This window comes from Dipodomys merriami, unplaced genomic scaffold, assembly GCF_024711535.1.
Source record: "Dipodomys merriami isolate MVZ:Mamm:240054 unplaced genomic scaffold, mDipMer1.0.p SCAF_8, whole genome shotgun sequence".
Lineage (NCBI taxonomy): Eukaryota > Metazoa > Chordata > Mammalia > Rodentia > Heteromyidae > Dipodomys > Dipodomys merriami.
In genome coordinates, this window is record NW_027206401.1 from 56,060,241 (window position 1) to 56,132,329 (window position 72,089).

The 72,089-nt window shown below is 41.9% G+C and overlaps 1 pseudogene; it reads right to left on the reverse strand.

Moving 5' to 3' along the window:
- Nucleotides 1-70,235: 70,235 nt before the first annotated feature.
- LOC138819008 (melanocortin-2 receptor accessory protein 2-like) overlaps nt 70,236-72,089 on the reverse strand; it is a 9,265-nt pseudogene continuing 7,411 nt past the window's right edge.

Sequence of the window (72,089 nt, forward strand, 5' to 3'; positions counted from 1 at the left end):
GCAAGTCTATGGTAAGAACGATACTATACCACCCAACTTCAGAAGTCTTAATCATGTAACCACTGATTGTGGGGTCCAGCTATGTGGCCATACCTGAGTGAAGGTCCCACTTCCACAATCGGGATGCTTAATTAGCATCTCACGGGCTCTCTTCCCTCTGCATTACCTGTTTTCATTATTGAGAATCACTGAAATACTGTTACACAGGGATTCAATGGAAGATACAGAGAAACCAGATTTTGAGAGGCCAAATCAGCCTTCAATGCATTTAATACTGTTCGGAAATTGTCACGAAGAGTAGGAGAGTAAAGAAAGAGCAGAAAACCAGTTCAACAGATCAGATCAACTCTAGTGGAGAGCTGAGGAGGGATGCCATGGTGACTGAGGAGAGTCAGCCGACACGACACATGGCACAATGGAGACAGGAGCAATGGGACCTCAATAGGGTCATGGCCAGGGGGAGGGGTCACAGGGAGCTAGAGAGTTCAGAAAGTCTCACAAGTTCATGGTGCATGTCTGGCAGGCCCAGCAAGCTGTTGTCCAATGCCCACCCTGCCTCTAGGACTTCAGGAACCAGTCACCTGAGGATGGGGGTAGGGTTTCACCTCTAAAATTTCTGGGACATCTCTCATCCACCAGGACGCCAATGGTGGTGAGAACAAGATGGCGTTGCTCAGATCCAGTATCCACATTTCAGTCCTTCTTTGAGTTCAATGGTGCTAGATTCAAATTCTGAATTCAAAGTCTAGTTTGTCCTTAATCTTCTCTGTGTGGTCTTGGCAAAGTTATTTAACTAAAGTACTCTCATTTATTTGATGCAGTTAAATGAAACAAGGTGAGGAAAGTAAAATAAATAGGTAATCTAGAAGTCCTAATCTCTCTTTCCACACAAAACCATGCTCACGCTTCGTTACTGTGATGTAAAAAACTTTCCAATAGCCCTGGCTTCTTCCCCAGTGAGGTCCCTCAGTGTTGGATGTTGATTTCATCACTGGCTTGCCTGACTTCTGCATCTTTCCCAGGAGTCTCCCTGCCCATGTTTTAACTTTTTCCAAACCATACACCTACAGGATTTCCAGAATTACATCCCAGAATTTCTAGAGCAATGTCACTAAGGAAAATGAACTCCCGATTTTACTTACTGTCAACTAAGTGTTCAGTTTCCTAGGCCAATGCTCAGGTATATGATATTTAGGCTCTCAGTGGCTCCGGCTATGGCTCTGCTCACAGCATCAGAAAGGTATGTCCTCATTCCATTCGCCACACTTCACAACCCTGCCACCTTCACAGGTGTTCACATCTGCTTTCCCCTGGTCTAGAAGATCAGAAAAGTAACAAACACCCATTCAGACAGATTTAAGACATCACTTTCCATGGCTAGGTGAAGCAGCAGGCTTGTCTACATATGAGCTCTTAAAAGATTACTTGTTCACCTTAAGATATGTATTCAAATGTATTTTTTCCTTTCATGCTATTGTTTCTAACACATTTATAAGATTGTTTCTTTGTTGCTTTTTATGTCCCTCCCCCATGGTATAACCCCTACTTTCACTGTATTTGATGTCGGTATAATTTGTGGAGGGGAAGGGGAAAAACAAATCGTTTAAATAGGGATACAGGTGGATCCATTGCAACAATGAGATGTACAAGTCGCTATGTAGAAAACGATGTACAAGTCATTATGTCGAAAAAAACTTTACAACTTTGGTGCGCCTGGGGGGGGGGGAGGGAGGATTAAGTGGGAGGGGCGGAGAGGGCATGGGAAGGGATGGGAAAGGGAAACAAAGGAGGAGGCTACAATGCTTGATAAGAAATGTACTCATCATCTTGCCCATGTAATTGTAACCCCTCTGTACAGTATTTTCACAATAAAAAAGAAAAGAAAAGAAATTAGTTTCATCCTTAAAAAAAAAAAAGATTACTTGTTCAATTATCAGGGAGAAAACAAGCTTAAATAAGAATTCTACTTCCAAGTGATTTCGCCCTGTTGTCCAGTGTTTACTCTGAATACCAAATGCTTTCCACAAGATCAGAGTTAGAGTTTCCCGAGTCTAGTCCTTCAACACCCAGTAGCAGTAGGGCACACCAGAGGGAAATTTGGAAGACTTTAAGCAGATTTTCCGATCATCACCTTCTTATATGTTTATAACTTTAAAAATCAGACATCTTTTTTAAAACAGAGTCACAAATTTTAAGAATAAGTATTTAAGATGTCATGAAAAATTACAATCAGTATGCAGTAAAAATAAGAAGCATCAGCTGATGCCTCAAATTTCCTGAATGATCTAATGCTATCTTGAATGATCCATTTCATAGAAAAGGTGTGTCTAGGGGTTGGGACCATTAAGCCAATGAACAGAAGTGTCAAGTACCAAGTTGGATTCCAGATCAGGCACAAAAACAAAAGAAAAAAAGAGCGGTGGCTGTTTCATGAGCAGTTGGTAATAAATATATTCAAGGCACCAAAGAACCAGCATCAGCTACTCACTCTTTCCCATCCCCAAGCAATCCCCTCAGTGTCCGGGGCAGGTCTGATGGTCCCTCATCTGTATCTGTGTGTACCTTGTGAGTCACAGATTTCAGGATTGGGAGTGCCCTTACCCTCATTGCTAGAGACCCCTGGGAATTCCTAGATGTTCCCCATGGGAGTGGAGTTTTGCATGAGTTTCTAGAGCACTAGCCTTGAGCAAAAGTGCTCAGGAACAATACCCAGGCCCTGAGTTCAAGCCTGACAACCTACAACAACAACAACAACAACAACAATTATACTAATAAAAATATAGAAATGTGAAAGTTCATCTTGCTGCAATTTAAATTCATTTTGTTCCATTGGTATGCTGCTTGTTGCTATTTGCTGCATGTTTAGTGTGTGTGTGTGTGTGTGTGTGTGTGTGTGTGTGGTTAGTTTTGCAGCACTAAGGCTCAAACCCATTGCTTCATACACTCAAGGGGGGCACTCTGCTACTCAGCAAGCCCTAGCCCTTGCTTTTTCGTTTGGTTGTTTTCCTTTTTAATGCCCTAGTGATATGTTTTCTGGCTTGCTACCTCTGGTTCTGTTGGCCTCTCTAGCTTCATAGCAGCATAACTTGGTGGAGACATTTGGGAACTTGATTGTGCACTGGAATCACCTGCAAAGCTTCTGACACCTCCCAGAGGGGGCATTCACGGACCTGGAACACAGCCCCCGGAGCGCCGCCAGTCAGGCTCCTAACACACAGGTTCAAATGCAGGGGGGCCACTGCTTGGAAATTAGGTATGGGGAAGAGAGACGCAGGCTGCCCAAAATCACACCATGGTTCCATTCCTATAGAGCTCATTATACAAGAATCTTGCTTGTTTGAGCTTTTGTTTCCATATTGTTTATCAATCCTACTCTTAAGATAAAATTAACCATTTCTGAAGATTGTTGGGAGTTCCCTATGTGACATGCATATAAATGAAATTGGTTTGTAGCATTTTTATTGAGCTGTTTAATTGTTATTTAAAATAGCACTGAGACTGATCACATTTTATTTATTTTATTTTTATTTTATTTATTTATTAATTTATTATTTATTTTTATTTATTTATTTATTTTTATTTATTTTATTTTTATTTTCATTGTCATGTATTTCTGGGTGGGCTTTTGTCAGATTTTTAAAGGTCTTGTTATATAGCCAAGGCTGGACTTGAGATCCATACCCCTTGTCTTTAACTTTTTTGCTGGGATTACAGGCTTGTGCTACTACACCAACTTCACTTGTTTCTGAATGACCCCTAGACATGGCAGACACAGATATTTCATCCAGAAGCCGTATAATATACATTCTTCTCAGACACCTTTGAAACTTTCTCCAAGACAGATCGTATTTTAGAAGGAAAGCAATCTTAACAAATAAAAAAAAATTTGCAATGGTCTGCTATATTCTCTAATACTAAAATGAAAAAAGTACAAGGCAACAGCAAAAACATAAAAATCACAGGGATAATGAACAATGCACGGCCAAATGACCAGTGGACCATGAAAGAAATAAGAGAGCAAATAAAAAAGTTCTAAGATTCTAATGAAATTAAAACACAACCAGAACATTTGAGATATATCAACAGCAGTAGTAAGGAGATAGTTTATAGCTATGTGTTAAAATTATAACAGAAAGATAGGAAGGAAATAACCTAGTGATGCATGTGAAGCTCCAAGATAGAATAAGGAACAAGTTAATTACAAGACAAGTAGTTGGGGACAAAATTATGAAAAATTAGGGCAGGAATTAATTAAATGGAGATTAAAATACAAAGAATTAATACAATTAGAAATTAGTTTTTTTGAAAAGAGAAATTACTATTGATAAGCCCTTCATCAAATAAATCCAAATAAGGAAAAGACTAAAATCAACAGAATTTGAGACAGAAAGGAGAATATGATCGCAAATTCTAATGAAATCCTGATGATTATAAAAGAATACTTAAAAAAATATGTCCCAATAAATTAGAACAAGTGAAAGAAATGAAAAAAGCTTGAGAATCACATAATCTGACTTAACTGGCCCAAGAAAGTATCAACCACTTAAACATATCTTGAATGAGCAGTGATACAGAGTGCCCAACACATAAGAAACCACAACCAGATGGATTCTCTGCTGAATTCTTCTAGAACATTAAAGAATGACTAGCATCAACGCACTTCTAATTACTCCATGAAATAAAATGAAAGGAACATTAAAAATTCATTTCATGAAGCCAGTGTTACCCTGCTACCAACATACAAGTGAAGTTACAACAAAGGAAATTGCATGCCAAGTTCTTTGATACAAAAATTCTCAATAAGGTACTTACAATCCAAATTTAACAAAACTTGAAAATATTACATTCCATGATCAAGTTGATTTTACTCCTAGGATGCAAAGATGTGCCAAATTACACAAATCAATGAATGTAATGCAGCACATAAACAAATTGGGGACCAATAGTACAGAATCACATCTATAGATGCAGAAAAAGCCTTTGGCACAATTCAACATCCTTCAATAAGGGCCATGAAGAAACCAGGAAAGCAGGAACATACCTCCAGATAACAAAGGTTGATATAGTGTAACTGTAACCCCTCTGTATATAAATAAATAAAAATATATATTAAAAAATAAAACCTTTAGGGAAATAAAAGGTTAAATGTGACAGACTCATAGTCAGAATTGTATGAAATGGGATAAAACTGAAGCCATGTCTTACAAAAGATGTGACTGAGTAACAGTATCCTCACTCTTCGCTCTTATTAAATATAGTTCTAGAATTCCTAGCCAGTGCAATAGGACAAGAAGAAAAACTGGATAGAAATAAGAAAGGAAGAAGTCAAACTATCTCTATTTGTAGATACTATGCTCCTTTATATAAAATACCCTAAAGTCTCCACCCAAACACTAGATCTATGTGATCAACACTTTGCCAAAAGAACAGGGTATGAAGTCAACACACACACACACACACACACACACACACACACACACACACACATCAGTATATGCATTTTACATATACCAGTACATAGCTTTTCTATATACAATGAATAGGAAGAGAAAGAAAGAAAACAATCCATTCAAACTGGCTTCGAAAATGTAACAAGGAATAAAAGTAAGTAATGAGGTGTCTTGGAGTGTAAAGCACAGTTAGGAAGCCCACAGCACTGATGATAGCATAACCCTTCCTAGAAATAAATACCTGCTGCATTGACTGTCTGACTGCCAGTGCTGTATTTAATCACAGATGCTAAATATAATCTGTCTCCTCCAAAATCATTTTTTTTAATTCAAGGGTGTCTATCACTGTGTGGGGTGGGATTTAGGTTCCAAAATAGCATAGATTTGAGGAGTGGAAATTGTGGAATCATTTTTATTATTTCTTTCTCCCCAAAGCCTTCAGTGGATGGATGCAATTAATTAGTCCTCACCTGCTCTCTGCAGAGGTCTGCTGGATAGCTTTCTTACTCTGCCCAAATTGCAATAGATGCAGACTCCTAGGTGTTTGCAATGGACTAGTGTTGATTCCATCCAGTGTTTCCTGCTAAGGAATACTACCTTGTTAAACTGGTAAAGAGGCAGACACACTGTGTAATGGTTTGGCTAAAACCATACCCTTTGAATATCTGTGTGTCTTAGTAGGATGTGTTCTACTGCAAGTCAATATACACACATTTGAATCTTCTTTGTATCTGAATCCCACTTTAACTATTGAACATTGGTAGTGTTCAATCTTCCTTCTTTCCTTGATAATAGTTTTACTTTTTAAAAAAGAGAGCCTCTGCTCTGTATTTGTTGCCTGTAGATGCTGTAATATGTAATATCTTGAAGAGAAATGTTTCCTCTCCCTTTTCAGAAAGCCAGAGGTCTGAATTTTGTACCTTGTCTATATATCTTTTAAGTAGGCCACACTCTCTCTCACAGCTCTGTGGGGAAACTCGTTCTTTGTTATTCCTTCATGTGATTCATCCTCCACCCTCTGCCTCTGTCTTTCCATTATCTCCCCGGAGTGAGTCCCAGTCTCTCCTTCTTATAAAAACACCCATCCAATCCAGCAGGCCTTCCTGATGCCAGAGTCCTTAATCCTCACAAAGCCCCTATTGTAAATAAAGTGTCACTTAGGATTCTCAGGATTACAATGTTGGAATATCACGGTGGCTTTATTTTCCCACATGTGTCAGTACATGAAAACCAGAAAAGCCACCAAAATCAAGTTACAATGCAGACATAATACAGACATTGCACAAAAGAAATGCACAAGTGTGAGGTGACTCATCCCTGCAATCCCTGAGCCTGGGGAGGAGGGGGAGGGGGGATTGCCATCCCAGGCAGCTCAGGTAAGGTGTCCATGGGATCCCATATCAAGACACACCTTGGGCATGGTGGTTCATGGCGGTCATACCAAGTGGTTGGCACTAGCAGAAGGATGAAGGTCCAATACCTGCACCAGGCAACACTTTCAGACCCTGCCTGAAGTATAACTAAATCTGAAAAGGCTTGGGGATGTCATTCCATGGTAGGACACCTGCCTAGCAAGTGCAGGGCCATAAGTTCAACTCCCAGTACCTCCAAAAACAGCAGCATTAGGTTATTCTTACATCAACAAGTACACAGACAGGTCTGGGAAGGTGGCTTAGTGATAGAGCACTTGCCTTGCATGCATGAGGCCCTGGGTTCAATTCCTCAGCATCACATAAGCAAAAAGAAAAATGCCAGAAGTGGCACTGTGGCTCAAGTGGTAGAGAGCTAGCCTTGAGCTGAAGAGCTAAGGGACAACACCCAGGCCCAGAGTTCAGGCCCCACGACAGGACCTCAAAAAAAAAAAAAAAGAAGTACAAGGACAAAATTATATTATTAATATCTATATTCAAGAATTTGGACACAAAAGTAAAAATAAAACTACAACCAAATAGCTAAACAGAAATTTTCCTGAAATGTGCTGCCATGAACCTGGTTTTTGTTTAGGTAACAGCTTGGTTTGATTTACTTTCCAAAGGAAATTGCATTTCGTGTTTTCAAATGCGATATCATACACACACACACACACACACACACACACACACACACACACACGCACACGCACACTCACAAACACACACATCTTTCTCACAATCTAGTGACAATAAGCTTACTAGATTTATATGTGTGGAAATTTACACCCATTTGTTCTAAAATACATGGGGAAATAATGCCTGATTTCTGAGCAAGTTATTCCTCACACAAAGTAACCCAATAAACAGCAGGGGAGCAGGGGAGACGGCGTGGGGTTTGGAGGAGGGTTTGGATGGGACAGCCCCTTGCACACTTCTGGAGACACACAAAGGTGTCAGTGATTTCTCTAAAGCCACATGGACAACTTAGTAGCTCAGAGTTGGGCCTGCAATCAAAACCACATTAGCTGGCTGGGAAGGTGGCTCAGTGGTAGAATGCTTGCCTTGCATGCATGAGGCCCTGGGATTGATTCCTCAGCACCACATAAGCAGAAAAAGCCAGAAGTGGCACTGTGGCTCAAGTGGTAGGGCGCTAGCCTTGAGCTGAAGAGCTGAGGGACAGCACCCAGGCCCAGAGTTCAGGCACCACGACTGACATTAAAAAAAAAAAAATTAGCTTTTCTCTACATTGCCTTAAATGAGTTGATAAGCAGTCTGAAGATTAAAAAAATATATATATAGTGCCTCCTATCTGAAAGATTACAAGCCAGGATATAGTAAAGACACTTGAACCCTCATAATCATTGCATATATGTATGTATGTATGTATGTATGTATATATGTATGTATGTATATATACATATATATATATATATTAACTCATCCATCAGGCAGAATGATATTACATCATTTGCACTGAAACAGATGGGTTGAGAAAAAATTATATCAAGTGAAGTCAGTCAGGCCCAGAGAGAAAAGGGTGCCTGTTTTCTCTCCTATATAGATGTTAGAGCTAATTTATAAATATAAATCATATTATAAATACAAATGTATTTGTGTGTGCATATGCATATGCATACATACACAAAGTGCTAACTAAAGTACAGTGTATGCAAAGGAGAAATCCAATGGTGAAACTCCTTCTTGGAACATCTAAGTCACAGTCTAACAAAATGCATTCCAGGAAACTGGAACTTCGTGTGTCAGGGTGGGTGAAGTAGATAAACAGAGAGAGGAAGGGAGAATGCAGGACACTCAACGCACAGGTGTGAACATAGAAGCAGGTCACTGGAGAGATGGGGGGGATGAAGGGGTGACATTGTACTCACACTCTGACATGTTGCACTGAAACCCCTTTGCACAACTTCTTAAAGATCATGTTTAAAAAATGGGTTGCTATACTAAATGGACGAGTTCTGCACAGAAGAGCAGATGGCATTGTCAGTCATCTGTGAGTACAGCAGACATCAACGCAAACAAAAGGATTCTTCTAAGAAAATTCCTCTACTGGTCTTCGTTGGCTCCCAGACAAAGCCAATTCACCCATGTGGCTTCAGCAAAAGTGCATTTCACGTGCATTACAAGTCGGGCTCTTCTCTTGGTGGAAGTAGATGGGGAGAATTCCATCCAGCCTGACTCAGAGAGAGAGTGCAGATGGGAAGAGCTATAGACAACCAACGGTGGCACCGCACGGCAGGGCTTGGTGACTGCCAGCCTCACCAGACTGCAGAATCCAAAGCGACCTGACATCACGCCGCTCAAGGTCTTGGACGCCTTCAGCCCCCCACTCTCACAAAGCCCCCCTGAATCTAGTCCCAGCACTCTGCCTGCCCCCCCCAACTCCCTGCAGGGACCCCCAGGGAAGCCTGCCACCAGTGCCTTGCACAGTGCACACAACCACGTGGCTCACCGTGCTGCTGGTGCGGTTAACACAGAGACAAATGGGTGTCTGTGGGACCCCAATAGATTTTACTTCCGGCTGCCTTGCTCTCTGTAGCACTCATACAAAAGTGAAAGCCTACGCCTGGCCCACAGGCTCACGCCTGTAATCCTAGCCACTCCAGAGGCTGAGGTCTAACAATAAAAGTTCAAAGCCAACCCTGACAGGAAAGACTGTGAGACTCATCTCCAATTAACTGGCACAAAACCAGAGGTGAAGGTGTGGCTCAAGTGGTAAAGAACCAGTCTTGAGTGAAAAATCTTGTTATGCAAGGGCCTGAGTTCAAGTCCAACAACCAGCACAAAAATAAATATCTTTATGAAACTATATATACATATATGTCACTATGAAACTAGTGACATGCAACACAGTCTGACATGGTTCATGCTGAGGACAAAAATCTGGAACAAAGGAATGAAAGGGATTCAAAGATTATGATTATAGAAGATAGAAAGAGGAAAACCTCCATCTTAAGACAATAGGGTGAGTGACTAAGAAATGAAGGAAAATGAACAACTCTCCCGTCTCAATTCAGCCAAAGAATTAGTTATTTGCTTCCCCGAATGGTTAAATCCACTGGTTGGAGATGATAGATGGGAAATGTATAACTCAGCCTCTGTGAGGACCTCTGACAGGTAACTGCTGCGTGTTCATGTGTGTGTGTGCATGCATGTGTACGTGTGTGTGTGCACTCATCACTTACTACACTCTTCCTTGTATAAAAACCATGTGATTTTTTTAAAATCAAATGCTCCATTTCCTATGTATGTGAGATTCTTGGCCCGAAGACAAATCTCTTTTTTTTTGCTTTATTTTTGCTGCAAAACATTTTTCCTATTCCAAATTTGCCTCGTGTTAAAAGCTACCTTCGATGATGTTTGTATTGAGACTACACAGATGAATTAAGCTCATATAAATTATAGATTTTAGAGCCGGTAAATGCCATTGTGGCCTTGGGCTTGTGTCTCAGCAGGCATCTGCTTTGCTATTTGTATCAGGTATGGCAAACTGTTTCAGTCATCTCTATCTGTCAGTGATTTTTTTTTTCTCTGCAGGAGATAATGTGGCTCTAGCTTCCACACAGAGTATTTTCTGTATCATTTCCTGGAAAATTTCCAGCATGTTTAGTGTCATTGTTTTACTTACAACTACAGCAATGAAGTTCCTCTATGGTAAGTTTCCTTATTGCAAGCTTTTGGGGTCTTGTTGTTGTTGTTGTTGTTTGCAGTAACTGGGGTTCGAACCTAAGGTCTTGAACTTGTTCAGATGGCACTCTACCACTTGAGACGCACCTCCACCCTGGATTCTTGCAAGTTATTTTGGAGATAAAGCCTCATGGAATTCTCTGCCCAAGCTGCTTTTGAACAGTGATCATTCCCTCTCAGCCTCCTGAGTAGCTAGAAACACAAGCATGAGCCACTGGCACACAGCCCCAAACAAAGCATTTTTGTTGTGATTGTAACCACTGATTCAAGTCAATTCATTTTAAAGTTTAAATTGGAAATTCTCTCCTGGAAACATTAGTAAGAAATGGATTCAAATCACAAAGGACTGCCAGGATCACAGAGACTGGCCAATTTCTTTAGTAGTAGCAGTAGTAGTACTAGTACTAGTACTAGTAGTGGTAGTAGTTGAATTTCTAAACTTTTCTTATCTGAGTTGTGTCCAAAATGAAAGCTTGCCTCAGGTATCAATTTAACATTACTTTTTATCTTTTTCCACAGGGAATTTTAAAGATAAGGAAGCAATGTTTGGCAAAGGTGCATAAAGATGAAGAAATGGTATACATAAAACTTCAGAAATTGTAAAGAAAATGTTCATCTCCAGATGGAGAAATAGATGTTCTTTATAAAGAATAACAACACAAACAAAAACAAGTTGAAGGACATTTAGGTGGTGTACAGTGGGTAAAGAAACATGAAACCAAATACATTTTGACCTGACACATTACTCCCTGAAACACATGCCAATCTTTTTTACTCTTAATAAATGAGAATATTCACAACTTTGGCTAAGAGAGTACCTCTGAAATTTAATTCTTTTGCATCTGTGAGTCAGATTTTTTGAAGAAACTCTAGGATTGTCGCCGACTTCACAAAACAATAGAATGAAATACAAATGTTTTAACATTTAAATGTTTTCTTGTTTTGTAAACAAATCTCACTTAAAATGCATTGCCAAAAAATAGGAGCCATTGGTACTAAAACAGTATGAATCATGAAGAAATTCAGAAAGTAAGAAAAAATACACTAAGAATTCTCACGGCTTTGGCAAAGAAGACTCCCTCATTGTAATGAGCCTTCAAGAATGACAGAATGCACACAAACTTGTCCTAAAGACAACTTGTCTCCAGATCCACTTACAACCTGAAGACACGAAAAGTCCACAGCAAAATTGCTTTGCATTTAAATATAGTAATCCACTTATTTTCTGAGTTTTTTCAATATGGTCTTTCCATTTGGAAAATTATACTCTCTGAAAATACCTTTTAGAGAGATGCAGGTAAAGGCCAGGAAAGGATCAGGCATTAAAGTTTTTAAAGTGTTGATTATTATTCAAAGTGTTGGACAGAAATATACCTTAAAACTGCTAAAAAAAATAATAAACTGAGCAACTAATTTGCAGGGTTAAAATGTAGAATTAACATTCATTCAACATAAACCTGACTCAAGAATAGTTGATGGACTGTAAGCAAAGTAGATTTCCTACTGAGATTCCAAGTGAAATATCAACAAAGTTGAACTTGGCCACATTCTTGACACCTTGTTCTTAAGTATCAAGGCGGCTAAGAAATGTTCGAGAAACATGGCAAAGTCTTAATAACTGACTTAGTTTTAAGAATCAGATTTCAGCGTGTAAAGGGCAGAATGGATAAATGACACTACTGAAATAAATACTCCCTCGGTGGTTAATTTTAAGCTAAGAACCTGCAGTCACTAAGGGTGGATTTGATGAAAGATGTGAAATCAGTCTTCATGCCCAGCACAAGTGCTCACACTTATAATCCCAGCTACTCAGGAGCCTGAGATCTGAGAATCAATTTGAAGCTAGCCTGGCAAGGAAAGTCTATGAGATTCTCATCTTTAATATTTCACCAAAAAGCTAAAAATAGAGCTGTGGTTCAAGTAGTACCAGCCTTGAGTGAAAAAGGTCAGGGACAACACAAATCAGTTCTCACTGGTCAGTGCCAGACTGCTCAGGCACACTACAGAAACACACCAGCTTGCTCAGGTTGGTGAAAACTCTATGTGAGGTTACATAAATTAAAGACAGCCATTCGTTCAGCACCAGCAACTCATGCCTGTAATCCTAGATACCCCCAGAGGCTGAGATCTGAGGACTGAAGTTCAAAGCCAGCCAAGGAAGAAAGGGTCATGAGATACTTATCCCCAATTGAACAGCAAAAGGCTACACATGGAGCTATGGCTCAAGTGGCAGAGCAGTAGCCTTTATCGAAAAAGCAAAACAAGAGCAAGAGGCCCTGAGTTCCCAGCACCAGCACAAACACACACATACACACACACACACACACACACACACACACACACACACACACACACACCTTCACATATCACTATTATAGCTATTCAAATTCAAACATGCTCCTCGAAAAGTGGTTTTGTGTGTATATGTGTGGGGTGTGTGTGTGTGTGTGTGTGTGTGTGTGTGTGTGTGTGTGTGTGTGTGTGTGTGTACAGAGGCTTGAACTCATTGCCTAGCAACTGTCACTTAGTTTTTTGCTCAAGGATGGTGCTCTACCATTTCAGCCACAGCTCTGTTTTTAGCTTCTTGGTGTTTAATTGGAGGTAAGAGTCTCATGGACTCTTCAATCTCAGCCACTTGAGTAACTAGATTATAGGCCTGAGCCTCTGGCACCTGGCTGTCATTTTTTTATTGGATAAAGAAAACTAGAGAATTGGGCTGCTTGCTTGTTTTGAGATGCTAGTGGGGGGCGGGGGTGGGGGTGGGGGACTCCGGCTCACTGCACATGGACTGGAGTCCAATCACTACTCCTAGAAAAATCTCCTTCAGTACAGCTGGCTGTTTGTTCTCTGGGAGTCTGTTGTGGCTAATTAAAGGCATAAGTGGAGTCTTATAAGTCCTCAGGAATCAGAGATCCTTGTCCTTTAGTGATATCAGTGCTTTTCAGGAAAATGGTTTTCAGGAAATTGGTTTTTTTCTGTCATTTATATTTTTGTGTTTGCTGTCAGTCTGAAGGAAGTCTTGTTAAAATAACCTACAACCAGTGGCCATCTCAGGACCATCCGCAGGGACAGGAAGTGTCAGGATAGTCCCTAAGGGAAAGGCCCCATTGCTCTATGACAGCTGTTTGTGGCCAGCTCCCTGCTCTAAACAAAGAGGCCTTTAGGATGCTTCTGGCTTGTTTATGCTGCTTTTGCTTAACGAAGTGCCTGACACTGTGGCTTTTGAGCCTAATTACGCACAACAGTAACTTCCAAATTGGATGTGTGAACAGGTAAGAAAAGCTGATGCACTGTCTTTGAAACGTCTTTTCCTGTGTTTTCTTCTTTACCATCAGGGAGCTAAAACAAGCACACCATCAATTAGATCCTAAGTCACTCGTTGTTGGGACCAGACACGTTCAGAGCCTTCCTCTCCCGCACGCTTCTCTACTGCCATCTGGTGGCATGGAGGCTCTGTTGAGTCTCCAGAGGAGCCATTCTTCTGAAGAGCTGTCTCTACAAAAAGCTGCTCCCCCGCTTTCACTATATTTGATGTCAGTATAACATGTGGAGGAGATGGGGGCAAACAAGTCGTTTAAGGATTCAGGTGGACCTGTTGCAACAATGAGAAGTACAAAATGTCATGTCAAAACCAGCTTTACAATGTCGGTGGGGGGGGGGAGGGGAGTATAATTGGGTGGGGGGAGGGGGGAGGCTGGGAAGGGAGGTGAAGGGTAAACAAAGGAGGAGGCTGCAATTCTTGGTAAGAAATGTATGCATTATCCTGCCCATGTAATTGTAGCCCCTCTGTACAGTATGTTCTCAAATAAAATAAAATAATATTAAAAAAAAAAAAAAGCTGCTCCATTGGGTTGAATATGATGATCAGAGCTACTGACTTTTGAATTTACTGGGTCACAATCTGAAATCCAGCCTAAGAAGTTGCATGTCGGCGCTTAATGTGTATTCTTTGTATTCTCGTCAGAGCAACTGATACACACACTGGGTAAATATTCGGGCTCTTTTCTGTTAGGAAGAAATTCAATAGTTCTTAATCTTGAAATACACTTAGCTGCTATATAAATTGCAAATTTAAAAATACACTTGTGCAATTATCTTACTAATCTAATTTGGAAAGGAGAGTGAGGGGAGGAGAAAGGGAAAGAGGGGAAAAAAAGGAAGAGGAGAGAAGAAAGAAACTTAGGAAATTTAGTTCAACACAGCCTAAGTATAAAATAAGTCAAGTGGTAAAAGCCCAGCCCAGGGACAAGACAGAGCACTTGCATTTTGCATCTGTGAAGGCATTAAAAACCATCTCAATTTTACAATAGTCCATGGAACAATTGGTCCTGTTCAGCTTGATTGCTGTGGCCGCCAGTTCCAGACTTTCATTAAACCTGAGCAATGGTTTGTCTGCTTACAGCACACAATGGTACCCTGGAATGATTAATTTTATTATTGTTTAGTGCTAATGACTCACATAATTCCCAGATTTGACAAATCAACATAGGTCCCACAGAGAGAAAAGAAATCCAGGCTCCCTGTTTCAGAGTAAAAGGAAAGAAAGGAAAGCTCTGAACTGTACCCCAGGAAAAGTGGGTGAGCCACACACTGTAAATGCCCCTCGCACTAACAACCCTGAGATTGGAAAAGCCAAGTTAAGTACTGCTAAATGTAAAAGTTCAAAGTCATCCAAGTAAGACTATCCAAATGGCTTAATTTCTCTTCATACTGTCCCTCACATTGGAGAGCTTTCTGTTTCATGCCTTGACTTAGTTGGATCATTAGATGTCATTGGTTATCTATAAGAAATACAGAATGTCAGATCCAGATGACCTTGTCACAGATCCAGATGACCTTCACACTCTGACCTCTTTCCCCAGTGTCTAACACTGAGCCATAATAGAGAATCACATTTCAGTAGACAACTGGAAACATATGGTAAGAGCAAAACAGGAGAAATATCTCCCCGGAGGATACAGAGTAACATGTAAAGAAGAAAATGAGCTGAAAATGTGGGTGAACCAAGCAAGAGAAGCTGGAGAGCCAGGTTCAGATGGTATTGCATTGCCTATACCTGCCTGATGTGAAAAACAAATTGGGGCAGCGGGCAGCAGTGGGGGTATAAAGAAGTTTGTTTTTTAAGTTTTCTTTGGTTATAAACAGTTGGTGTAAGTTTTCAATAAAGTCTAAATAGATCAAAGATCTTAAGGAAAGGCCTAAACTTTGAGAATACTAGTATAGGAAAACTTAGAAACATTTTTACCATCTAGGCATAGATAAGGATTTTCTGAAATGAATTCCAATAGCCAAAGTTGACAAATGGGATTATATCAAAATAAACAGTAAGCAAATACAAAGCTCTTCACAGCAAGAAGAAGAGGAAGAGGAGGAGGAAGAGGAAAAGCCCAAGAAGTCAATATGAATACAAAAGGGTGACTTGTTTTGTAGTAGGTAGAATGGGAAAGGAGATGGCAGATTGCATATATTAACATAACCAATGTAATAAAACTCACTAAAACTATGAAATAAAGCTAGGAAAAGGGAGGTTTATCTAAATGAATAGGAAAGATAGTCACTTGAATTATAGTACATTGTATGCGTGTATAGAAATGTCTGGGTGAAGTCCCTTTGTACAATTAGTATATACTAATAAAGGTTTTTAAAAAGGAATTTAGAGGACAGATCATAGGCTTCATTATGTCTAATGTGAATTCCAGAGATAGCGATATCAAAAGACAACATTTTCTGGGTACTGGTGGTTCATACTTGTAATCTTAACTGCTCAGGAAGCTGAGATCTGAGGCAGTTCAAAACCAGGCTGGGCAGACAGAGTTATACCATTACTCAAGGATAAAATGAAATATGCTAAGTTCGAGACTTACTGTTCACAAATACAAGAATATTAAAAATTAAGGTAGTAAGAAGAGAAATAGTTGTGCCTTGAAAAGACTCAAGGAGAAATAGAAAACTTGGTAAATTATTTCATCCTTGATTTTTTAATTGAATTTTTGTCATAAGAGGTAAAATTTAAATAGACTATATGTCAAAAATTTAGAAAACAAAGCACGCAAATTAAAAATTGTTCCCATTTTCAACCAACAGAGATGACCACTGATAATATTAGTAAAATCCATGCATTATTTTCAAGCAAATTATCATACAATGATTGCGGTATAATCCAACATGTCTGTGATTTCACGTGAATATATTTTTGTTACTATTATTAAATAACTCTTCCTTAAGAGCTTGATGTCATTAAATTGTATAAATTGTCTTAATTAAATATACTATTGACTGTTTTACATATTTGCAGACTTTTCCTTTGTTTTTGATACCTTGAACTTTCAGTTTGAGCAAAGTTGTTCAAAGACTTCAAAAGAAAATCATCCTTTCCAGTTCATAATATTTAAGCTTATATTATTTAGCACACCTAAGGATTATAAGAATGAAGAATAAAAATGTTAAGAACACTGAAAAAGATGTCTGTTTCAAATTTTCAAATTATACAACTTGAGTGTTTGAATAATATTATGAGTGATATTAGTTGAAGTAGATGAACACTTCAACTTGACTGTGTAATTTATTTTCATAAAAAAAACTCTTTGAAGATCACTAGCTAGTCAGCAAATAATTGCTTTAACTTGGATTTAACATAAGCACTGAATGATTTATGTACATTAAATAATGTGATTCTTGCTAACCATTATCTCCCTCCTGTGGATAATCACACTTCAGGGAAGGAAGGTTAAGTGGTTGTCTAAGATCACTCAGTCAGTGGATTATCTCAAAACACCATCCTTGAGTCTTCAAATCATTACACTTTGCTGGCCTCAGCAATCCTTGGAAGGCATCAGAGAGATGCACTCAGGATTTTTTTTTTGCTGCAATGATTTTGATGGCATAATGTTGAATTGGTTTACACAACATTTTTTTCTGTTTCTTGCAATGCAATTTCATCTATAAGCAGATATGAAGCATTATAAAAATGAATGAATAGAATCTTCTTTTAAACACTACTGCACTGTTCCTGGGAATGTAAATTTGTTCAACCACTCTGGAAAGCAGAATGGAGGTTCCTCAAAAAAAAAAAACTAAACATAGAGCTCCCCTATGACCCAGCAATCCCACTCCTGGGCATTTACCCAATAAACCACAAACCAAGCCACACTAAAGCCACCACCACAACCATGTTTATTGCAGCATTGTTTACCATAGCTAAGAAATAGAATTAACCTAGATACCCCTCCTTGGATGAATGGATCAAGAAAATGTGGTGTTTTACACACACACACACACACACACACACACACACACACATACACACAATGGAATTCTATGCTTCTATCAGAAAGAATTACATTGCTCCATTCACAAGGGAAAGAAAAGACTTGGAAAAATTTATATTAAGCAAAGTAAGCCAGACCCAAAAAACATAGGCTGCATGGTTTTCCTCATTTGTAATAATTAGAATGTACCTATAAATCTACAAGCAAACCTAATAGATACCAAAAGACAAATAACTACACTTGGACATGATTAATTAAACAGCACTCTAAACATTCACACAGTGAAAACAACAGAGGATATTCTTTGGAGAGAGTCACTAGGACTCCATAGCTATGTGCATATGATCATATAAAATGATGCTTATAGAAATGAATTCCATCACTAGACACAAGAATAATCAGCTGTGATCTGCTCAAAATTAGGAATGACCTTGATGGAGTAGAAGCCAAATATTAAAAAAAAAAAAACATGAACTAACTAAAGAAACACGAGAGTACAGTTCATTTTCCCCCATTTAACTAGGTCTACAATGTCATTTTAAGAACAAGGATGGATAAAATATTTAACACAATCAACTTTTTGTTACAAGAGTAGAATTGCCAAACAATTCCCTATTAACCAACACCTTCCCTGCATTTAGTACTAAAAACTCTCCTATCCTGGGAGTTACCCCTGACCCAGAAAATTGTAAAGATCAGGCAAAAATAAAAATAAATCATGAGTGTATTCATTGTCCAAGTTAAATAAATAAGTTAAAAAAAGGAGAATTAAAACATCCACACTCTCAATATGCACACATGTCCACCTTGAAGTCACAAATAAGCCTTTGGTATCTGTTGAATATTCAAAATAGCACTAGGTACATTTGCGGCTGGATAATGTGAATTGTCTTTTGAAATTTTAACTAGAGGCTTTTGGTGTGCCAGGTTCTTTACTGGGCTTGTGAATGACTGCATGGTGCTAGGAATGGCCCGTACATCTTCATTCCTGTGAGGACCTTTTCTGCTCTTCTGCAAATCCCCTCCTCTGACACTCTATCTTGGAAGGCACTGGCATTCTGCACACGCCACTGGTCTTTCTGAGTTCTGACAACAGTATCACAGTGCAATCTCAGCACTCAGGCAGCATTTCATTTCATTCCACTACTATTTCCCCTGTAGGCCAGGGAGGGAAATTTTCTAGGGAATTGAGCATCATTTAATGGGGATGGTGCTTGTCCAAAACTCTCCTGTGAGAGTTAGACTGTGTATCACACACAGTTTGCTATGAAGATTTATCAGTAGCTACTTACACACCCTGAGCTGGGTTTCTTTGTTTTGTTTGGAGGAGCTGGGGGGAGGGGGGAGGGTGGTCTTCACTTTCAGAAAGTACTTCAAGTCCTGATTGAAAAGCAGGAGCAGAGGGGGAAAATGAAAGGCAGCGGTAGAAAAGATATATATCTTTTCTCTATGTGAAAATGTTCACCCTTGGTCAACGCCATATTTCAGGATTATTATGATCCATAAACTACCTCTCTCATCCAAGTCCTACTCGCCGTCGGTGTGTGAAGTGCATTGTTCTTGTCATAGTGCCAGCCAGAGTTGGAGTTGTCCGTGTGATTGAAATGAGTGCAGAGGGGAAACCTGCAATAAAATGCAGAAGGAAGACACAGATCTGCCCTTCCTGTGAGCCATCTCCAAGTGAGTACTGTGATTCGAGCCCTTCAAATAAGTGTGGAATTACAAACCATTAATCTTATACTGGATGCTTCATTTTCTCTGTCTGATTTAAATTTAACAATAACATGACTTTTCTGTCACATCTGAGACTTAATATGCTTGGTTTCATTTCCTTAAAAAAAAAAAAAAAAGACAGTTTCTGCTAGGCATTAGTAGCTCACACCTGTAATCTTAGGTACTCAGAAAACTGAGACCTGAGGATCACAGTTCCAAGCCAGCCTGGACAGGAAAGTACATGAGACTCTTATCTCCAATGAACCAGCAAAAAGTCAAAAATGGAGATGGGACTCCAGTGGTAGAGCACCTTGAGCTTTGAACGAAAAAGCTCAGGTCAGAACTCAGGCCCTGAGTTCAAGCCCAGGACTGGCACATGCACACACGCGAGCACACAAACACACACACACACACACACACACACACACACACACACACACACACACACACACACACACACACCACAGCTTAAAGCATGGGAAAATCAACAAAATACAACCTTACAAAATGTAAGACACAAAACATACATTTTTATAGAATGTCATAGTACTTGTGTTTATGCTCTGAGATAATTCTTAGTTTTCTAGTTCTGCCTCAGTCAGAGGATTTTTCTCACACCCATCCAATAAAGCCAAGTTAATAGAGAGGGCATCGTTCTGTGTCTTTAGCAACCAGGCAACTTGCTGAATTCCCTTCATTCTAGCCACGAGGTTGGCCTCAAGCTTCTTCACTGCAGAGATTTAAGATAAAGAATCAAGGGTTTGTTTGATCACCGTAGAGTTCATCTGCATAATTAGAGCTCCAATAGTACTAATTTGGGCACACACTAAAGTTGGCAACAAGCAATAAGCTGACAAATTGGAAATTTCACTTTCTTTCCATTTTTTTTCCTGTATACTTTCTCAGTGGGTGAGCAAACATCCAAAAGCAGCATGTAAGAATATTTCATCAAGTGCAGGTAGCTCAGCCCCTAATCCCAACTAGACAGGAGGCTGCCACCTAGGATTCAACTTCAATCCAGCACAGGCAGAAAAGTCTCTGGGACTCCTTCCCAAATAACAAGCAAAATGTCAGACTGGGAGGTGTGGTTCAAGTAAAAGAGAGCCAGACATAAGCAATCGAGCCTAGAGACAGCATGAGGCCCTGTGTTCAAGTACTGAAAGCACATGCATGCACAGATGCTAGAATGTACACACACACACACACACACACACACACACACACACACACACACACACACACACACACAACACAGAATATCCTACATTTGTGGAAGCACATACCTTTTCCCCAATTGTGAACACACACATTACTTCACTTGGAATTTACAAGATCCCTTGGTATTTACAAGATCTCTTTTTTCATAACCAAAGAACCTGAGTATCAGATTTATTCAAACTTTTGTAACAATAAGGCAGAGCCTTGACCCCACACTTCTTAATTCTCAACCATTTTATTTCTCTATAATATACTCTACTAATCTTCATTTCCTACTGCAGCAGACATAAAACTAGTGAAGTAGGTTCTTACATGAGGAAGAAAATTGCTTCTTAACAAGATCTTCCCCCACTTTATCCATTTCTTCCCACAGGTTTGGCCTAGGTGAAAGTCACGCCCCCCAGAGAGCTGTGAATTCTCACAGAAGAGACCTGTGCAGTCAGGATAAAGCAGGAGGAAAAGGTCATGATCGTAGAGGAACAGCAGGTTAGTAAATCCAGCTTATGCCCTTGGGTCTTTGTCCACTTATTCTTTCTAGGTAGGTTTTTAGGAAAGTAAGCTTTTTTCACATGTGAAAAGTTATTTCAACAAGCCTTTCCTCTGGAATTCTCTGAGCAATGTCTTTAATCAAAACTTAAGGTTTCTCATTTGAGTTTGTTTACCACCCAGATAGTCTTTTTATTTATTTTATTTTATTGTAAAGATGCTGTGCAGAGGGGTTACAGTTACATGAGTAAGGCAATGAGTAGAGCACTGTTTCTTTTTTTATTTGGGGGGGGGGTCCTGTCGTGGGGCCTGAACTCTGGGCCTGCACTGTCCCTCAGCTCTTCAGCTCAAGGCTAGCGCTCTACCATTTGAGCCACAGCACCACTTTCGGCTTTTTTCTTTTTGCTTATGTGGTGCTGAGGAATTGAACCCAGGGCCTCAGGCATGCAAGGCAAGCGCTCTACCACTGAGCCACCTTCCCAGCCGAGCACTGTTTCTTGTAGAGCACTGTTACCCCTTCCCTAGTTGTTCTCCCACTATCCTTTTCCTCCCCCACCTCCCTCACTCCTCCCCCCCACCTGAAGTTGTAAAGTTCATTTCCAATACACCATCTTGTAGGTATCATTGTTGCATTGTCCTTGTTCCAACACAGCTATGTTTATCGCAGATGCCCCTGAGTAGAATGGATCAAGAAAATGTGACATATATATATATGGATTTGTATATATATATATATATATATATATATATATATATATATATGGACATATAGATATAGATATAGATATAGATATGGATTCTATGCTTCCTTCAGAAAGAATGGCATGGCCCCACTTGTTAGGAAATGGAAAGACTTGGAAAAAATTGTATTAAGTGAAGTAAGCCAGGCCCAAAGAAATATAGGCTCCATGATTTCCCTCATTTACAATAATTAGTATACATCCAGGATAATTTCATCAGATGAGCAGAAAAGCTCAAAAGCTTTATACATAGGACCATATAAGATGATGCTAAGCAAAATGAACCCCAAGACATGAACACAAGATGTCTGTCTTTGCTGTTGTTGTTGTTGTTTTAAATGTACAATGTGATTTTTTTTGTTTCCTTTGTATGTTCTTTCCCCTATGGCATATCCCCTGTTGTCACTGTACTTGATTTTGGTGCCCTGTATGTTGTGTATACATTTGTCTAATTTGGGGAGGGGAAGGAAAATAACTCTGAAACAAGGACACAGGATGACCCATTCCACCCAGATAATATTGAAAACATAATTCAATAGTGACTCTTAGATAAAATTCAGTACATTTTGATCTGAAGTCAGCCTATTCTTAGACAAATATGCATGTAGTCTGAAAGTGTATTCTCAATCACCTGCTCACATTTCATTAATACAAAAGTCCTTTAGTATCAATAGGATTGAGGATGTAAAACAAAGCTAACCATACAGTCGTGATGTTACACAAACATCACGCTTCCATGTGTGCATTTAAATGTTACAAACATCATGCTTCCGTGTGTGCATTTAAACTAAAAGAAAATTCAGAAGGAACTGGTATCATTCCCTGAGCAGTCCCTCTGGGGTTTATAGAGGGACTTCAAGGGGTTTACTTGACCCTTCTACGTCTTCTTAATTTATTGACAAGTTTTGTAAAGGCGAACATTGCTCCACCCTTTATAGAGAGAACACGAAACAAAGGGGAGTATCCCTTTCACTCTCAACAGGCAAGCGAGGCCTTTCCAGCAGTCACCATTTATATTTTTTTATTATCTCGATGCTTTCTTCCTTGATTGCCCATGTCTGTTAGCTGTGCTTTTATCTTGTCAGATCCTATCTCCATGTCAAGTTCTATTCTCCATAATCTGATTCACAAGAAGTTATTAGGATGGGCATCTACATAAAGTCGGCTCTTAGGTAATTGAGAGTCTCAGAACAGAAGACATCGACCACTTTAACATTTATCTAGGGATAGTCAGTGCAGCTGGGGTTTTTTTTTTTTGAGGCTTTTTTTTTATTTTGTTTTATTTGTGAACATACTGTACAGAGGAGTTACAATTACATGGGCAGGATAATGCGTACATTTCTTACCAAGCATTGCAGCCTCCTCCTTTGTTTACCCTTCACATCCCTTCCAAGCCTCCCCCCTCCCCCCCACCCAATCCTTTCCCCCCACCTCCACACCGACGTTTTAAAGCTCGTTTTTGACATGACAACTTGTACTTCTCATTGTTGCAACAGATCCACCAGAATCCTTAAACAACTTATTTTTCCCCATCTCCTCCACATGCTATACTGACATCAAATATAGTGAAAGCGGGAGTTATACTGTGGGGGAGGGACATACAAAGCAACAAAGAAATAATCTTATAAATGCGTTAGAAACACATGCATGAAAGAAAAAAACATTAAAATACATATCTAAGGGTTCATTTTCCTGACATCACATTATCTGACCTTTTCTGCTTGACTCATACATATACTAGATATTGCAAATAAGGGAAACCATGGGACCTGTGTTTCTTTGGGCCTGGCTTACTTCACTTAATATAGTTTTTTCCAAGTTTTTCCATTTCCTAACAAATGGGGCAATGTCATTCTTTCTGATGGAGGCATAGAATTCCATTGCGTATATATACCACATTTTCTTGATCCATTCATCTACTGAAGGGCATCTGGGTTGGTTCCATATCTTAGCTATGGTAAATAATGTGCAGCTGGGTTTTTAGACATTTTCAAGGCTTCACCTAAGCTTTGGCCTTAGATGAGAATAAACACAAAATGATCTACATACATTGAGTGAGTGTTGTAGGATCTAATAAATCATAGCTAAGTCTATAGAGTTTTTTTTCTGTGTAGCTATTCATTACAGAAGAAGAAAGCATTGTTCATCTCTATCAGCGATGTGCAAAAATACAGCACTCATCAAATCCGGGAGTCACAATAGCAGCGGTGTGGTCAAGGCACAAAGATCTCGGAAATCTTTGCTGATAAAAGGCTCACGGATTGCGTCGACCAGGTCTGAAAGTTAATGATAGACTCCTGCTTGTATATGAATCGCATGTTTAGCTCATGAAAGAGGTCTGCTGTGCTGATGTGGTTGCACATGTCTTTAATCCCAGCCCTTGAGAGGCAGAGGCAGGAGACTGGCAAATCTGAGGACAGCCAGGACCACAGAGTCAGTGAGAACCTGTCTCCTAAATAACTAAGCACAAATAAATGAGGAGGTCTGCCAATAGCTTGAGTGGCTTCACTGATGACTGATTGAGAGAGAGAAGGGGGGCACAGGAGTCATTAATATGAGCTGAGTAGGTGAGAAAGTGCAATGTGAGAACCAACAGATGTGCTCAGGCACTGTGGGAGAGCATAATCCACAAACTTTGAAACTCGTAGCTGGCTCTCCTCCTTCTGGACCCAGTGCATCTCCACTGGGGCTCAAGGTAGGTGACAGCTGGATGTAAAAGTTAAGAAATGCCCCCACGCCGGACTCCAATGGCTCACGCCTGTCACCTAGCTACTCAGGAGGCTGAGATCTGAGGATCGCTGTTCAAAGCCAGCCCGGGCAGAAAAATCCATGAAACTCTTATCTCCAAATTAACCACCAGAAAACCAGAAGTGGTGCTGTGGCTCAAGTGGTAGAGCACTCACCTTGAGCTGAAGAGCTGAGGGACAGCTCCCAGGTTGAGTTCAAGCCCCACTACACACAAAAAAGAATGAAATTAAGTCTTTTAAAATGAAAACAAACTATAAGAGCTCCAGTGCATAGATATTTTGATCACTTAGGGCTCATGGAGATGCTTCAATTAACTCCTTCATCATCTTTCTCGTGTGTGTGTGTGTGTGTGTGTGTGTGTGTGTGTGTGTGTGTGTGAAAGAGACAGAGAAAGAGAGACAGAAAGAGAGACAGAGAAAAAGAGAAAGAGAGAGAGAGGGAGAGAGAGGGAGAGAGAGTGCTGAGGCTTGAATTTAGGGACTTCCATTCTTGCTTGACATTTTTTTGAGAAAAAAAATACCCTTCAATTGTCGTTTGTAAACGTTTGTTGAGGAAGTTTCTTTTTTTATGCCCATCTAAATTATAAGAACTCGATTCTATTCATCGCTGAGGGTGGAAAGGAGAAATTAAATAGAAATTTCAATCATGTAAGTGATTTTATCATCATCCTGGTCAATGACTATAAGCTCTGCATGAGCATTGGAAGTGAAAAGAATTTTCTGTGTTTTCCTATCAATTCCCTCTTGAGTTTATCATAGTGCTACATTCTACCATGCAGAGGAGGTTGGACAGCTTTTGTTCAACATGGCCATGTGGTTATTCCAAAGCTGAAGGGGAAAAATTGTAGCTCCGTTGGTGTTTTGTGGAGGAGGCAGGGTCTCCTAGCGGCTTGTAAGGGCAATTAAGGTTATATGGAATGGTTAGCTACCCTACAGACCTTCCGCTTGACTGGGTTCTGACACATAGCTCTGATGCATTGTTCAAATGAAGGTAGATTAAGGGCCCAGCTTTGCAGAATCCTTTTATTCTACTAATTATCCTAAAAATAGTCCGGTTGCCTTTGAAATGGTCGGCACTTTTTTGTCTCCTTAAAACACGAACCTTTACTTTCTCAATTGTTAGAGTAGAAGGGCTAAATGTAAACTAAGGTACAATATATTCCTGGTGCATATTTGTTTTCATATTTTTGCAAAAAAAAATGTATCCTGGGCTGGGAAGGTGGCTCAGTGGTAGAGCGCTTGCCTTGCATGCATGAGGCCCTGGACTAGATTCCTCAGCACCACATAAGCAAAAAGAAAAAGCCAGAAGTGGCTCTGTGGCTCAAGTGGTAGAGCACTAGCCTTGAGCTGAAGAGCTGAGGGACAGTGCCCAGGCCCAGAGTTCAGGCCCCACAACCGGACCAAAAAAAAAAAAGTAGCATCCAATTAATCATTCACTCTATGTACCACATACATTTTTGCTCACATTTTAAGATACCTGAACTGTAATATTATTATATTCATTGGCTAAAGGTTTCAAACCAAAGTAACACAAATTGGGTGGTTTAAACAAGAAGAATGTCTTATAATGCATAATTCTGGAAGTCCAAAGTGCAAAATTGAGGTGATTTCAGGAGTGTTTCTTTTTTCAATTTTTTTAATCTTTTAGCATTATCCTTACATATGTGTACAAAGGGGTTTCAATTCAACCTGTCATCTGGAACAGTATCTGGATTCTGTCTAATGCCTGAGAATGAGAAGTGACTGCCACCTAGCAATGCCTCACGCTCCCTGGCTTAGAGACACACCACGCAGAGTTACACTTCACACTTACAAGGCCTGCTCCGTGTGTGCAGGTCTGACTTTGTTCAGTGTTTCTCTGTTTCTTGAGGACAGAACACCTCAGATTACAGGTCTCACTCCTTATATTTGCAATGGCTCTATTTCCCAAAAGGCCACTTTCTGAAACACCGGTGGTTAGGAACTTAACATACAAACTGGCAAGGAACAGTTTCACCCCTGTCAATAATTAATTAATATGTCTTTATTTCCTTTAACAGTTGTCATTTGGTAATGAGATGAAGAGACTTAAACCTAAAATTATATCAAAGTCATCAATCACCATGGTTTCTTGAGCACTAATTTTTTTGTGTAACATTTTATTAGATATGGTGAGAGATGAAACATAAATAGAAAACAAGGGACCTTTTCTTAAAGCAAACTTACTTCACCACCCTGAAGTCTCAAACCTCTCCAACAGTTACCACTTACTTTACAAAAAAAAATATGCAATTACAGAATTAAACACTCTAGAATTTTTTCCAGATAGCCTGGAAACAGGGTTTCATAGGATTTTCTTGTTATGTTTCTTTCAGGTATATTTTCAGTTGATGTGCGTTGTTCACTGCCTGCAAACATCTACATCCATGTTCCCAGGCCTGTGACCTCCAGAGAACTTCAATGAACAGAGAGGAATCCCTCATGATTGACAGGCGAGAGGCCATGGAGACTGCCTCCTCCCTCAGGCCTCTCATTATCTATACCAAGTGCCTTCCCAGCCCATCCTGAATTACCAGACTCCATGTTCTCTTTGTGTGTGTGTGTGTGTGTGTGTGTGTGTGTGTGTGTGTGTGTGTGTGTGTGTGTGTGTGTGCGTGCGCGCGCGCGCACTCGCACATGCCCATGCCAGTACTGGGGATTGAGCTCAGGGCCTGGGTGCTGTCCCTTAGCTTTCACATTCAAGGCTGGTATTCTCCCATTTGAGCCATGCCTCCACTTGCAGCCTTTTTGGTTCATTCGCTGAAAATGCCTTAAGTCTGAGACTTCTTATACTGACTGGTTTCAAACCACAACCCTCAGATCTCAGCCTCCTGAGTAGCCAGGATGACAGGTGTGAGCCACCAGTGCCTGGTAACTCCATATTCTTAAAGCAACAGAAATCAGCCGCACTGTTGACTGTGTAACAACAACAAAATTCCATATCCCCCAGTGTTTCCGTACACTGCTTAGGGGACACACATTATCACAAACATGGATTTGTGGGGCCAGCGCAATGTGATTCCAAGACTGACAATAACTAGGTACCCGTACCTGATTATGTAAATTTCAAACAGACCCAAATATTAACCTAGGTGCTGCTAGATTACTAGTTACAAGTATAAATATTTATAACTTATAAATGTGAGTCAAGTATTTCTATCCTTTGATTATTATTTTGATTCACTTATTAACTTTTGTTTGTTTTAAACTCATTTTCAAAACTGCTTAGTGTCTAATAATAAGAGCTGGACAAAATTTACGAATATCTATATTTTCCTTTTTATTGGCAACCCTGTATCTTTTTCTTCCTTGGCACAAAGATGCATCAGGCTAGAAAAGTTTAAGAAAACCTTCATTTAAAATCCTTTGTGCTCTTGGGGCTGGGAAGCTCTTGGGGCTCAGTGGTCGAGCGCTTGCCTCACATGCATGAGGCCCTGGGTTCGATTCCTCAGCACCACATAAGCAGAAAAAGTCAGAAGTGGCGCTGTGGCTCAAGTGGTAGAGTGCTCTCCTTGAGCTGAAGAGCTGAGGTACAGCGCCCAGGCCCAGAGTTCGGGCCCCATGACCAGCAAAAAAATAAAAAATAAAAACCCTTTGTGCTCCACTAAGATGTCTCCACGGGCCAATCTTGGGAGGGTCCTACATGGAAAGCACCGAACATGCTCCTAGACCCCTTCAATCTTCCAAGAAATCTTTATTTCAGTTTTGTAGATCAGGATAGACTAGAAGCTGAAACATATTCTGAGTGTAGTCACTCAGATCAAGGGAAAGCTGACCAAACCTCACAGGAAATATCTTCACTCAACTCAGGGTTCAGCTCACAGTTGCACTTTTCTGGTACAGCAGTCTCCATCCAGAGTTGGTGGGTCAGTATCTCCTAAGTATGTGTGAGAACCCTAGAGGGAGAAATATGTTTCAGTACAGATACACACATACAGTATGCATACACATACATATACGTGAGTAGATGTGTGTATAGAAATGTATATGCACATGCATATACATGCACGTGTCTGCATATATACATGTTGATGTGCATGTATACAAACATGCATACGCACATACCCATACATACATATACATGCATGCATATGCAACATGTTGTATGTGTGCATACACATGTGCACACATATACATGTGTGCATGCATTATACATGCACTTATACACATGTGAATATATGTATATACACCTGGATATATACTCACATATATACACATACAGTTATGCACTGCATATACACACATACATACATTTATACATATGTACACATATGCACAGATTTGTATGCCTGCGCACATACTAGAGTATAATATTATGTATCTCCTGGACATGTGCACAGATTCCAACAACAGTAATGGCAGCATAACAAAAAGCAACTCCTAAAGCATTGTGCTCTACATAGAGACGTGAACAGAGTTCAGTACTATAGTGCTGGACATTAACAGAATTTAGTACTATAGTGTTAGACATTAGAGTTCATAAAATAAAATTTAAATGAGTGAGTCCTTGCAAAGAAATCGTCACAGAATACAGTGTCCCACTGGATCTACTTCAGTGCTACAAAGTACGACCCATGCATAGGTAACCTGATTACGAGAAGGCAAACTTCTGCAGACACATGTGAAGGAAAGCCACACTTCAGCAGCTCACCTGAGCAAAGCTGTTTCTGCACTGAGCCCCACCATGTTTCTGGACAGCATCCAATCTTTTTTCTCATTTTGTGATAAATCTGTGCTAGAATTTTCAAACCCCTGTGGTTATTCACTTCAGAAAAGTCTAAATTGCCCGGAGAGAAATTTCAGTGTAGAAAAATAACACAGAAGGGTTATTCTGAGTATCCACATCCCCATGGATTTGAACAAGCTGTTCCTGAAAGGGCGAAGGAAGGTTACAAAATTATGCAGATAATATTCAAACCACTCTCCCTCTTCTCTAGCAGATGTCATGACATAGGTTAAACAATGATTGAAAAGGACTATCAAGTTTGAATATCTCTATTATACACTCTCAGCCACTGGTATTCTACCCAATAATTAATGAGAGACTGATTTTAGGCTTAGCCTTAATTTTTCTAGGAGCTAAAATGTGTTTTGCCATGCATTGAAAACCAGTCATGTGAATTTATTGCATAGTATTTTAGACTGGACATAACAACTTCTCAACTTACCAATAATAGAAGGGAAGCTGCCATTACAAAATGTGAGTGAGTGAAGAGAGCTGTGTCTCAATAAAACTGTAAATGACATGATTTGCCCTGAGAGCCACAGAGTTCCAACCACCACACAAGCAAAACATAGATGAAGTTGTTCTATTCAATTTATTGTTCAAGGAAATTCAAATCAATGTATTTTCTTTGTTGAACTACCACCTCCCCGAAAGGCCTTTATTCCTTATTCTCTGTGAGCTATTCTCAGTGCTTTATATGAATATAATTCAATGTGGTTTCTTTATTTGCTTTTCTCTCAATCCATTTTCCCCTTCTAATTTCATCATATTAACAAAGTTAAAATATTTTCTGCTAGAGGAAGTCATGCCTTTTCTTTTTCACTTGTGAAGTACTGTGTTTCCAAGTCACTTGGCACCTCAAAATGAAATAGGAGTCATAGATTTAATTTGTGGTTGCAGCAGTATCACTATTAATGCAGTATTAATTTTTTAAACTGTAGCGTTATACCTGAGCCATTTGATGTCCCCCTTCTGAGTTTCAAGTCCCCACATATCTTTTTTCTCCCTTCATTGCCATTTCTTAGCATTATGTAGCCAGGCCTCACCTGCTGGGATGTTTTCCATATTACTCTGTATCCAAGACAGATTACCCTTCATCTAGATCAGCCGTCTCAACCAATTTCCTAAATACCAAGGGGGAGAGAATACCCTATGTCAGACCAATTTTTTGCCACATATTTAAACTAAGAATGTCTTCAAATATTTAACCCTTCTTAGTTTCTTTCCTTTCTAACTTCTTCCTTTCTAGGTAAGAATCTTGAAATCATGCACAAAGTTAAATACCTTTTGTAGTAAATAATTTATATTTGGTGAGATTACTCTTTTTTTTTGGGGGGGGTCTGGTTGTGGGGCTGAACTCTGGGCCTGGACACTGTCCCTCAGCTCTTCAGCTCAAGGCTAGCACTCTACCACTTGAGCCACAGTGCCACTTCCGGCTTTTTTTCCTTTTGCTTATGTGGTGCTGAGGACTCAAACCCAGGGCCTCAGGCATGCAAGGCAAGCGCTCTACCACTGAGCCACCTTCCCAGCCCGAGATTATTCTTATAGGTAAAAGTTTACCAATGAACCACCAAATACCTTTTTTTCAAACATCTCAATTTTAAGGTAACCTTTTATGATAGAGATGCAGAGTAGAAAGGGAAAATTTTTTTTAGGTAAAAATTTATAAGTGTATGTGAGAGCATAGTTTTCCTCATCGCTCACTTTGTGTTGATTAATTGAATAAGTAAAGCATTTATCGGCACAACAGACTCATTGAAATCATTGGATTCAAGTATAAAATGTGTTTTGTCTACTGTCCGTTTCATGGATGGATGTCATGCAGATTCCAGTGCTTTGCATTAATGCCCTCACAATAAAATGTGTGGTCCAGGAAAAAAATCACTTCACATCCACTTGCCAGTCGCCACCCCTGCCAAGTTGAACAGAACCTCAAGAAATTAGAGTTGGGGAGAAATAGGGTGCATTATTCTGTCTTCACTTCTCCTATTTTGACAAGGTGGTTCAACTTCACATCGAGCTGAACTCAAGGACGAACCATGGCCTCTCAGGAGAGGGGGCGATGCAGCTGTGAAAGTCAGATGAGAAGAAATGCACTGAGCAAGCATTTCTCATCAGGAGGAGGTTTCGCTCAGATTCTGTAATGAATTGCTGTCTTGGTTAAGTGTAATCCCTCCAAGCTCTTCTTCCTGTGAGAGCTTTTTGAGATAGAAATGGTGACAGCAGATACAGGCCTGATTCTCTCTGTTAGCTGTTTATTTCAGTAACACAGACATAAATTTACAAACCACCATGTTACAAGCAAATATACAGCCAGTATCTCTGACTTATTCCTATAATCCTACTTGAGATGTAAGGATCTAGGTTCAGAGCCAGCCTGGGCAGGAAAGTCCTTGTATGTCTTTTCTCCAATTAACCACCAAAAAGCCAGAGGTAGAGTACTGGCTCAAATGGTAAAGTGCCAGCATTTGAGCAAAAAAAAGTTCAGAAAGAGTACCCAGGCCTGGAGTTCAAGCCCCAGTACACACAAGTACATGCACCACAATTAGTTTTAGGTTATTGGTGACAAGATATGTGGGTGATCGTTTTTGTTTTATTTTCTATTATATCTACATTTAGTTATTATTTTGATCTGGATCTCTTTAAAGTAAGATATGTATCTTTAAGATCTGACCATACCTACCTCAAATTCTTACAGCATGTCTCTGCTGTGCTGAGTGGAATAAAGAGAGATGGATTTACAAAGATAAACAGGGTATAGGAACTGTTCCCACACATTGCTTGGCTTTCAGTATCTCAGGCTCCTAAGATGTTGAGACATACAGAAGGAAGTGCTTTTCCATTTGTACTGTTACAACTGGCTCCAATTCTTGGTAATTGTTGTTTATGGATTTTTCTTGTTCTTTTGTTGGCTGGTTGGTTGTGGAGCTTGAACTCAGGCCACAGCACTGTCTCTGAGCTCTTTTTGCTCAAGGCTAGCTCTCTACCACTTTGAGTCACAGCTTCACTTCCAGTTTTCAAGTGGTTCATTGGAAATAAGAGTCTCAGAGACTTCCCTGCCTGGGCTGGCTTTGAACCATGATCCTCAGATCTCAGCCTCCTGAGTAGCTAGGATTAAAGGCATTGAGCCACTTGTGCCCAGCTGTTTATCTTTTATTTAATCCTTTTTTTTTTTTTACAAGTGCCAAGCATTTCCAGAACATTTGATGATGGTTATTTATTCGTGCTCAGAGATTGGAAGTACAGGCTTTTAGTTGCGTGTAAAAGTGGATCACACATTTGAAAAGCATAACTCTTACCAATACAGGTGTCACAGGACTTCTAATAAAGTCAGAGTTCATGTCAACTGATTTTTTCACCGTTTTCATTACTATCATCCTTGAGTGCAGGAACAAGCATTTGGTATTTTCTTTTTAACAGAGTAAAAAAGCACTTAAATCCTCGGGGCGGGGGCGGGGGTGGGGGGGGTGGAGGGGGACAAGAGTTTCGTTCAAGTCATGATTATGTACACAGTTATATTTCATTATGAGAACAAGTAACACCAAATATGGAAGGAAGTATGTCATTTATACCAGACTTGAAATGTCCCTGAGAGTTAAAATTTTAAAGTTTGACCAATGGAGAATGCCACTGTGAATTTCCATGCTTTGTTTTGTTTTTAGATCCTATTTGTGTGTCAAGGTCAAGCGAGTCAGGAGAGCAATCTCATCTCCAACCTCACCTGCAGCTCCTCCCCCTTTGGTAAGAATCATGGAGGATGCATGTGCCTTGGCTTACCTTTCCAGGCATAGGACACCCCGCTCCCGTACCGCCCATTTGACAATCATTTGCATTCCTTTTCTTTTTTCTTTTTCTTTTTTTTTGGGGGGGTGGGTCCAGTCGTGGGGCCTGAACTCTGGGCCTGGGCGCTGTCCCTCAGCTCTTCAGCTCAAGGCTAACGCTCTACCACTTGAGCCACAGCGCCACTTCTGGCTTTTTTCTTTTTGCTTATGTGGTGCTGAGGAATCGAACCCAGGGACTCAGGCATGCAAGGCAAGCGCTCTACCACTGAGCCACCTTCCCAGCCCCTGCACTCCTTTTCTTATAGAATGCTTACAGATTTTTCATCTCTGTCTCTCTCTGATTCTCCTCTCGCTGACTCTCCTTTTTCCTTCTGTATTCCCCTTTCCCTTCACAGAGCAAAAATATGATCTCCTAATGTGTTTTTCTTCATTTCCAAAACTATTAATAGGGTGGGGGGGGCAGTAGTAGGTTTTTGTTGTTGCTGTTGCTGTTGCTAGAAGCATTTATTGTTGTTTTAACTCTACATGGCTCACCATTTACAGACTGCAGTTGTGTACAGGAAATAAAGAAAAGAAAAGGCTCTGTAAATTGTGATAATCACTATGTTTTTTTCTATGTAATTAAACATACGCCACTGTTAAAATTTCATGAAAAGCTTGCAAAACAAAATGAAAACAAAGCAAAGTTAAAGCTAGAATGAAATGTGAGCTATTCAGAATCTCTTGGCTTTGGTAAAAATAAAATAAAATAAAATAAATGGGAGTTTAACTTTACAAAAGAAATAAACTAGTTTTGTTTTCTGACTTAATAATAGGCAGAGTTCCCAGGCATCACATTGTGTTACTAATACATTTATTGACATATCACATACATTAAGAAAGTTTCTTGGTTACTTATTCTAGGAAAATAAAGTAGAAATTGGTCCCACTTTCCTACCAAAACCTCTAATCATTTTGAGTCAAAAGTTAAAACTTGCAGAAGACCTGAGAATATATAGATAAAATACTGAAAAACAAATATATTATTGTTTGTTTGTTGAAGTCAAACTGAAATAGTTTCAAGCAAATATTATCTAGGCCCTAACACTGCCAAATACTATTGATAGAACACCTGTCAAATACATGCTTAAGGAAATTTCTTAGTGGTATTGTTTCACCATCATTTTATCTTAAAATAATGTTAAAACTTGAAGAATCTTGTAACAGTTTTAAATTTCAAGTGTGACAAAATGAGGTATTATAAATGAGTTCCAGTCAATACCGATTAAATAGACTCAAGATTAAAAAAAGTTCTCTGAAGCCCAGCACCAGTGGCTCACACCTGTAATCCTAGCTATTCAGGAGGCTGAGATCTGAGGATCATGGTTCAAAGCCAGCCCAGGAAGGAAAGTCCATGAGACTCTTATTTCCAATAAACCACTAAGAAAACCAGAAGTGGCACAGTGACTCAAGCGGTAAAGCACTAGCCTTAAGCTGAAGGGCTGAGGGACAGCACTCAGGCCCAGAGTTCAAGCCCCATGGCTGACAAAAAAAAGTGCTCTGAATTACACATCATTTAAGAACCAATCTATTCATAAAATATAGCTTCAAGCTGAGTGCTCGTGGCTCGCTCTTATAATCCTAGCTATTCAGGAGGCTGAGATCTGAAGATTTCAGATCAAAGCCAGTCTGAGAAGGAAAGTCTGTGAGATTCCTATCTACAATAACCCCACAAAAAGCCAGAAGTGAAAGGTCTGGCTCAAGTGGTAGAGCCCCAGACTTGAGCAAAACAAGCTCAGGAACAGCGCCCAGGCCCTGAGTTCAAGTCCCAGTGCTGGCGCAAGAAAAATAAAAACTAAAATAAGCCATATATAAATGTTATTTCTGGGCTGGGATGTAGCTCAGTGGCAAAGCGCTTGCCTAGCAAGTGCAACGTCCTGGGTTCGATCCCCAGTACCAAAAAAGAAAAGACAAAAAAAATACAGTTAAAAAAAATAAATGTTATTTCTATCAAAGGACTTTTTTTCTCCCAAGGAGGAAAGTGGGGGGGGGGGGGCTGAGGGGTTAAGAAGGGCTGGTAGGGGGAGTGGGTGGAATTCAGAAACAAGATGATGACAGAGGAAGGGGTTTCCAGGGTCTCACCAGATTGACCTTCTCCACATCCAGGGGCCAAGGTGCCTGAAACTCCCCTTGACAGGAGGGGGACCGGAGAGTTGAAGGCATGAACGATCCCCAATGAGCCAGGACTGTGCAGAGAACCTGGAAGGTTCCACACTGGGCCTGGTGATGGGCTACGTCCATTTGCTCTGCTGTGTGACAGGAGCACCGGCTTAGCGTGAGATTCTTTCCTCATTGGACTGTCAATCACTCAGATGGGGCTAATCCCAGATATCTAAGAACCTAAGGGCCCTTCTGACATTGTTTGTAGTCTAGAAAATAAGTCATCTCATACTGAGTATGGAAGGAATCCATGCTGACTTAAATCCATCGAGAAATGTTTTCCTGTTTTATAATTTACACCAGGGTGAATTCAACTCCTACAGCAACGCGTGTGGGAGGGAACTGAGGAATCTTTTGGCTGCAGTCATTATATTCAGTTTGCACATGCAGAAATGGCACTATGGGATCTGAGGGTGTAGCTGGGGCAGAGAAAGACGGAGAACGATGGAAGGACACTGATCAAGACGCATTGTACTCATAATCTGACTGTTGCACTGGAGCGCCTTTGTACAACTACTTAGAAGACACGGGGAGAGAATCAGAGAAGGGGAGAAATGGTTCAAGAGAATTGTACTCATTACCTGACTCATCTAACTGTAACCCCTCTGTATATCGCTTCTACCATAACAACTAAATATAAATAAAGAAAAAAGACTATTTTAGCAGATGGGTTTCAGAAGAAAGTAAAGGCGGTAATTTTTTGTTTGTATTTATTTATTTTTCTGGTTGGAGGCTTGACCGCTAGGCCCTGGGCCCTGTCCCTGAGCTTAAAGCTCTTGCAAGAGTAGCACTCTACTACTTGAGCCACACCACCTCTTCTGGGTTGTTTTTGTTTGTTTTGTTTTGTTTTTAGTAGTTTATTGGAGACAAGAGTCTCATATAAACTGGCTGGCTTTGAACCGCAATCCTCTGACCTCAGCCTCCTGAGTAACTTGGACTATAGGCATGAGACACCTGTGCCTGGCATCTGTTTATAGGGATTCTTTACTCACTAGACACTATGTGGAAAATGAACTCTACAACTTGTGGATGGGGACCAGAGGGAAGCACTGTGAGAGGGGGAGGGAAAGAGTGACATTTTCCAAAAAGAAATGTAGTCGTTGCCTGACTTAGGAAACTGTCACCCCTCTCCATATCACTTCAAAATAGCAATAAAAAAAGAAATATGTAAGTCATTTTGCCTTGAACTGAGACCCACAGATCACGCACAGTGCCTGTAGGGAGGAGGGCCTTTCAAGGTGACCTGGTTGGCACTCCGGGTTGCTTGTGTAATGAGACCCCTGAAACCAGATAGGGCCAACTTACTGGGAATCTTAAATCACTCTGTTTAGCTTCTAAGTTGTGTTGTGCTCTCAGCTTCGTGGCGCATGGTTACAGAACCAAATAAAGCCAACTAATAGTATACAGGCTGATCTAGGCATTCAATAACCACAGTGACTCTGTGGAGCATAGTCTGTGGAAACAAGTATGATGTTCTCTTGGTATAGAATTACTACACTAGAAAAGAAATAAAAATTCATCATCCTTGTCTTGGAAATTCAAACCCCAAGGTTTCATGGGAACACCATGAGTATGTGTAGTGTTTTCAGTGGTGCTTACTATAGGATGGATTTCATGTTAGGAAATTATCCTAGACAAAGCAACTTCTATCTTTAGGTCATTTCAATAAGCATACAAGAAAGAAAACCTACTGTGGTAGAAGCATTTTACACAGCATTGGAATAGTACAAAAAATAAATCATGACTCCTATGCTCATAGTGAGGAATAAAGATAATGTGGCTACTCAATCATAGTACTGTGCTGGAACACACGGATATTCTACAGAAAAAATATGTATATAATGGTGGGAACAGCTTTTATTGTAAGCAAAACACGTATGGATTTGTAACTTGAGCATATCACCTCATTTGCCTTCATAAAAACTAATTCAACTCTGATATGCTTCACTATTGGGTACATATCATGTTTTTGTGTGCACAGCGAAAGATCACATAATAGAGCACAATGCTCATTTTTTACGTATTCCTATTGAGCTCTTCTGTTGGTTTTGCATCTGACACTGCCAAGTAAGGGGGAAAAAAATCCAATGAGATTTCAGGAGTGCCTGACATGGCTGGCCAGAGACGTAATGAAGTGCATCATCATTTCTGAGCCTGTCTTGGGGAGCTCTTTACCAGAGGAAGAGTGAAGTATATCAGGGGTCATCCAGCAGGAGAGGTTTTTATTAGAGTCCTGAGAAAGCTCCGAAATCGCCTGCCGTCACCTTTTCTAGCCTTACAGAACAGAGAACTGCAGCTCTCATACCTAATATTCAAACTGAAATTGGGCCACATAGATATGAGACATCAACTTGACATCAAAGGCTATCCATTCCCTATACTCGCCTTTCTGGCTGCAATCTCAATTCCTTGGTGACTTTTATTTTTCAGTTCACTTTCTGGGACAAGAAAAAAAAATAATGCTTTTGTACGTCTGTATTTCTCCCAAAATAGCAGATGGGTAGCCAAGTCTGGCTATGATTCTTCAATTGTCTTTCAAACATAGGTAAGTCCATAAACAAGGGTACAAAAATAAGTAATTGTATTGACATTGAAATATTATGGTATAAACTATCACAGCTTTATTTTACACTACAGCTCTCTTGTAATCTTCATATTCAAAATAATTTTGCTAAATATCTGAGTGGTCAGAAAGGGAGTATTCCTAGAGAAAAAAAAGAAAAAGTTAAGTTAAAATAGCCCTGAATCTTAATAGAGAAAGCAAGCATTTAGCCAGATGCCAGAGGCTCACATCCATAATCTTAGCTACTCAGGAGGCTGGGGTTTGAGGAGTAAAGTTCAGAGCTAGCCTGGGCAGGAAAGTCTCTGAGACTCTTATCTCCAATTAACTACCAATAAGCCAGAAGTGGAGCTGTGGCCCAAATTCTAGAGCTTGAGCCTTGAGCAAATAAACTACAGGATATCACCTAGACACTGAGTTAAAGCCCCCAGTATGAATACATGCATAAACTCACACATACACACACACTCACACACACAGACACACACACACACACACACACACACACAGAAAAATGCAAAGAAAACAAGCGTAGAAAACATGCTAGAATGACCTCCCTTTATTATAATTAGTATGATCAGAAAAAATATTTGTCATGCGGCAGTAATTCGAATGTTACTTTGTCATACTGAAATCTTATATAACTGAAAACTAAGCTGCAAAAGACTGCTTTATAGAACATAGCTGAATAACTCTTTTGTTGCTATTGTTCTGCTATTGGGTGACAATTTTCTCTCATGGCTGTCACTCTAAACCATGAGCCATGCCTCCATTCTCCTGGCTTTTTGCTGATTATTTGGAGATTAAGAGTATCTTGGGTTTGTCTGTCCAGGTTGGCTTGAAACCATGATTCTCAGCACCCAGCCTCCTGAGTGGCACGGATTATGGGTGTGAGTCACGGGTAACCATCTTTCTACTCAGTGGATAAAAGCTATCTCTTGGTATGGGAACTGTCTGGGAGCAGATTCTCTCTGTCTGCCAATTAAAGAACAAAGAGACGACAGGAACTTCTTAAACAGAACAGGCTACACAGAAATGATAGGAGACAAGGAAGGCCCACATGATGAGGTTCTGGAGCTGCTCGGCCTGATGAGAACAAGAAAGGCATTTCTGTGATGAGTCACTGTCCCTCTGCCATGTTGACCTGTGCCCGCAGTCACCATTTCCTATCCCAAACTACCTAACCAGGGTTAATTAACTATCAGTACAAATACTTACAGGTAATTATAAAACAAAGACAAACAGCAAAAAAATAATTAAAGCAATGCTATTTGAGGCAAGTCACTTTGACTTTTAAAAGATAAAACTGGAAAATTGAGGGGATGGGTGGGTTTGGGGGAGATGGGGGAGAAGGAAGGGAGGGTGACATGGATCAAGATATAGCATATTCATCAACTGACATGTTGAAGTGAAACCCCTTTGTACAACTGCCTAAAGATAATTTAGAACTAAAACTTTAAAAAAAATTCAATTTCTTGTCTCTTACCAGAAGGAGACACTAACATCAGCTAAGCCCTTTGCCCAGCCAAGGGAGTCTCCAGCCTCTTACTTCTATCATTTTTATGTAAGCATCTGGAGCAAGCAATATTCCTGTGTTTGCACAGCCACTACCTTCTCCGCCTCTCCAGCGAGAATTTGTACAGATTGTATTGTCCAATCCTCAGAAATACTTTTTTAACTTGCTCCATAAGACATTAAGACAGATAACATTAAATGCAAACAAATGCTGAAAATATACACAGATTTGCACTTATTAGATCCAACTTTCCAAATCCTGTTTATTCAATTTTCTAATCCTTGGCAGAAATTTAACTGGGGGTTTGGGTAGATAAAAAGAGTTCTGCAGAAAAGGTCAAAAGCTATGTACATATGACCATCTAACCTGATGTTAAGCAAAATGAACCTCAAGACAGGGACACGTGTTTTTTTCTCTCTTGCTATTATCTTTAATGTATTTATAATGTACTATGTGATTTTTTTGGTTTCTTTTGCATGTTCTTCCCCCATGGCATAACCCCTATTTTCACTGTATTTGATTCTGGTACCCTGCATCTTGATATACACTTTTCTAATTTGGGGAGGGAAAGGAAAAAAGCAAAATGCTTAAATAGGGATACAGATTGTATCCCTATTGTAACAATGAGATGTACAAGACACTATGTTGAAAACCAACTTTACAACTTTATGGGGGGAGGAGAAGGGAGGAGTTGGGGAGATGGGGAGGGAAGGGATGGTAGGGGAAAACAAAGGAGGAGGTAACAATGCTCGATAGGAAATGTACTCATTACCTTACTCATGTAACTGTAACCCCTCTGTATACTACTTTTACAATAAAAAGGTATTTAAAAAGAGTTCTGCAAAGTATAAAAACAGTAAATGCAAAACAGAACAAAGCAAAAAATTTCAGAAAAAAAGATCTTTGTTGGAGCTTTCCATAGTCTATAGTAAAAGAGCATTAGGTAGAATGGAAGCTAAGCAGGCTGCCCAAGGGTTAAACCATTGTCACACCACCATTAACCTTCTGCGAACCCTTGTCTTGTTAACCTCTCTGTGTTTTTGTTCTGTTGTTTAGGCAATGGAGCGTGAGCATAATAGCTATACTGAGATAATGCATATAGAGTAATTAGGACAATGTAAGCAATCAATAACGTTAGCTACTTTTTATTATCTTCTCCGAGCCAGGAGCTTTTCTGGCAAGAATGAAGTGGAAATAATTCAGCTCACAGGATGCCATTTTCAGCATCATGTGCAATAAGAGATGTTTGTAAGAGTTAGACTTGGAATGGATGTGGTAGCATCATACATCTTTGTTTTTAATGGAAGCTGCAACAATGAAGACTAGACAAGGACAGGAGCCGGGCCCTGTGGCCCTTGTGGGAAAGCAAAGCTTATGGCAGTAGGCAGGTGTGGAAAGAGGGCATTGTACCCTATTTGTGGAAAGTGTGGGAGCCAGAAGGCTCTGTTTTGCAAAATGTAAAATAAAAACCCTTGCTATGGTGCAGGGAAGTTTGTAAAAGTCGAGCAGATATCCCAAAGATGGGTGACTTGCTCTCTTCTACAGAAATCCAGTAACTCCAATAGGAAGAGTCTATGAAACTAATATTACCCCAGTTATATTTACGTCAATGAAATGGTGGTTTGTATTTTAGTAATCTGTGAGTATTTGTTGGCATATGATAGTAATGATCTTGAGAAAGTGTAACTGTTAGGTAGGTAAGGGTAAAAGGTGGCTGACATGGGCCTAAAAGCATGTGTCCCATGGCATTTCTTCCTCCCATCATGCTTCAGACTCCTTTTTCCCATGATGCCTTGGGTACCCAACCAATAGGAGAACTAGGGCAGCCCATGCACAAGCCCTGGATCAATCAGTGCAAAGCCCAGGGGAACAGATGAGAGTGGAGCCTGTACTATAAACCATCCTCCCAGAGGCCTCCATGGGAATCCAGGAATCCTCTGTGAGTCCCCCTCCTGGTGGGACTTTGAATAAACTTTCTTACTCTGTTTACCTTCAACACCTTTCTGCCTTTTCATTCTTTAATGGACAGAAAAACAAGTGCCAGTAGTCACCTCTAATCACTGGCCACATTTTCCTTTATCTATAGATCTATATGTTATATCATATGATAAAGGAGAAACGATGGAGCTGGTTATTGTTTAAAGTGTACTGACAAAGGAATGAAGGGCTAGTTTCCTGTTTCATCCTATTTGCCTTATGTGTCTTGGATCAAATGTCCTGATTTAGTGAGAGTCTTGTATCAACCTCAGAGCTCAATGATAAAGTCAGTTCTCAGCTTCCACAAATCTACTCTGGGTCCTGCTGTGTCTCCTTTAATGGTAAAGGCTGGCAAATTCCATCTGTAAGGAAGCATGTGTTGTGTATGAACTGCCACAGGGCTGAAGACCACACAGAAAGCAATCACAACCACAGGACTCCTTGCCAGACGTGGAGTGAGGTGGTGGTGGTGGTGGTGATGGTGGTTGTGGTGGTGGTGGTTGTTATGAGCACTTAGGAATGGAAATCAGGGCGTCATTGCAGAAGAAATTATTATTAGGGAATTTAAGTTTGATAGTCAAATTTTGAGAGTTTAATGTCATGGCCTTGTATAAATGTACCTGCAGGTTTTAAGAGCTGAACTAATATTGCTTAGCCATGGTACCTTAAGAAACTGTGGTTTCTTCAGCTGTTGATTTACACAGCACCCTTTATTCTTGTTCCAGGTTTGTCAAACCTGATGCAAACATATGTCCACTCCTGCTACAAGCAAGTCCATGGAGAAAACATACATATTTCAAGTTTGCCTCAATTTAAATGGGGAAGGAAGACAAATTCCCTTAGAATAAAATTGAGTTATTGTTCTTCAGATTGGCCTAAAGGCAGAAAAAAAATATTCTCCTTATACTCTTTCTCTAAACTGTATTTAATATGCCTTCCACTGAGCAGAGTAACTAAAACTCTAATAATGTACTGCCACCTACAGATGGGAGATAGGCTGAAAATATCTGCTCCCAGCAAGAAAGATGAGCCTGGAGTTCACACTAAAGACCCACAGATTGGGGAACATGAATCATAGAGATATTGCAGGTGAGAAATGAATTCTTGCTTACCAACAGTAATTACATTTTGCTTGCAGTTGGTGAGATTTAAATGAAATTAGAACTACTGAAGGAGCAGGTTTTCCAGTAGTATATCTCTTCTTAATGACAATAAGTTGCCCGTTTCTGCAGCATAAGTTTTAAAGAGAGGAGAAAAATTAAAGGAAAAAAGTGAGAGAGGGGATGAGTTAAGAGAGATGGGTGACAATGTTGTCAGACACTTTGTACTCATATACTGTTTTGTAGAATGGGAACTTCTTTATACAACTACTTAAAGATAATTTAAAAAAAAATAAAGAGAGGAGGAAATCTTTCAGTCAAACCTTTGTCCCCACCAGTATTTGCAAGAATCTGCTACCTTCCCCAGAGCTGGGAATGTCTCCTTGGCCCTGAGGGCCAGTCATATTGACAGCCCAGAACAATTCCACTTTTTGGTGTTATGATTTGTGATTTTCCTGGACTCAGATCTGAAAGGGCTCAGCCTCCACTCCAGCTTTATCTAGCATGTGATGACACACACCACCCTGTTTTGTGGAACTCAATTTTCACTCCATTTAATCCTTTATTTTCTTTTAAATAGGGCATAGGAATTTGCTCATACTTCCTTTTTTGCTCTTTCAAGCAAGCCTGCATTACAAGTCTCAAATATTCACTTAGAAAATATAATCCCTTCTACAGGGAGATGCTGACACAAGCTGCTAAAGGGAGCACTGGAGGCCTCTTTGGGACCTGGTGTATGCTTGGGTCTCATTGATAAAAATTAGTAGAAAAGCAGGCAGGAAATCCAGACCTCTACAGCTTACAGATGACAAGATGAACTGAAAAACCAAAACCTTCCCAGCAAGGAAATGCAGGGGACCAGGGACTACAAAAGAATAAGGAAATAAGATCAGAAGAATGAGGAAACAAAGACAGGACAGTAAATCTCCGGCATCAGGAGACCCAACAATCAAAAAGCCAATCTCAAGGATCCAAGTTCTCACCCGGCCTCCAGCCCTACAACAAAAAGAAGGTGGCCAAGATGACTGAGGTGGGGCAGCAGGAATGAATGATATAAATGAATGAATGATTACAAAGAACAAAGAAAGAAATGCATGTAAGTTCTACCATAGAAAGCATCTGAGTTAACTTAAAAACTGGAATTGAGACTATCCCCCTAGAGAAAGGGAGACCACTAAACTGAATATTCCCAAAATTTTTACAAAATTATAAAGGCAAAAAACAGTTGAGAGCACACTGGTATGGAAGGGAGATAATGCTACTGTGAGTGGTATCAGAGAGGAACTCAGATTCTTGAATGAGGAGTATTTGTTTCTTTCTACAAAGAACTGAATGTGCACACACACACACACACACACACACACACACACACACACACACACACACACACACACACACACACACTCTGAAGTGGCAACACAGAAGTCCTAACAGAGAAGCAAAGTAGAGCATCATGGGATGGCAGGCCTGAACTGGTCCAGGAACAAGCACAAGTTTGTCCCTAGGATTTTAGGGGTTTGGGGAAGATAGATCAAGCAATGTTCAAGTAATGAGGAGGATAGAAGTTTGATCAAGCAATGTTCAAGTAATTAGGTTCTCTTTTGGGGGGGTGGGTAGAGGTTGGGGGAGGCTGATGCTAAAGAAATGAGGAGTGTGGAGTGGCAGTTTTGCAAGGGAACTGCAGGCATGCACAACTTCCATTCCATAGTTGTGTGTGTGCAAGGTGCAATGCGCATGCATGAAGCCTTAAGTAGGAGTTTGTTGCAAACAGTTCAGGCAGAGTCTGGGAGGGACTCCACTGAACCAGGGCCTCCTTGCAGTTGGATCTAGCCCTGAGTTATTCTGCCTCTTCCAAGAAACAAACAGGCCACTAATTACCACTAAGGAGTGGCCACGGGAGGTGCTGGGGAGGACTCAGATTCCTCTCGGAGCCGTCCATTTCAGCCTTCTTTCCCTATAGCTAATTACCTGAGTGTTAGCCCCAGTCCACCAGCCTCAGCCTGCCTTAGCCAGGAGTGCTGATATGACAGACAGGCAGCACTTTTCCTGGCTCCAATGTGCAAGGAAATGAGTGTGCTAGAAAGTGATGAGTTGAGAAGGGCACTAGGGATAACCAGATTAATGAGCTGAAAATCTATGTCGAAAGTAATGAGCAATCATGGAATATGAGAAGGCTAGACATGTGTCTAATGTCATCATTTCTCCTACCAAAGATGTGTCTACTTGTGTCTAATTTGAAAAGTGTCCACTGATAAGTCATGGATTTGTGTATATGTATAAATTATATGTGCGCATAGTACACAAACATCTATTATCTATGTAACTTTATTGTTTTCCTTTAGTCATAGGGCTTGAACTCTGGGCCTGGACTCTGTCCCTGAGCTCCTCAGCTCAAGGCAAGCACTCTATCACTCAAGCCACAGTGTCATTTCCAGTTTTCTATTGGTTTATTGGAGATAAGAGTCTCATAGTCTTTCCTGCTCAGGCTGGCTTTGAACTATGATCGATCCTCAAATCTCAGCCTCTTGAGTTGCTAGATTACAGGCATGAGCCACTGGTGCCCGGCTAATATAACTATTTGTAATAGATAGTTATGAAACACTAGATTTAGATATGTCTGGGTGTAGAAAAGTTACTTCTTTAAACCAGCAAAGATCCTACACCTAGCCAGCCACCAGGGGCTCACACACCAGGGGCTCACACACCAGCGGCCCATCTGAGCAAGCAAGCCAAGTAAACATGAGGTCCTGAGTTCAAACCCTAGAACTGCTCCCAATCCCCCAGCCACCTACCCCCCCCACACACACACAAAAAAAAAAGTAAAAAGAAAAGCAACCCTAATTACTTGGTTATTATGCATTGTCATCTTTGGGTGGATCTAAGTTAACAGAATGGTCTCTGTTGAAAGCTAAATTCAAATTAAGTCTTGTTTAGAAGACAAAACAACAACTAAATCTGGTTTATTTGCATGTACGGAAGCATGACAATGAAACCTGCTGAAATTGTTTCAGCAATGGGAGTGATGGAGGTGGGTGAAGTTAATCAAGATATATTGTTTAAGTGTGCTTCAACAAGGAATGCATGCAAATCAATAAAATGGGAGGAAAAGTGATCCAAAAGGAAGGAAGGAAGGAGGGAGAGAGGGAGGAAGGGAGGGAGGAAGGAAGGAAGGAAGGAAGGAAGGAAGGAAGGAAGGAAGGAAGGAAGGAAGGGAGGGAGGGAGGGAGGGAGGGAGGGAGGGAGGGAGGGAGGGAGGGAGGGAGGGGGGGGGGATGGAGGATGGGATAGAGGAGCTGGGGAGAAGGAGGATGCCTGTTCCTTCAGATGCACGGGCCAGGCCCTGCTTGCTGTGAAGCCTTCCCGTGTCAGCGCCCGCCATCTTCTAGGGCAGACGCCAGGGTGGCTAATGGAGCCCAGGGCAACGACATGACAGAGGAGGAGTCGCCTGCCTGATCTCCCCTCCCCAGAGATCCCAGTGGAGAGGCCTGTCCTCCGATGCACCAAGGAGGAAGCAGTTCAGAGAGCCCTCCAGGAAAGAGGGGGAAGGGGAGGGGAGGGGAGGGGAGGTGAAGTGAGGCTCACAGCTCAGCAGAACGTGGCAGCCAAGACTGGCGCCAGTATGGCCAGGTGCCCAATGGCTCGGCAGAGTGCATGCGCGGAGCAGGGAACCAATCACAAGAGGTCTGCAGCGGATGCCCACCCACTCCCTGGACCAATCAGATCAAGACCACACCCTAAGAGGAAGGAGCAGCGGCCCTATACTAGAAGGGGAAGGGGAGGAGGAAGAGGCAGAAAGAGATAGCTGCTGTCTGCTTTAAGCCCTTTCCTGTCCTTTAACTATTTAATCTGCAGAAACAACAAGCCTGAACCCCATGCAGTACCAGACCCATCACCAAACCTTGCTACATTCGCCTAATGTCTGTCACCAACCCTCACACAATGAGACAGCGGTCTTCTCATCAACGATTGCATAGAAAGGCAATTGGAAGAGTTCAGTTGAAGTAGCATCAAGGGTAGCTTCGGCCAAAGGGCAATTATTTTTCTGAAGAATTTCTTGTTGTGCTCTATGATGTGCACGGTTGATAGGGTCACCACTGACTTTGCTCACAGCAGGTGACCAAGCACTGGTCCTCATCTGAGCAAGTGTGCAGATCTTGTTATCTAGAAGAATAATTTATCCTATAAAGACTAACTTCACCAAACTATTCAATAGAAAACCAACAAAACAAGCTAATGGTAACAACAATTAATTGTAATTTTTAAGAAATAATGTCAAACAATAGTTCCTACTTTCAACACCCATTGATTTTAATGCCTCCTATAAACTGTTTTATTATCTCCAATTTTGTTAGATGAAAAAACTGAGATACAAGAAGATTATTTTCCAAGTTCACATAAGAAAGAAAACTGAGATTTAAAGAATGCTGCTAAATTCTATAGATGTGCTTACAATAATTCTTATTATGACAATATTTCATTACAGTATTTTGTTTGGACCCAATATATTTTCCTTTAAAAGTAGATGTTGAAAACAATTTCTATCTTCAAATTATAAAATTAGCATTTCAAAAATCATGAATTAGCATTTGATCATTTTAATAAAATATTACCATTTGACCATATTTAGTATTCTATCAAAGATATACTTATCCAGAATTCTTCTCATTTTTAATGTTTGTACTGGGGTTTGAACTCAGGGCTTGCCTGTTCTTCGCTTGGCTTTTTCACCCAAGGCTGGTACTCTATCACTTGAGTCAGAGCTCTATCTTGTGGACTTTTCTGCCAGGGCTAACTTCAAACTCCAATCCTCAGATCTCAGCCTCTTATAGGAATGAATCACTGGCACTAGGCTACCAAGCTTTATTTTTTTTTCTTTTGTCAGTTTGGTTAGTCTTTCAATACTAGAGTGTGAACTCACAGCTTTATGCTTGCAAGGTATATGCTCTTATCATTGGAGCCCTTTTCTAATTTTTTTGGACAGGGTCTCACGGTTTTTTGCCTGGGACCAGCCACTGACCCAGCTGGTGTGTTGGTGCTGGGAGGGATCACTAGCTTTTTGTTCAGGCTGGCTTCAAGTAGTGCAGTTCTCTTCATCTCTGTCTCTTGGTTTGAGGGAATATAAGCTAAAAGCATCAACCATGAGGCCCAACCCAGTCCGGAATTCTTAAAGTTTTGTTATTGTAAAGCTCCTTGGAGAGCAGTTATTGTATTCTGAAGAACACAGACTTCTAACTCTTTTACATAGACAAAAAGGAATGGTAACATATAAAACCAGACTACAGTGAAATTTTTACATAATATTCTTCAATGTATTGTGCTGTGATCATGTGTATCTCAAGTGGTTTATTTCACCTTGCCCAATGTGTCAACTTAAAAATAAACAAATAAACACACAACATGTAGCTCACAAACTGCTCATTTAAGAAATGAGGACCAAGGAAAAGTAACTCTGATTGCCAGGAGGAATGATTAGCACCATTTTATACTGAAAACAGTTCAGAATCATCAAAAGAGTTTACATGTGTCAAATATTTTCGCTCCCACACAGAAATAAAATTCAATCAAGAACTATTTCTCTTTTGTATTAACTTTTTATGTGAACTTTTAAATTATTCAGTATGGAAGTCCATTCAGATAATCTAATTTGAAGAGATCAAATGTTTTATTTGAAGAGATCAGATGTTTTATTGAGATTTTTTAAAAAACCAACACAACAGAAACCTTGCACCAGTCTGGGCGTGGAGCCCCGGAACAAGACCCAGGAGTGCTGAGCATGGCTCGAACATCCATGTCCAGGTCTGACCCTGACGCTAGAGCTATCAGTCAGAGTTGTGCCACTCCTTTCAGACTGTGGAATTCTACAATTCTAGGAGATGTCTGCAGTTCAAACCTCAAGCATGAGGCGAGCCCAGAACTGCACGTTCAAAGTCAAGGATTTTAGGTTTTTGGCCATTATGTCAGGTCCTCAGGGTGACTGAGGAAAAGACAAAGTTATGAAGGATAATCATACAAAGACATCCGCAGTTAGCATACCAACAGTACAATTGACCTGATGCATCAAATTTCAAAAATTAATTCAGACAAATCCTCTGATGGAATCGAAGGAACAGAATTCAATTAAAAGCCACGCTAATCGGATAGAAAGACACAGAAATCCCCAGACAAGGATTTCTTGCTGTTCTCATCCTCTTTTTTTTTTTTTTTACAATTTTATTTCCCTTGGCTTAGTAACCACAAAATTACACTTCCACCAGTGATTATACTTCTTTGTAATGTTCAATAACTAAGTATACTTGAATGTGTTTTAAATGCACAGTGAATGACAAATGGGAAAGGTTTAAAGTTGGGTTATTACTCTGAGTCATTCACCGTGAGTCTTTCTAAACTTCTGATCTTTCCTTGAAATTCCATGTCTACATGGCAAAAATCAAATGTACCATCACAGAATTCACCTGGGATTTCATCCAAGCAGCCCAAGATATGAATGATTGTTAATAGGTATTCTACTAAGATCATCATGCTTTAGATCATGTAAATAAAGATCTTCTAAATACCTCCTGTTACCTGACCTATGTAACTATAGCCTCTCTGTACACCACCTTTACAATAAAAATATAGTTAAACAAAAATAACACAAAACAGCTACTATATTCTTGAAACATGCTGAAAGTCAGTGTAAAATATTCTCTCTACAAGATATGAAGACACATAAACAGTATATGAATTAGCTAGATGTAGTCATCATGCAATGCCTACATGCTTAAAAATCCTGTTTTATACAACAAATACAATTTCATCTTTCAATGTAAATAACATTTAGAAATTTTGTTTTAAAATGAAGGAAATCTTTTCAAATTAACCAGTGGTGTAAAGCATTTCGTCCAATAACAGTTAAATCTACTAAGAATCAAGGTCCTGGCAACATTAAAGCAGGAATTCTTATTTTTTTTTCTCTTTCCCTCTTCAGGAGGACACATTTCTGTTACATGTGGGTGAGAACTAGATGCATTGTCTAATAATTTGCAATACATTGTTTCCCTTTCCACTTTTTCTGTTGCATATGTGTTGAATTAGCTGGGATTATTTGGGCTGTGAGGAATAGAAACCCACCCAAGCCAACTTTAAAAAAAAAAAAAACAAGCAGAAGAAAGTACTGATTGTTTCTTATCAGAATGTCCAAGGTTTCAGGCAGCCACCATGCTGAGCTCGGCATCTCTCCTGTCTTTATTCTGATTTTCTGTCCGGCTTCATTTTTCAGCATGATGCCTCAAAAGCCAGAAAAGAAGGCTGTGGGCTTTCCAATTAGGTGGTCCTCACATCCCAGCCTGTGGTCCAAATCAGTGTGGTCCAAATCTCACATCCCATTGTCCTTGACCAAATCCAGTAACAATAATACTGAGTAATACTGAGTAGTAGCATGAGAGAAATGTGACCAGGCAGCCCGGGTTGCTTCCTGTGCAAGAAAAGGGACGCAGATGGACAAACGCCTGTTTTTCTGTTTCTTTTTTTATTCTCTGCAGACCCTGAGATGCAACAGAGAAATAAGAACAATGCTGCCTTAAAACTTAGCAGGTACGAGTTCCCACCAAAATAAGAACATCACCATCACAAACTACTAAATTCATCACCAAAAATACCATTTGGGTTTTAATTAATTTTGAATTGTGAAATTAATTCTCCCATCAACTCAGTATCAAGAAAAATTATCTAATTTGATTCATCATGTCTCAGCTGACAGGCATACATCATTATATATCTCTACAGCTCCATTCATAATTCTAGGTAGAATTAGTTTAGGTGAAATATTCTTTGATTCTCAGTCCTGAGTGTAAATGACCACAACCTAGAAGTTTTAAGTGTCATCTCTGTGATTGGGATAATTCACATAAATAAATTCAACATGAAACCAAAGTAAATTAATGCCATGCTTGATCTAATTCACCCAAATTATTTTGTATATGTAAGTGTATATGGGCCAAAAACCAAACCCAGGACCTTCTTCGTGCATGCAAGGCAAGCACACTACCCCTCATCCATATCCTCAGTTTTGGAATTTTTGTTGTGGAGGCTGCCTTCAAAATGCTAGGATTACAAGTGTGTGTTATCATGCCTTGCCAGAAGGAATTTTTACTTAGGTATTATGTCATATCCTTGGCTTTCTGTTATCTTTGTGATATGGTTCACATAATTAATACATCTTGATTCTGGTACTATTTTTATATTGAATGACATAAATAATGGAAAACAAAACTGACAAAAATATTCCTCATAAAAACCTTCTTTAAAATTCCCAAACTTAGTCGGGTTCTGTTGGCTCACACTTGTAATCCTAGATACTTGGGAGGCTGAGAAGATTGTGGTTCAAAGCACAGGCAGGAAAATCCAGGAAGTTCTTTGTTTTGTATATATTTTTTATTGTAAAAATACTGTACAGAGGGGTTACAGTTACATGAGTAAGGTATGAGTACATTCCTATCAAGCATTGTTACCTCCTCCTTTGTTTTTCCCCTACCATCCCTTCCCTCCCCACCTCCCCGACTCCTCCCTCTCCCCCCCCCAAGTTGTAAAGTTCGTTTTCAACATAGTGTCTTGTACATCTCATTGTTACAATGGGCCAATGTATCCTTATTTCAGCATTTTCTCCAATTAACCACAGAAAAAATAGAAGTGAAGCTGTGGTTCAAAGTGGAAGAACACAAGCCTTGAGCAAAAAGCTAAGGGACTGTGTCCAGACCCAGAGTTCAAGCCTAGACAAAAAAATACTCCCAAACTTAGGGTGGGAAGAAGAAATTTTTTCTGATACTTTTTTTTCATTAGAATTACATTTTCAAAAAAAAAAAAGATTTCAGCGGTAGTACTGGGGCTTGAGCTCAGAGCTTAGCTTTTCTGCACTCCTCCACTTGAGACAGAGTTACATAGGATTTTTGCTGTTTAATTGGAGATATGAATCTCACAGAAGATTTCAAATGAAAAACCTTAGATTTCAGTCTCAAGAATGAATAGCTATGATTACAGGCATGAGCCACCAGCCCAGCTCAAATACTTTCTTCTCTTGCTAGTATTGTTAGCTCTTGCACTTAGTTTTTAAACTGTAAATGACAAAGGAATGAATAGAATGGTGGAGATCTTGGTCTACTTTATTATTCCTATAAAACTTTCACAAATTTGGTACCCTTCTTAATTGCCATCCTCTGGTTACCAGTAAAACATGCTTTGAAAGAGTTTTTGAGATGTGGGGGTTGAAAGAGCTTTTGAAATCTTTCATTTCTAAGCAGAGTCAAAATAGGCATCTTTGCCTTTAAAAAAAAAATATCCCCTCACAAAGAAGCTTGTCTCAGGAAAGTATTCTTCAAAACTGGAGACATTTCTTCAGAAAGCCTCTGCTGCGATTCACAGAGCCTTATTATTCTGCTCTCCCTGCTCACTCCTCACAGCTTGAATTTCTTTTCAAAATTGTTTAATGACTTTTAAGATTGTATTGCTTGCTAAGTCTTGTGAGCTTCTGGTGTCAATGTATGCCTTTTGATTTCTGTTATTTCATTCACTTTTGTGCTTTGGATTTTGATAAAAACAAAAGCCAGGGCCATCGGCGTTTTGTAAAATAGGAGCTTGCCCAACTCAGAACCCTTCCAAACACAGGTGTGATTTCAACATTAAGAGTTCTTTCTTACTTAAGTCATTTTCTAAGCTTACTGATTACTGTCAGTTTTTCTGAAAGGAGCTGCCAGGTGGCTTTCATGTAGAAAAGAAACGTGGATTGAGGGTATCCAAATTGAGGGCCCATATGTGGTGTAGCTTGTGTAGAGAAAGGGGTGGACACCTCGTGCATCTGGGGTTAGTTAGGGAGGGGCGGGGAGGGGGAGTGGCCTCAGTCTGGGAACCTCTCATGGTCTGAAGGAGGCGTGGCTGGGGTGGTCCAGGATGTGACCTCAGAGAAAGGGGAGGTAACTGCACACACGGGGGCAGTGACCTGGGTTACAAATGCTGGGAGAGGTCTTCTTGGGAAGGGGCCACGTATGCATCCAGGAAGAACAATGTGGAAGGATCCGCTTTTCCTGGGCAGACAAGGACAGGAAAGAAAGAAAGAAAGAAAAGAAAGAAAGAAAGAAAGAAAGAAAGAAAGAAAGAAAGAAAGAAAGAAAGAAAGAAAGAAAGAAAGAAAGAAAGAAAGAAAGAAAGAAAGAAAAAGAAAGAAAGAAAGGAAGGAAGAAAGGAAGGAAGGAAGGAAGGAAGGAAGGGAGAAAGAGGAAGGAAGGGAGAAAGAAAGAGAGAAAGAAAGAAAGAGAGAAAGAAAGAAAGAGAAAGAAAGAAAAAGAGAAAGGGAGATAAAGAAAGAGAGAAAGAAAGAGAGAGATAAAGAAAGAGAGAAAGAAGGGGAGAAAGAGAGAAAGAAGAAGAGAAAGAAAGAAAGAAAGAAAGAAAGAAAGAAAGAAAGAAAGAAAGAAGAGAAAGAAAGAGAGAGAGAGAAAGTGGGGGAGAGGGGAGAGAAAGAAAGAGAGAAAGAGAGAGGGGGAGGGAGAGAGGGAGGGAGGGAGAGAGGGAGGGAGGAAGAAAGGAGGGAAGGAAGAAAGGAAGGGAGGGAGGGGAGGAAGGAAGGAAGGGAGGGAGGAGAGGAAGAAAGGAAGGAAGTGGAGGAAGGGGAGAGAGAGAGGGAAGAAGTAAGGGAGGAAAAGGGAAGGAAAGAAGGTAGGAGGGAGGGAAGGAAGGACAGAGGGAAGGTAGGAGGGAGGGAGGGAAAGAGGGAAGAAGAAGGAGGAAGGAAGGTAGGAAAGAAGGAAGGAAGGGAGGGAGGGAGGGAGGGAAGGAGGAAAAGAAAGAAAGAAGGAAGAAAGAAAGAGAGAAAGAAAGAATAGAAAAAAAATAACATAGGCTTCCTCTTGGTCAGCTATGCTGCCTGGATGTTTGATCTAATTGACCAAGGTTAGTTTTAAATATTGAAAGTACTTCTGCCCATCATGGAACTGAGTAACATCTCAGTTTTCTTAGAACCTTCAGTATGTTGTTATTATAGCAAAGTACTAACAATGTTAAAATTCAGGTTGTACCTTAAGCTGTGCTCTGTCAACACATGACCAACAGGGTGATCTCCACACAGGAGGGGTCCAGCTCACAGTTGTAGAAGACCCTATGCAGGAGCTCTCCTGCAGCAGAAGGGCAGAAGAATACAAAGCACCTAAAGTCTTCCCATGCTTTCATAAGCATTTACCCAACCTAATCTTCCCTCCTCTCTTCCCTCCCTCCTCCCTCCCTCCTTCCTTCCTTCCTTCCTCTCTTCCTTTCTTCTTTCTCTCTTCCTTCTTTCCTTCCTTTCTTCCCTTCCTTGTTTCTTTCCTTTTTTTGTTCTGGTCCTAGGGTTTTACCTCAAGGCCTGAGCATTGGCCCTTAGATGTTCCACTCAAGATTAGTGTTCTACCACTTGAGCCACATTTCTCTTTCTGAATTTTGGATGGATAATTGGAGGTAAGAGTCTCAAAGACTTTCCTACCTGGGCTGACCTCAAACCATGATCCACAGATCTCAGCCTCCTGAAAGTGTAGGATTACAGGCATGAGCCACTAGCTCATGGCATCATAATACTCTTTGTCTCTTTAAAGTCCTTAGTTTCTCCCCTCTCCACATGGTCATGAACATCAGGTTCAGGATTCTGCCTCTACCTGAACCCTCTTCAGTCTTTTCTGCTTGGTTCTGGAATCCACAGAGACATTCAAGAAGAAAAACAGCTCATGCTCAAATGAAAGTTTAAACAGGGACTATTTGCAAAACCTGGAGCAAAGTGTTGGGGATCTAAAGGAACAGTCAGTACTCAAGTGAGTAAGAACCACTGCCATACCACTCTTGGGCATTTATCCAGAACATTGCACATCAGGATATGGTAAAGACACCTGCCCACCCATGTCCATTGCTGCACTACTCACCATAGCCAAGTTATGGAAACAGCCCAGACACCCTACAACAACAAAAAAATGTATCAAGAAAATGTAATGTGGTGTGTGTGTGTGTGTGTGTGTGTGTGTGTGTGTGTGTGTGTGTGTGTGTGTGTGTGTGTATGAATTTAATCAAGCATCAGGAAGATTGATACATCATTTGCAGGTAAATGGATGGACCTGGAGAAATTAGGTTAAGTGAAGTAAGTCAGGCTCAGAAAGAGCAAGGATGCAGATTTCCTCTCATATGTGGAAGTTATGAAAACACATACAAAGTTATATGCATGTATACATAAACACATTGACTAAAGTATGATATATGCAGGAGAAGGTTGCAACAGTGTAACTCCTTTGAACAATCATTTACAGTTTAACAAAATTAATGCCATGTGCTGGGAGGGAGGGCTGGCGAAGAGGAGGAAGGGCAAATGAATGGAGACACGGAAGGTGGGAGAATGCAGTCAGGATACCCAATGTACACATGTGAAAATGGAACCGAATCACCTCAAGGGAGGGGTGGGGCTGGGGGAGATGAGGAGAAGGATGGAGGATGACATTGACCAAGAAGCATTGTACTCACATGCTAATGTGTTGAATTGAAACCCATTGTAAAACGACTTAAAGATGATTTTAAAATGTTTCAATAAAAGAAGCATTGTTACCACTCTAAGAAGGCCAGAGTGGAGCAATTCTTTGGGTCCAGAAGGAAGGGACATGAAGTGAAAATTGTTAAGGGTTTCTTAATGGGTATGGTCTGTCTAACGTGTCCTAGCAAGAAGCATTCAGGGAAAAGTCCCTGACATTATTTCCCCTTCATCTGGGAGTGTCTGGAAACCCCCAATGAGAGGGCAAGAAAGCCCTGATCAATTTGTGTCAGGTAGGATGTTTCGTGGCAGGGAGAAGATGGTAGATGGCTACAGGAGGTTGGAAGGGATTCAGAAGTTGGATATAAAATACCCCTACAAATCAGTCACTCAACAAAATATAATTGATCTCTACCTTTTCTTTTCTTATTCCTTAGTCCACTATCAAATTCTGAGAATTGACCTAAGTATTTCTTTCAGTTAAAAGGGAGACTTTGGAAATGTCTCTGACATTCCTTCACATGGGACAGACACTGGGGTAACTAAGAACAAACCTCATTGTGACAGGGATCAGTGAACAGGCAGGGAACAGAGGGCCATACAGCTTGCAGATGGCAGGGTACACTGATAAACTAAAACCCGTCTGGTAACTAAATGGGGGCAGAGAGCCTATAAAAGAATGAGGAAGTACAGAGAACAAGAGAATGAGAAAATGTGGCCCCGGGCACCAAACAGAAAAGAGAGCCACCAATCAGAAAGCCAACCAGTTCTCACTATATAAGACAGGAGAAGTGGGAGGAGCTAGCCAGAGGGCAGAGAATTAAACGGCCATCTCCCTCATGCCTCCTTATTTGCTAGGTTTCTCTCTCTCAGTTCTGTTTCCATCCATTTTCCTACCATCTTTACTTAAGTTTGTCTGAATTCTTCCCTTGCCAGACACAAGCACCGAGGCTGTCTGGCTGCTCTAAACTTTCTGGTGAAATATTGGGACAGGAAGTTAGAAATTTGGTGGGGTTTTTTTTTCTGACTTGAATACATTGAATGGTTGAACAAAATAATAGTATTTATTTGCCTTTTTTTCCTTTTTTAAATTTAATTTAATTTTATTTTATTTGTGAACATACTGTACAGAGGGGTTACAATTACATGGGCAGGATAATGCGTACATTTCTTACCAAACATTGCAGCCTCCTCCTTTGTTTACCCTTCACATCCCTTCCCAGCCTCCCCCCTCCCCCCAGTCACAATCCTTCTCCTTTCCCCCCCTTCCCCCCCCCCCACACCGACGTTGTAAAGCTCGTTTTGGACATGACAACTTGTACTTCTCATTGTTGCAACAGGTCCACCTGAATCCTTAAACAACTGGTTTTTCCCCATCTCCTCCACAAGTTATACTGACATCAAATATAGTGAAAGCAGGGGTTATACTGTGGGGGAGGGACATACAAAGCAAAAAAGAGATAATCTTATAAATGCGTTAGAAACACATGCATGAAAGAAACGAAAACATTAAAATACATATCTAAGGGTTCATTTTCCTGACATCACATTATCTGACCTTTTCCGCTTGACTCATACATATACTAGATATTGCAAATAAGGGAAACCATGGGACCTATGTTTCTTTGGGCCTGGCTTACTTCACTTAATATAATTTTTTCCAAGTTTTTCCATTTCCTAACAAATGGGGCAATGTCATTCTTTCTGATGGAGGCATAGAATTCCATTGTGTATATATACCACATTTTCTTGATCCATTCATCTACTGAGGGGCATCTGGGTTGGTTCCATATCTTAGCTATGGTAAATAATGCTGCAATAAACATAGTTGTGCTGGTAGCTTTAGTGTGGTCTTGTTTGTAAACATTTGGGTAAATGCCCAAAAGTGGGATTGCTGGGTTATAGGGGAGTTCTATGTGAAGTCTTTTGAGGAACCTCCATACTGCTTTCCAAAGTGGTTGAACAAGTTTACATTCCCACCAACAATGAAGTAAGGTTCCTTTCTGTCCACATCCCCTCCAGCATCTGTTGTTGTTAGAGTTCTTGATTTTTGCTGTTCTAACTGGAGTGAGGTGATATCTCAATGTTGTTTTGATTTGCATTTCTTATTTGCCTTTTTAAGTACACAGATACCTAGCGGCTGGGACCAGTGTGGCACTGCTGCTAAGTTGGACTGATCATTCCATCCTTCGATCCCTTGCACTAACCCTGCTTTGCTTCTCAGAGGCAATGCCTGCACTAGCACTCATCTGTCTTTTTTTCAACAGTGATCCTTTTCAGTATTCCTTCTAGGTCCTCAGACACTTTGGTCATCCTTGATCATGATTTCGTGTCTTGCTTTCATTTACCATATCCTTATGGCAGGCTCCAATTTCCCAGTGTGCACCTTATTTTCCACTGGTCTCATGTAAGATTGCTCACTGGTGACAGGAAGGAAGATGCTGCACTGGGTCTGCGTATCACGGGTGGCCTGGTTAACCCAGGGCAAGACTTCTTCCAAGTGGTTGCTGTACAGCTGCTTAAATATCTTTTTTTTAAAATCTGTTAACACTGTTAATATCAAATCAAGGCATCTGACTTGAAATGGTATTACAATAATGTGCAAAAACTCTTTATTGCATGAATAAAGGAAAGAATGCATGAGAAAGAGACTGACACATAGGTCAATGAAGTGGCGATTAGCTGAGGATTGTCTGTCTAGGTCATGGCTAGACCATACCTAACTACAGAGGAGAAGCAGAAGCAGGGAAACAGATGCCTGTAAGCCCAGCCTGGGGCTTCAGTGAGGCTTGCTTTTTGATCTCAGGCAAGTACACAGGAAGTCAATCACTCTATTATTATATATGAAGGATAATAGAGAACTAGATACAAGTATGAGTCATGCCTGGAATCAGTATCAGGCTGGCGGAGATTCTGGTACACCTTACAGTAGCATGGAATTCTGGGATCAATAAATTCTGGAATACACACCAATTGCTATGTTCTGATTGGCAGGTGCTTGTTCAGGGCAGGGGTAGACAGATTCTCTATCTGGAGGACTGAGGTTTAATGCTAAAGAACTCTGATCAACAATAAGAATCCTCCTTCTAGAGCTCTAAGCAGGCTCTTTTGGTTTTTTTGTTTGTTTTGGGTCCGGTCATGGGGCCTGAACTCTGGGCCTGGGCATTGTCTCTCAGCTCTTCAGCTCAAGGCTAGTGCTCTACCACTTGAGCCACAGTGCCACTCTGGCTTTTTTCTTTTTGCTTAGGTGGCGCTGAGGAATCGAACCCAGGGCCTCAGGCATAGCAAGGCAAGCACTCTACCACTGAGCCACCTTCCCAGCCCCTCTAAGTAGGCTCTTGATCAGGCAGATAGAACAAGGTTGGAGCTAAAAACCAAAGCAGACCAATGACCAGTATTCACACTCACAGCCAGACTGTGGGATTCATGGGAGAAGAGGCTCTGTGGCTTGACCGAAGGTCCAGACATGGTGGAAGGAAGAGAAAACAATCAAGCTGGCTACATTCCAAATCCAGCCATGTGAACTAAAGGAATTTAATTACCTTCTCAAATCTTTCATTTCTTTAAGTGTAAAGGGGGACCGCAGGAATACACCACATTGTCATGGTACGTGTCAAAGTTTTACTAGAATGTCTGGCAAAAGTTAGCTCAGGTGAACAAATACCACAGACTAGGTGGATCAAATGATAGACATTTATTTTCTTACAGTTGTGTTTTTGTTTTTGTTTTCTGAGATCTCTGTCTTGGCACACCCATGCACCTTCAGTGTCTTTGTGTGGCCTCTTATCTGAACGTCCACACCCATCTGATTGCTATTGTGTTTTCAGATTTTCAATTCGACCTTTCCCCATTTCCTCGAATGGACTCCAGTCACATTGGTTTGGGACCTAACCTAGAAAGTAAGTACTTCCTATACAAATTCAGAAGGACACAATCTGGTTCTGGATGCTGTAGAGAAAGGCATGAAAACCAGAAAGCCTAAGGAAGGTAAAGTCTATGCCTCCGTTTATTCATTAGTCCAGTGAATTAGAGAATAGGACATACCAGGTTCTGGCCCAAGCTCAGAAATGCATCAGTGACGAGAGACACAGTCAGCTTTGGAAATCCTGCATTTAGAGCAAGGAGCCACAAGAGATGAGTGCCACAGACTACGGAAAAAGTGTTTCTGGTGAATGTCAGCAGAAGCTTAACTGTGAATGTAGATACAGCCTCTTGGTTGAGATGTTATTAAGTAAGCAATGGGGCACTTGTGTATTGTTTTAGGAAGGAAGAAGTGTGTGGGGCTGTGTTTCTGGAAGAATCCACAATTAAAGCAGGTAGACTGTTGATGAACCTGGTAGAACAGATGCTCCATGCCTGGATGGTGTAAAGTAGCTCTCTCACAGGGTGTCTGTGGGGAACTACCCAGCCTGTTGCAGGGTTGGCGTCAGGGGACCCTGAAGAGCCATAAGACTGGAACAAAGAGACAGACAGAGCACAGACGGCACTAGTCAGTGTTCAGTAGAGCAGTTAAAAAGAAGTGGCTGGTGGCTCACACCTGTAATCCCAGCTACTCAGGAGGCTGAGATCTGAGGATCATGGTTTGAGGCCAACCTGAGCAGATGAAGCTCATATCTCCAATTAACCACTTTTGGCTGAAGCATGGCTAGTGGAATACTAGCTTTGAGTGCAAAAACGAAGGGTCAGCACCCGAGTCCTAAGATCAAGCCCTAGCAGTGGCACCCCCAGAGAGAGACAGAGAGAGACCAAACCCACCCAGCTCTGAGCACAGAGCAAGGAGAGGATCATGGGGAGTTTCCACACAGCTGCTGGCTCTTTCCATCTACTTAACACTACCCGCTTGTGTTGCTGCTATCCTTGTGTTTGTTTCCCAGGCTTTCATGTTGTAGCAAGGAGCTTAGCCCGATGCACTGAAATCAGATTAAAAAACGTTCGCTGCGTCCCACTTCATTTTCATTACAATTCCTTCAAGAGATCAGTACACATAACTGATGACAGGCTCTCCAATCCCATCTGAATTCTACTTATCTATATTCATCCAGGGAATGTCTGACCAAGACTCCATAGAAATGGGACTGCGAATATGCTAAACAGCCTCGAGTTACCACCACAAACGTGGCCTCAGGTATGCATCAATCCTAAATCCTCCCGTTTCTCTGATGGAGTTTCGCTCCCATGAGGGAACTCTTGGTTTCCAGCCTGGGGTGTTGCCCCTCTGTCCTGTACCTTACCAGCAAGAGCTCCCGCAGGCCAGCAGGTGTGCCTGGGCTGGTGCGTGTCACAGCATGTCACTGCTGCCTCTTTGGGAGCTTCATGGAGCAGTGCTAGAGCTCAGTACTTCCATCCAAGGGCAGCAGAAGTCTTGGGATTTGACTTACAACTGGAAGTGAAATATCAGGACATAAAACTGCATCCTTTAAACAGATGCTGTCCGGCCCCAAGTTGGAAATAAGGAAGGGAAATGAAATGTTTACCTGTAAAATAAGCAAGAATAGATGTTAAAGCTGGTTGCTGGTGGCTCACGCCTATAATCCTAGCTACTCCAGAGGCTGAGATGTGAGGATCACAGTTCAAAGCCAGGTGGGGCAGGAAAGTCCATGAGACTCTATCTCCAATTAACCACCAGAAAACCAGAAGTGGCACTGTAGCTCAAGTGGTAGAGCGCTATCTTGAGCTGAAGAGCTGATGGACAGCACCCAGGCCCAGAGTTCAAGCCCCATGACCAAAAAAAAATAATTGTAAGGAAATATACTGCCTGCCAAGCTCTCCTCAGGACCCCTGCACACACATGTGCATGCACACACACACACAGGTGAGCAGCATTAGGATCCTATGCCTCATAGTTCTAAATCTTTGGGTCATATCACAAATATTTGCTGTGCACCTACTTACACTATTGTAAGTGACTTTGGGAACGTGCCTCGTATTTCAAATCACGAATCATCCCTTCACGATTACCATTGGTCTGACACTCCTATAAGTTCCTCAAGACACATCTGTGTCCCAAACATCCGGCACTGATTGTCATGATGGAGTTTAAGTTAATGTCACACTAGACAATGAGTGAGTGAGGCCAGAAGAGCATCAGACATTTAAACATAAATAAATCACCAGGCACGGATGGCTCATGCCAGTAATCCTACCTACTCAGAAGCTGAGATCGAAGGTTCACAGTTCAAAACTGGCCCAGGCAGAAAAGTCCCTGAGACTCTTATCTCCAATGAACCACCAGAAAACTGAAAGTAGAGCTGTGATTCAAGTGGTAGAGCGCACGCCTTGAGCTGAAGAGCTGAGGGACAGTGCCCAGGATGAGCAAAATAATCATAATCATAATCATAAATAAACACAAAGCTGAGTCTAGAGACAGTCGACTGAGCACTGAGGGAGACCGCAGGCCCTGTATAATGAGGGAAGTCACCTTAAATATCTATACTATCAATAAGTCATTTTGTGACTTTCAAACCATTCTGTGCACATGAACATGATTGCTCGACCCGCTCTGTAGGTGAGAAGAGGCCAGAGAAGCTGCCTGGTTTATAGCAGCTTGCACAGCACATCAAAATCCCAGGCTTAGCTGGGTGTTGGTGGCTCATACCTGTTATCCTAGCTATTCAGGAGGCTAAGATATGAGGATCGAGGTTCAAAGCCAGCCCGGATAGGAAAGTCTGTGAGGCTCTTATCTCCAGTAAACCACCAGAAAACCAGAAGTGGTGCTGTGGCTCAAGTGGTAAAGCACCCATCTTGAGCTGAAGAACACAAGGACAGCCCCCAAGCTGAGTTCAAGCCCTACAACCAAAAAAAAAAAAAAATCCCAGGGTTTCCCACCAGGAAAATCACATCATTGTCCTGAGCCAGCAGGAAGTGGGTGAGGTTTCGATCCAGAACACTGAGAAGAAACTGAGCACCACAGGAATAAAGTAAAAGAGCTTTATTATGACCCATGTAATCCACAGCGTTTCATTTGTTTTCACCAGTAAAGGTGATCACAGTAGCCATAACCAAAAGAGGTTCTACCTTCACCGTTACCTCTGTTCTGTTTACCACAGCCTGTGTACATTCTGTCATTGACTGAGCCCTCTTCCCTCAGCCAGAGACTCTGCAGCGATCGGTTTCCATGTAGACATACGGATGACAGATCAGAGGTGCACAAGGAGACGTGACTGGAGGCATGGAAGATGGTAAATGGAAGTGGCAGCTAAGAAACCCCAGCCACGGGAGACGAAAAGTCAAAGGGGGAAAATCCATCTTCATGCAAGCGACATTGATTCCAGATCAGCAGAAACGCTAATGGTTTTATGACAGTGACTTTTAAACCTGCCAAGGCAGAGAGGCCCAAAGCGAGCCACGGCTGTCACAGTGGATGACACCACCTCGCATCTGACTTCACACCACACACAACCCACCCAAGGTCAGCCGTCCTGAGCCCCCGTGTATTTCACGCAGTTCAACGTGGGTGTTTCCACTGTCTAGAGGTATGTGAGTGGCATGTGAGTTATTCCCAAGGGTAGCTCTTTATCTGATGAGTGTTCCCATGACTCTCTTCAGAAAGCCCAGGCTACAGGATGCGAGTCACGGCCTCCGATCACAAAGCCAGTGAGGCCTAGCACACCGCACACACCCCGGATTCATAAACTGATAAAGCAAATTGAAAACTCTTTGTACGAATACAGCCAAAACTCCTTTAAAAGCAAATGATGATTTTGAACGATGACCAAGATGCATTTTGAAACGACAGGAAACCCATTTGTACCACCACATCAACTAATAAAAATGAAGAACGTATTTCTACAAATTCAGAGACAATGTCCACTTCATCTTTACATGTCCACTTTCTTTTCATCTGTCTCCTAACACCCTTCCATCTCTCAGCACTCCTACAGAATAGCAGCTCCTTAAAGAGATTCACGAAGGTTTACTCCCATCTTACTCCTGGTTAGTACTGAATTAAGTATGAATACAACAACTGAATCACCACGTCAAAGAGAAGGCCTTTATCCAAATGGAGATCCTTGTCCGTGTCGATTTGCACCTCATGATAATGACAGAAGTAGTGGGTGTGTATGAAGTTCTCCAGAAGCTTCTTAAGTCGAAGTACCACAAAGCACTAGACCTGCTCTTGACTTCATATCAAGCCATTACCATCATAAGTAGCAATGGTGATCCTAAGGCTGTGATCTAAATTCTAGATTAACCAATAAAATTAGCTCAATAACTCGGTCAGCTTCCGCTACTAAAAATCTGTGTGTGTGTGTGTGTGTGTGTGTGCAAGCACATACACATGCACACCAGTCCTGGGGCTTGAACTCAGAGCCTGGGCATTGTCCTTTAGCTTTTTTTGCTCAAGGCTAGTGCTCATGAGCCACAGCTCCACTTCCGACTTTTTAGTGGCTAATTGGAGATAAGAGTCTCACAGATTTTCCTGCTCCGGCTGGCTTTGAACCACAATCCTTAGATTTTAGCCTCCTGAGTAGCTAGGATGACAGGCGTGAGCCACTTCCTTCCTCATCCCTCCGCCTTCTGTCATCAGCAGTCCTGAACTGTGACTCGCTGCTAGGGCATGGCTCAGAGAGGCCTGCTGAGCCCTGAAACATGCTATAAAGGGCCAAGGGGCATTGGTGCTCAGCTTTTGCAGAGAGCGTGCTTTGAGAGGAACCACCATACACCAAGTAGAAATGTTCAGGGCCTTTCCCGCTAGGCCATTGTAGTAGTAGAAGAAAAGACCAGTTGTTCCCTTTGACTAGCTTGTCTTAGCGTGTGGCAAGGATCTTTTCATCCTGTGATGCTTTACCGAGTGGCATCAAGGCTCTAATTGACTCATTTCCAATTCCCACGGACTGTAACTGAACACTTTTAAAGGTGACAGGAGGAGCTGCGGGAATGGCGTGATCATGCAGGTCACGGATAATGCCTTAAACACTAGAAACGCGTGGGAGAAAGTGGCGTACCGAATCTAATTGGCTGGATTTTCATGTAAGAGTTTTCTTGGTTTCTTAGTTTGACTTAGAAATGCACTCATTTTCTTTAGGATTTTCTTCTGTTTCTCTGAGTTCTGTTGCTGATAAACAAGAACTAATGCCACTCAAAACTAGAAAACCCACACGTGGTAGGTAGTGCTAACATGTGGTCTGGAAAGGTACTTACTTTTAGAGGGAGCTGACAGCACTTCCTGGAAATGATCGCTTGACCATGCAAGGCACTGGACAAGCATGTGTGTCGTGTGTGCTGCATTCATCCTCAAGACCAAGGCCTTTGCCCCTCACCCCTACCCCTCACCTCCCCACACCCACCCCAATACCCCAGCACAGAAATTTCCCCTCCCCCATCCTTGGCTGCTGCTGTCAGTGGCCATACTAGTTTAGGCCCGGGTCTTCCATCCACATTGCTAGGCAGCAGTGAAGAACAAGAAAATCTCGCTCAAGTTCCCAGGCAGCCAGAAGCACCGTGTTTCCACAGTGTGGCTTCTCGTACTGGGGCTTGAACCCAAGACCTTGAGCTCTCATTTGGTGTTTTCATTCAGTGCTGGTCCTCTGACACCTGAGCCACAGCTCCTCGTTAGGTGGGCATCAAAGTCTCACAGACTTTCTTGCGCTGGCTCCAAACCTTGATCCTCAGATCTCAGACTCCTGCGTAGTTGGAACGTCACCAGTGCCTGGCTGTCCTCATTTGTCGCTTTAACGTTTTTCTGCCTGTAAATTTGGACTTTCTAGGTTGTACCGCTTCCTCTGTTTTTCTGGTTTCCCGTTTTGTTTGGGTTTTGTGTGCATCTGAAGATGGATCCTTTCCAGCCACAATCGTGGTGTCATTGGCACCTGTGTGGGAGCAGGCTCGGGTGACAGCCACATGGTGGGGGGGAGGGGTCACCGTGCTGAGGGACCCTGACCCTTCCCAAGGCCACCAGCCCACCGACACTCCCCCAGGCTGAGACCAGCTCAGCTTGGACCTGTTGGAGCCATGGGTCCTCTCCCTCTTCCCCTTCCTCCTCTTCCTTCCCACCCTATCTTAAGAGAAGTTGTTTGTACAAGAAGGAAAGAGAGAGAGGGAGGATTCTCTCAATATCAGTTTCTTACCAAGCTGCAGCCTCATCATAAAGTAACTGGTTGTACACCATGAATTTATTGAAAAGCATTTCACAAACAACGGTGGCATTTTATCCACCAAACAGCAGATTTGATGCTAAAAAATAAAAAAGAAACAAGTTATTGCTGCTCACAATGTATCATTTGTGATTTACTGCTTGGATAAACATCTTTTACAAATATTTTCCTATCTGGGTGTGGGTGGTTTATGCCTGTAATCCTAACTACTCAAGAGGCTGAGATCTGAGGACCCTGGTTTGAAGCCAGCCCAGGCAGGAAAGTCTGTGAGACTCTTATCTCCAATTAACCACCAGAAAACTGGAAGTGGAGCTGTCACTCAGATGCCAACCCTAAGCAAAAACTGCCAAAAGATAGCTTGAGTAATGGTATGCACGCACACACACACACACACACACACACACACACACACACACACACGACTTGAGGAATAAACAGAGTTTTGGCTAAATGTGAAAATCATCACATTCCAAATTTTAGCACCTACATAACTGGCTCAATTTTGAAGAGAAGAACAAACATATATTTTTACAAAAATGACTTGAGAAATTATATGTTGTCAAGTCAATCTCTCTTCCCTCAACTCTACAATAGCAGAAGCTTTGAGTACGAGGGTGAGAGCAGTACTGGCTTGAACTCAGAAGCTTTCTGCTTTCCCTGTTCACTTATTTGGTAGACTAGTGCTCTACCATGGCAGCCAGGCCTCCAGTCCTGCTTTTTGCTGACTGTTTTAGAGATGAAAACTCTTTAGCTTTTCTGCCTCATTTGACTTAAGTAGAATGTTCTACTTCTGTGTTTTTTCTAATTAGCATCTTAGAAATGTTACCCATAATTTCAGTGACCTTTATTATACAGAAAAGGGTGATTCAAGTCTAGAAATAGACTCTGGTTTTAACATTCGCTTACTCTTTGCTTCCACCTAGTGGACAACCACTTGTATAGCAAGTTTTAAAATCACCTGAGTAAAAATGTGAGCTGTTTGGTTTCCACAGCCTATGGGTTTTGTTTCTTTCATATGGGTATTTCAAAATCATCATGGGTTTTGTTTCCAATGTAAGGAATTAAGTGAAGACTTTAAAACCTATACTCATGTGAATATATTGGCCTGTCATGAGAAGATTTCTAAGTCCTGTTTCCCAAGCATGTTTGGCCACATGACAAAGTCTTTATTCGCACATTTATAAACTGTGGCAGTCATTTCATTGACACTCCTCCTTCATCAGTGAGGGTAGCTGTTTAGCTGAATTGGATGTCACCCACCTCCCAACAGCGGCTCCTGTCCATGGAACATTTGTTTTAGTTAGCCTCAAAAAAATAAATAAATAAAAATAAAGATTCTCACAGTGCACCGGTGGCCCAGGTCTATTTAAGGATCGTGGTTCAAAGCCAACCCAAGCAGGCAAGTTCTTGAGACTCTTACCTCCAATGAACCACAAAAAAGTAGAGCTGTAGCTCAAGTGGTAGAGTGCTAACCTTAAAAACAAAAATGCTGAGGGACAGTACCAGGCCGTTAGTTCAAGATCCAGTACCAGCACATACATACAAAATTATTTAAATTCTCCAAATTACACAAACTCACCAAGTTTAACAATCTTTCCATAATAAACACAATGAACATTTCTTATAAGAGTTATCATGAAGTATAAGGTATATTTTATTTTTTTCTACTTAAGTGTGCTAAACAAAACTCTCATTTAACTCATGCCTGACTTATCTTCTCTTTCCTAAGGGCTTTTTAATTGCTAATATTCTACCATATTCTCATAAGTCAAGGGAATCAGGCAAGTTAAGTTTCTATAACAAAATACCATAGTCGTAAAACAACAGAAAATTGTTTTTTCCAAGGTTAGTAGTCTGATACCCAGGAGCAGGGACCAGATCCATATGGGATTTAGAGAACCTTTTCCTTTGTGCCAACAGCCACCTTCTCACTGCGTCTTTAGCCTTGAACTCTATGGGGCAGTGGAAATATTTTTTTTACTTTCTTTTTACCATTTTTTATTGTGAAAATACTGTACAGAGGGGTTACAATTACATGGGCAAGATAATGAGTACATTTCTTATCAAGCATTGTAGCCTCCTCCTTTGTTTCCCCTTTCCATCCCTTCCCATCTACCCAGCCCCCACCAAAGTTGTAAAGTTCATTTTCGACATAACGACTTGTACATCTCATTGTTGCAATGGGTCCACCTGTATCCCTATTTAAACGATTTGTTTTTCCCCTTCCCCTCCACAAATTATACCGGCATCAAATACAGTGAAGCAGGGATTATACCATGGGGGAGGGACATACAAAGCAACAAAAAATAATCTTATAAATGTGTTAGAAACAATCGCATGAAAGAAAAAAAAACATTTGAATACATGTCTTAGGGTTCATTTCCCTAACATCAACTTATCTGACCTTTCCTGCTTGACTCAGACATATACTAGATATTGCAAATAAGGGAAACCATGGGACCTATGTTTCTTTGGGCCTGGCTTACTTCACTTAATATAATTTTTTCCAAGCCTTTCCATTTCCTAACAAATGGGGCAATGTCATTCTTTCTGATGGAGGCATAGAATTCCATTGTGTATATATACCACATTTTCTTGATCCATTCATCTACTGAGGTGCATGTGGGTTGGTTACATATCTTAGCTATAGTAAATAATGCTGCAATAAACATAGTCCTGCTGGTAGCTTTAGTGTGGCCTTGTTTGTGAACATTTGGGTAAATGCCTAAAAGTGGGATTGGGTCATAGGGGAGCTCTATGTGAAGTCTTTTGAGGAACCTCCATACTGAGTGGAAATATTTTTATATATGTTTTTTATTGTAAAGATACTGTACAGAGGGGTTACAGTTACATGAGTAAGGCAATGATTACATTTCCTATTGAGTATTGTTACCTCCTCCTTTTTTTTTCCCCTACCATCCCTTCCCTCCCCAACTCCCCAACTCCTCCCTCCCTCACCCCAAGTTGTAAAGTTTGTAACATAGTGTCTTGTACATGTCATTGTTACAATGGGTCATCCTGTATCCTTGTTTCAGCATTTTGTTATTTCCCCTCCCTCCCCAAATAGGAAAAATGTATATATAAGATGCAGGGCACCAGAATCAAATATAGTGAAAACAGGGCTTATACCGTGGGGGAAGAACATACAAAAGAAACAAAAAAAATCACATAGTACATTATAAGTACATTAAAAGCAACAGCAAGAAAGAAAAAACCACTCATGTCCCTATCTTGGGATTCATTTCACTTACCATTATCTTATATGGTCATAAGTACATAGCTTTTGACCTTTTCTGCTTGTCTCAGACATATACTAGTTATTGCAAATAAGGGAAACCATGGGACCTATGTTTCTTTGGGCCTGGCTTACTTCACTTAATATAATTTTTTCCAAGTCTTTCCATTTCCTAACAAACGGGGCAATGACACTCTTTCTGATGGAGGCACAGAATTCCATTGTGTATATATACCACATTTGCTTCATCCATTCATCTACTGAGGGCATCTGAGAACCACTGGAATAGAACTGAAGACCCAGAAATGAACCCCGTGGAAATATTAACAAGATAGGAAATGTCTGAATTATGTTTTCCGTTGTTGCCCCCAAATCCATTACTAGAATGGTCACTGCGGACATAAGTGGAAAGAGAAGCACAGCGGAGACAGCTTCTGATGGAACAGAACGGGCTGGGTTTTCAGGCTTTGGTTTTAACAAAAACAGAATGCACAGCGGGGCAGGCGACCGTGGCTCACGCCATCAGCCTAGCGGCTCGGGAGGCGGACAGCTGAGGATCGCGGTTCAAAGCCAACCCCGGGCAGGAAAGGCCCGTGAGACGCTTCTCAACCGGAAGTGGCGCTGTGGCTCAAGCGGTAGAGCGCTCGCCTTGAGCTGAAGAGCTGAGGGACAGCGCCCGGAGTTCAAATCCCAGGACCAGCACAGCAAAGAAAAAGAACATGAATCTATCTGTTCAAGTGGTTGTGACCACAATACACGCCCCAGGCTCCTTCCCGTGGCTGGTGTCACCTGAGGGGTGGCGGGGTGGTGGGAGTGCCATGCCACGCGTGCTCTGATCCCTGCCACCCCAGAGGGGACACAATTAGGTGCCAGTCACCCCCAAGATGTGAGGAGGCACCAGAGACCTGCGATCGCATTTTCTATAAATGAACACAGGACCCAGGCATGTACATTTACTCTGCAGCGAGCCAAGCGGACCACGGGGCCCAGAGGCAGCAAGCGTCCCGGAGGGCGGAGGGCGCAGGGCGCATGCGCGAGGCCAGCCCCGGCGGGCACAGGGCGCGGGGCGCATGCGTGGAGGGAGCTCCTGCAGGAGTGGCGGCCGCAGGCAGCGCGCGCACGGACCATCCCGCGCGGGGAGTGAGGCCTGCGTGGGGCTGCGGTGCCCACGCGCGACCCAGGCCTCCGAGAGCCCCGCCGGGTGCACGTGCCGCCCCCGATTCCCCCCCACTCGGAGGACAGACGCCGTCCTTCAGCGGCGAACGTCCCAGCCGTGTGAGCACACGCGCGTGCGCGTGCACGCTCACGCACAGGAGACAACGTCAGCAGCCTGGCCCGCGCTTTCTGGACACGCGCGCGGACGACCTGTGCGGCAGGTGCGGGCTGGCCGGGTGCGGAGCCAGGGGACGGACGGCGCCGTCGTCATGGGTACCAGCACCAGACAGGTCGTCTCCTCCCCACGCGGGACCTGACTGTGCAAAAATCGGTGGGGGGAGGGGGCAGGAGAGAGAGACTGACACCGACAGACAAACGGACAGGGGAGGGGGTTCGCTAAAGGCCGAACACATGGCGGCGGCGGGGCGAGGCGCCAGCGCTGCCCTGCTGTGCAGGGGAGGAACCGTACTGCGCTCCCGGAAGACCCGGATGCAGCGCGATCAACCCTCTTCTGTCTGTCTGCCTGCCTGTCTCTCTGTCTGCCTGCCTGCCTCTGTCTCTCTCTGTCTCTATCTGTCTCTCTGTCTCTCTCTCACACACACACACGCTTGGCGGATGGAGATCTCACGCTACACACAGAGACTCTGAGCAGACGCCGCGCGCGTGGGGCTCGGCCCGGGCCCCTGCGGGGGGTCCTGGGACCCGAGCTTGTTTTCCAGAACGATCGGTGGCTCGGAGACCAGGAGGTCGTCCTTGGACAGGAGCAGCCGTGGTCTGTGTTCACCAAGTTGAGGAGGTCGAACTCCACGAGGCGGGCGCGGCTCTCCAGCTCCTCGATGAAGCAGTGGAACGCGGAGCGGGACTCCCGCGCCCCGGGCGCGCGGACACCTTCCCCGGCTCCAGAGGCTTCCCGAAGCGGGAGGCTGTCCACTCTGAATGTCTTCTCCGAAGACTCCGCGCTGCTGTGCGGAACACAGGTGAAAGGTACTGGAGACCCAGCCTTGGCCGCGAGACCCCGCCCCTCCGCCCGGGCCCCGCCCCCGCCCGCGAGACTCCGCCCCTCCGCCTGGGTCCCGCCCCTCCCGCAAGACTCCGCCCCCGAGGCCCCACCCCTCCAGCCTCGGCCCCGCCCCACCCGCGAGACTCTGCCCCCGAGGCCCCGCCCCTCCGCCCGGGCCCCGCCCCCGCCCGCGAGACTCCGCCCCTCAGCCAGGGCCCGCCCCCACACGCGAGACTCCTCCCCTAGACCCCACCCCTCCTGGTGGCCCCGCCCCTGCCGGTGAGACTCCGCCCCCGGGACCCCACCCCGAGCCACAGGGGGTCCACAGGAGGAAACCCAAGGCCCAGCCTAGAGGTGGGGGATTAGGATCATGGCAGTCAGAATCCGTGCTTCTCTTCAGCACCTAGGATGAGCGAGTGCAGCTCAGTGGGACCCCGGGGGCGCGGCACCCCCTCTGCTGTCAGCCTTTCCGACTAGGTGGTGCACTCCTGCCATCCCGCCGCTGAGGACGCTGAGATCTGGGGATCTCGGTTCGAAGCCAGCCAGGCAGGAAAATTCATAGGACCCCATCTCCAATAAACTGCTGGGAAGAAGCTGGACATGGTGCCGTGGCTCAGGTGGTTGAGCACCAGCCTTGAACAACAAAGCTGAGAGGCAGCGCCTGTGCTCCGAGTTCAAGTCCCAGGACTGGAACAAACAAGACCCAAAGCCATCCAGACGAGCCCAGCTCAAGAGACCAGCCGCCCTTTCCAAAGAAGAACGCCCTCAGGAAGAAAGAAGCAAGAAGTCGTTCCCAAGACCAAGCCGCACAGGGCAGGTTCCCACAGCAGAGCCGGCCTCCGAGGGCAGCATGAGCAACGGGTGCACAGCCTCCATGATTGGATCCTTAAACCTTGCCAGTGCGAATTTCTAATGATCAACTTCTTACGGATGAGGAGCCCTGTCAGATTCCTGTCACCAGCATCCCCGTTGTCAAGATCAGACCAGCTACACCTGTAATCCCAGAACTCAGGGAGGAGCTTGAGGAAGGAGGGCTGGGAGTTCAAGGCCACCCTGGGATACGTGGTGAGAACCTGACTCAGGAACATCACACACATACACACCACATCTGCTGACTTCATCTCCTTAGAGGCACACCCTATCCTGTGGCTGAGCACTGTTCAGAATTGCCACAGAAGAGAGAAATTGCCTTGTGGTAAAAGCAAATGGACAAATGCAAGTCCAGAACAGTGAGTCTCAAGGTCTCCATGACACCTGAGAGGAGTGGACAGTCATACCCCAGAGAGACCGAGCTTGCTGGATTACTGTCCCTCTGTGTGTGTGTGCACGCACACGCACATATGTGTGTGCATCTGTAATGAGAGATTGATTTTAAGGAACTGGATATGTCATTGTGCAGGCTAGCAAGTCCAACATCTACAGAGGAGGCCGGTAGGCTGGAGACACAGTCAGTTCTGGTCTTCTGGAAGACTCTATGTTCGGG